The 72089-nt window shown below is 39.5% G+C and overlaps 1 non-coding gene across 1 annotated transcript; it reads right to left on the reverse strand.

The window, feature by feature from the left end:
• Window positions 1-33068: 33068 nt before the first annotated feature.
• On the reverse strand, window positions 33069-33204 carry LOC129400639 (small nucleolar RNA SNORA70). Its single transcript, XR_008627833.1, has one exon. It is a non-coding gene; the product is annotated as a small nucleolar RNA SNORA70 (small nucleolar RNA).
• Between the last annotated feature and the right edge of the window lie 38885 nt (window positions 33205-72089).

A 72089-nucleotide genomic window follows, 5' to 3' on the forward strand; every position in this document is an offset into this window, starting at 1 on the left:
GACAGCCAAAGATCATAAAAAAGAACCAAAAAAAGGATCCAAAAACAGGTAAAAGGAAAGAAAAAATAAGAAATGCAGCAGAAATTCACCCTACGGAAACCAAAAAAAAAACAACAACAATAAAAAAGATCAATGAAAGCAAGAGCTGGTTCTTTGGGAAAATAATGAAAAAAACACTAGCAAGACTCACAAAGAAACTGAATCAGAAATGAAAAGGGGAACATTACAACAGAAACCAATGAAATTCAAAAGATCACCAGAGACTATTGTATGCCAAGTAGTCTGTATGCTAAGAAAGTCTGTATGCCAAGAAACAAGAGAACCTAAAAGAAATGTATACATTCCTGGATTCCTTTAACCTCCCAAGGGTGAACCAAGAATATTTGGAATACCTGAATAGACTTACTACTATCAAGGAAACTGAAACTGTAATCAAAAATCTTCCCCCCAAAAAAAAGTACAGGTCCATCTGAATTCACTAGCAAATTCTTGCAAACATTTAAAGAGGGTGTATTCCAGTACTTTTCAAGAATTTCCAGGAAATTGAAGAAACAGAAACATTTCCAAACAGTTTATATGTGGCACATATGACCTAATACCAAAAACAAACAAACACCACCAAGAAAGGAAATTACATACCAATATGCCTGATGAACAGGAATGCGAAGATACTCAACAAAATGTTAGCAAATAGAATCTAACAACTCATCAAAAAGATCATATTCTACGACCAAGTGGAATTCATCTTCGGGATGCAAGGATGCTTTAATGTTCACAATTCAATCCACGTAATCCATCATATCAATAAAAGGAAAGATAAAAACCATATGACAATATCAATGAATGCAGAGAAAGCATTTGACAAGACACAGCATCCGTTTACAATGAAAAGGATCACCAAAATGGGTATTGAAGGAACTTTCCTCAATATAGTCAAAGCCATCTACCACAAACCTGTGGCAAGCATTATTCTCAATGGGGAAAAACTAAGCCTTCCCTCTAAGATCAGGGACAAGACAAAGATACCCACTCTCACCACTTCTATTGAATTTAGTACTGGACTTGCTTGCAATAGAGGTTAGGCAAGAAAAAGATATTAAGGGCATCCAGATAGGAAAAGAAGAAATCAAGCTCTCACTATTTGCAGATGATATGATACTATATTTAGAGAACCTTATATCAATATGAAAAATAGCAGTCCTATTCACAATCATGCCTCAGAGAATCAAATACCTCTGAATCAGTTTAACTAAGGAGGTAAAGGACCTGTACAAAAAAAATCCTACAAAACACTACTTCAAGAAATAAAAGAGGACAGGAGAAAATGGAAACACATCCCCTGCTCAGGGATTGGGAGAATTAATATTGTCAAAATGGCAATACCCACCAAAGCATTATGCACATTCAAGCGGTCCCTATAAGGATACCCATGACATTCTTCAAAGAAGTTTATCAAACTTCTGAAATTCATATGGAACAACAAACTGCCAAGAATAGCTAAAGCAATTCTTTGAAAACAGAAGATGGGAGGCATCACCTTCCCCAGCTTGGAACTGTACTACAAAGTGGTAATAATTTAAATAGCACGGTATTCGAACAAAGGCAGAGCTGCAGACCAATGAAACAGGGTTGAATGTCCTTAAACACACCCTCAAATAGATGGTCATCTAATCATTGAATAAGGAGCAAGAAATGTGAAGTGGAGCAATAAAAGCCACTTTAACAAATGGTGCTGGCAAAACTGGACAGCTACATGCAAAAAAATGGGCTTAGACCTTTACTGACACCATGCACAAAAGTCAGATCAAAATGTATTAAAGACCTCCACATCAGACCAGAATCCATAAGATACATTGAGGAAAAGGTTGGAAAAACCCTCCACAACATTGAACCTAAAAGTCATCTTCAAAGATGGAATGCCACAGACAAGCAAGTCGAAACAGAGATAAACTAATGAAACAATCTTGAAGAATCTTCTGCACCTCAAAAGAAACAGTGTCCAAAATACAAATATAGTCTACAGAATGGGAAAGGAATTCACCCCATACACTTCTAATAAAGGATTAATATCAAGGATATACAAAGCACTGGTTGAACTCTACAAGAAGAAATCATCCAACCCTATTTTCTGAAGAAAATGAGGTGATGAAATGAACAGAAACTTTCTCAAAGAAGAAATCCAAATGGCCAAAAGGCACATAAAAAATACTCTTCATCACGAATCATCAGGGAGATGCAGATCAAAACAACAATGAGATGTTATCTTACACAACAGAGACTGGCTCACACCCAAAAGCAACTGATGCTGGCATGGTTGTGGGGATAAGGGGACTCTCCTTCACTGCTGGTGTCAATGCTGACTGGTTCAGCTCTTTTGGAAAACAAGACAGACGTTTCTCAAAAAATTAGAAATTGAGCTCCATTTGACCCAGCAATACCACTTCTGGGAATATATCCCAAAGATGCAAAAGAGTACAGCAGAAAAGAACATACAATAAACACTTGTATGTTTATTGCAGCATTATTTACAATAGCCAGAATCTGGAAAAAAACCCAAGTGCTTGAGAATAGATGACTGGTTAAAGAAATTTTGGTACATATACACAATGGATTACTATGCAGTTGTTAGAAAAGATGAAATCATGAAATTTGCATATAATTGGATCGACATGAAGAGCTTCATATTAAGTGAAATGAGTCAGAAAGAGAAGAACAGACATAGAAGGACTGTACTCATTTGTTGAATATAAAACCACAAGATGGGAGACTAACACCCAAAGATAGTATAGATAAGGATCATGAGATCTGCTGCTTTTTAAAGGTGACCTCACATGCCAGGGAAAAAGGCAGCAGAGTTAGAGAAGTGATCACCTAGCAAAGTATGCTTGGAGGGCTCACTCAGGATGGGAGATGCGTGCTGAAAGTGAACTATAGACAGAACATGATGGCCACTTAATAACTGCATTGCAAACCATAACACCGAAGAGAAGAGAGAGTAAAATGAAATGTGACTGCCACAGAGGTGGGGAGGGGGAGGGGGTGAGTTTGTGGGGAGAGATACTGAGAACATTGGTGGTGGAGAATGAGCACTGGTGGTGGAATGGTTCCTTGATCATTGTATGACTAAAACGTAATCACGAAAGTGTGTGTAAGATTGTAACTGTATCTCATGGTGATTCATTCATTTTGTTAAAAAGAAATAAGTCCACTTTGTCCAACTCAGATCCAACAGGAACACTAAATGCAGAAGCATTTCCTATTCTCATCCTTTTTGCTCCTTCCCTGAAAGCACAAATTTCTTCCCATATAACTCAGAGTAGTTTTAAGGAATTAAAGACCTCTTCCAATCACTAAGGACAAGAGACCAAGATGAAATTGCATCAGACTTTAGAAGGAGATGTTCTTAGAATAATAACAGAGATGCCTTAGAATTCTCTGGCCCTCAAGCTCATTATTAGATAAAACATTACTAAATGACTGCTTACATCCAAATAAAATGTATCCAGTAGACTTGTGAACCTCCTTAAGAATCTTTTCACTTCTTGAAATACTTTTTCCAACGGAGACATTTTTATGCATCCAACAATTGGTACAGACATGAGGCACTCTTGCAAGTTTAAAGGATGGCTCCTCCAAGTTCTTGGCTGAAGTGAAACCTCCCACTTCAAGACTTGCCCGCCTTGCTGCTTCCCAACTTATGAATATCAGTGTCACTGCTGAGCAACTGTCTCAGATTTCTTTTCAAAGAAAAGTTAATCTCAAGAGTAGAGTTATAATACACAGGCTAGGGCATGTGTCTTGCAAGCAGCCAAATGGTTCAGTTTCTGGCACATCATATGGTTCCAACTTGGGCAGGTGTGATATGTGACAACAGAGTAAGCTGTGAGCATTGCCGGTGATGTTGTTGGGCCTTACAGGTGACTTAAGTGAAGCGGCGAGGAGAAAGACGGTTATTTCCTCCAAATCTACCTCTGCCACCCCAGAACCCAGGTTTACTGGGTTATGATCTCTCCTGCAGAAAATAAATTCAGGAGTAGACAGCAATGAAGCAAAACGAATTTTATTTAGAGGTTTTTGAAGGGGAGAAGGGACAGAATGTGGGAGAAAGTGGAGAATACTGTCCTCAAGAGAAAACTCGGGCTTTTCCAAAGGTGTAGAGAGCCCCTAAACACATCCCAGCATTAGATATGAAACATGAAAGTACACATCTCAAGAGGGGAGAAGGGGGCAACACATGTGCTATGCAAAGTAGGCACAAGCAGTACATGGGCTCGGGCAGCACTTGCGCGCCCTTCATTTATTCACTGAATCACTGTCACTGTCACTGTCATACCATTGATCAACGATTTGCTCGAGCAGGCCCAATAATGTCTCCATTTGTCCTAGCCCTGAGATTTTAGCAGCCTCTCTTTTTATTTATTTATTTATTTATTTATTTATTTATTTATTTATTTATTTATTTTTGCATGATTTAAAAAAAATTATTGAGTCACCATGTGGAAAGTTACAAAGTTTTCAGGTTTAAGTCTCAGTTATACAATGTTCAAACACCCATCCCTTCACCAGTGCACATATTCCACCACCAAGAATCACAGTATAGCTCCACCCCGTCCCCCCACACCCCTAGCCCCCCACACCCCTAGGCCCCACCACCACCCCTAGCCCCCCCTTGCCTGTGTAACTGATAAATTTCACTTTACTTTCACTTTGGTTGCATTCAATATTTCAACAAAACTCACTATTATTGTTTGGAGAGTCTCCCCCCAAAAGTGAGACCTGCTGAAAAGGAAGCATTTGCCAATTTGTTTTTCATTGCTGAGAATGAAAAGGTATGACGTCGAGTGACCACACCTAGTGGCCTCACGGTTTTGGGTTTCTGTATTTTAGTATTTTAGTAACAAAGTCCAGAGGAATATCTGCCAGAAATTGCATCACTGCAAACTTGCACTTCTCAATTATATTATATTCCACATATGAGTGCAATCTTTCTATGTCTGTCTCTTTCTTTCTGACTCATTTCACTCAACATGATACTTTCCATGTTGATCCATTTATATGCAAATCTCATGACTTCATGTTTTCTGACAGTTACGTAGTATTCCATTGTGTAGATGTACCAGAGTTTCTTTAACCAGTCATCTGTTTGGGGGCACTCTGTTTTTTTCCAGATTCTGGCTATTGTAAACAGTGCTGCAATGAACATAGAAATGCAGATGCCATCTCTACTATACCTTTTTGCCTCACCGGGATATATTCCCAGGAGTGGTATTGCTGGGTCAAATGGAAGCTCAATTTCTAATTTTTTGAGAATTGTCCATATTGTTTTCCAAAAGGGCTGAACCAGTCAGCATTCCCACCAGCAGTGAAGAAGAGTCCCTTTCTCCCCACATCCATGCCAACACCAGTTGTTTTTGTTTTTTGGGATGTGGGCCAGTCTCTGTGGTGTGAGATGATATCTCATTCATTGTTTTGATCTGCATCTCCCTGATGCTTAGTGATGTTGAACATTTTCTCATGTGTCTCTGAGCCATTCGGATTTCTTCTTTGGGAAAATTTCTGTTCATTTCATCACCCCATTTTTTGATCAGGTTGGCAGTTTTCTTCTTGTGGAGTTCAACCAGTGCATTGTATATCCTTGATATCAACCCTTTATTGGATGGGTACTGCGTAAATATCCTTTCCCATTCTGTAGATTGTCTTTGTACTTTGGTCACTGTTTCTCTTGAGGTGCAGAAGCTTCTTAGTTTGAGAAAGTCCCATTTATTTATCTCTGTTTTCACCTGCTTGGCCAGTGGCGTGTCAGCTTTGAAGATACCAGTGTTTTCAATGTCATGGAATGTTTTGCCGACCTTGTCTTCAATGTACCTGAGGGAATCTGGTCTGATGTTGAGGTCTTTAATCCATTTTGATCTGACTTTTGTACATGGTGATAGGTGGAGGTCTAAGCCCATTTTTTGCATGTAGCTGTCCAGTTTTGCCAGCACAATTTGTTAAACATGCTACCTTGCTCCACTTCACATTTCTTGCTCCCTTATCAAAGATTAGATGGTCATATATTTTGGGGGATATGTCAGAGTATTCAACCCTGTTCCATTGGTCTGCCGCTCTGCCTTTGTTCCAGTACCAAGCTGTTTTAATGACTACCGCTCTGTAGTAGAGTTGGAAGTTGGGGAGGTGGATTCCTCCCATTTTCTTTTTCCCAAGAATTGCTTTAGCTATTTATGGGGGCTTATTGTTCCATATGAATTTCAGGAGCACCTGCTCCATTTCTTTGAAGAGTGACAAGGGTATCCCTATAGGGATCGCATTGAATTTGTACAATACTTTGGGGAGAATTGCCATTTTGACAATATTAATTCTTCCAATCCATGAGCAGGGGATATTTTTCCATTTCCTCATGTTTTCTTTTATTTCCTGAAGTAGTGTTTTGTAGTTTTCATTATACAAGTCCTTTACCTCCTTAGTTAAGCTGATTCCGAGGTATTTGATTTTTTGAGGCACAATTGTGAACGGGATTCCTTTTATCATGTTGCTTTCTTCTCTCTCACTATTTGCATATAAGAAAGCCATGGACTTTTGGGTAATGATTTTATAGCCTGCAACTTTACTATATGAGTCTATTGTTTCTAGGAGTTTCTTGGTAGAGGTTTTAGGGTTTTCTAAGTATAATATCATATCATCAGCGAATAGTGAGAGCTTGATTTCTTCCTTTCCTACCTGAATGCCCTTAATATCTTTTTCTTGCCTAATCGCTATTGAAAGGACTTCCAGTCACTGCAAGCTCGTACCTCTCTTTTCTGGGTCTTATAAGATGGCGGTCGCCACACCGCCAGGGAAAGGAAAGGCCGAGAGAGAAAAACCTTTCCCCTCCCTGGGCGGCATGGAGCCATGGCTTAGTTCAGTCTAGAGGCATTTTTGCAAGAAGCTGCTGGGTGCTGAAAGTAGTTAGTTGGCCTCCGGTATCATGGGATTTCAGGAACAGAGGAGCCGTTTGTGTGTGTGTGCGGCCACTTGGGTCACATCTGGCACAACTAATACATTTTTAACTTAAGTCTACATTGATTGCCAATCAAAGCTAGGAGTTACAAATATTATATCTTTTAATCCTCATAATGACCACATCAATGACTATCATTGTTTTCTCTTTTAAAAGGTAATAAGTGAAGCTATAGACATTAAAAATGCTCAAGGGCAATAATACCATATTTAGGGGAATTCATTGAAATGCAAGTGAGCTGCCTTTAGAATTCATATATTTAATCACTATTTACAAGAGATATAATAGATTGCTACTTTATAAAATACACATATTTACTACTTATATACTTATTGACTAGTTTTGGTGATGCACAAGCACTGCTAGGGGCTACTCTTTGCTCTGTGATCAAGGTCTATTCCTGGCTGTAATTAACAAACCTTAGTAACAGCAGGAACTATGAGGAGGGCTATTATTGCAACATAAGACAATTAAACCTGTGCTATATCTCTCTGCTCTGAATTATTTTAATTGAAAACATTTCAAAACCTATATCTATAGGATATGGGGAATTTTATAGAGAAACTGAAATAAAATAATGTAAAAGAATTATGAACACATTTACTATGATCAAATAAACAGAAATTCTTAAAATAAGTAAAAGCAACGGGAAGAACTACCTTCCAACCAAGAATAAACGTATAACAAAGGTAGAATTCTCATGAATGTCAAAAGGCCTGTAAACTCCAGACATTCCCTAACCTTCACTTTCAACCTGTCATTGTTAAGAGGAATAGATAATGCTTTTTTTTATTTAATTTTTAATTTTTTCCTTTTTTTATTGAATCACCATGTGGAAAATTACAAAATTTTCAGGCTTAAGTCTCAGTTATACAATGCTGAAACAACCATACCTTCACCAGTGCACATATTCCACCACCAAATAAACCCCAGTATACCTCCCATCCACCCACCCACCCACCCCCGCCTGTGTAACTGATAAATTTCACTTTACTTTCTCTTTACTTTCGTTACATTCAATATTTCAACAAAAAACTCACTGTTATTGTTTGGAGTTCCCCACTAGAGTCGGACCTGCTGTGAAGAGATATGAGGTCGCTGCCGCGTGGTCTTGGATTTCTGTATTTTAGCAACTAAGTCCAGGGAAATTTCTTCCAGAAATTGGATCGTTGCAAGCTTGTACCTCTCATTACTGGTCCTCATAATATGGCGGTCGCCACGCCCTTCCCCTCTCCCTGCAAGGAAAAAGCGAGAGAGAAAAACCTTTCCTCTCCTGGGCAGGCATGGGGCCGTGGCTTAGTTAGCAGTCTGGAGACATTCTGCAAGGAGCTGCTGGTACCAAAAGTAGTTTAGCTGGCCTCTGGAATCATGCTCGTGCAGCTACAGTGAGGCCGCACACGTGCAGCCCCCAGGATTACATCTCAGTGGAGAGCCTAGATAATGCTTTTTAAAAGTTTAAGAAAATATGTTTGGGCTGGAGTGATAGCACAGCGGTTGGGTGTTTGCCTTTCACGAGGCCGACCTGAGTTCGAATTCTCCGCCCCTCTCGGAGAGCCTAGCAAGCTACTGAGAGTATCGAGCCCATGCAGCAGAGCCTTGCAAGCTACCCGTGTGTATTGGATATGCCAAAAACAGTAACAATGAGTCTCTCAATGAGAGACGTTACTGGTGCCCGCTCGAACAAACCGATGAGCAACGGGATGACAGTGAAGAAAATATGTTTACTAAGGGATTTTTATACCTTTCAATACAGAATTGGTATTTCGTTTATATTGAGTATTCTATATCAGATCAGTTTTTTACATCTCTACTGACCTTATGCAATCTTTTACTTATTAACAGACACTTAAGCTGTATCTGTATCTTATAGATACATTTTGTAAAATATATTTACTGCTATAGAAGCAAGATTCCCTTTCTTGGGACAAAACACTTTATACTTTTATAGACCCATTCAGATTTTCTCTGTTAAATATATTAAATTCACTTCCCTCTTACTACATTTTGAATTCGTAGGTTTTACCAACTTCATAAAATCTCTAAATTCTTAGCACATAATTTTTTAAAAAGTGTTATTTATGTCAGGGATAACACATCTGTGACATAAGTTTCATATCACTGTATCACTTGTCATCCCATTGTTTGTCGATTTGTTAGAGCGGGCGCCAGTTATGTCTCCATTTGTTCTTATCATGTGCTAGTGTAGCCCAATGTTGTCTGCTTGCTGCAGGAACACGAAGAACCTCAAACCATTCATTCAGGGTCTTGATGAAGAAGTCTGACCATCTCGTAGGTGAGCAGCCACGCGGTCTTTTGACATCCCGTGGAATCCAATCGGTAACAGCTCTAGGCCAGTGGTCGTCTCTAAATCGCATTACATGTTCGGCCCATATGATTTTCGACACCTTGGCAAATGAGACAGTGTCCCTGATTCTTGATCATCGATGGAGGTTGGAACTCCGGATTCCTTCTCTCACTTGAGTGACACATGATACTTCAAGCATACCTCTTTCGATTCCTCTTTGGGATACCTGAATAGCGCTCTCATCCTGTTTTTGTAGGGCCTAGGTCTCTGCGTTGTATGTTAGTGCTGGAAGAACGATGGCGTCGAAAAGATGTGCCCAGAGCCGGAGGTTCTTTCTCCTCTTAACCACTTTTTCAACACTCCTGAAGGTGTTCCACGCTGTTCTCTTCTTTCTGCACAGTTCAGGTGCCAGGTTGTTTGTCATGTTGAACTCAATCCAACATGACGAACATGTTTCAAATAAAAAATAAAATTTAATGCAAATATTTAGATGCCAGATTTGAAAACTTCATGTATATGTGAATAGGCATTATATTGCATTAAATGATTTTAATTTCTTTATGTAGTTTAAATCATATAGTACTCAATCAACAAGAAGTGACTTTTATTGATTTATTTACCTTTATTGCGATTTTCCCTGATAATTCCATTTCCCATGACTTTAAACTTTGGTAGTGAAAACATGGGCAATCTGGGGACTGAGAGAATATGGGGGAAATTGGTGGATAGAAGAGCAAACTTGTGGATTGGTATTGGAATACTGTATGTTTCATACAAGTTTATTACAAACAACTTTGTAAACCATGATATCTTAATAAAAATAATTATTTTTATCAGTTTTTATTTTTATATTTTTATATTTTTGATTGAATCACTGTGAGTACACAGTTACAAAGTTGTTAATGATTGAGTTTCACTCATACAATATAACATCACCCGTGCCTTCACCAGTGTACATTACCCAGTACCAATGACCCCAGGTTCTATACCCTCTTATGTGCCTTATGAATTCAGGTCTTCCACACAGCTGCCTCTATGGCAAGCACTTCTCTCACTCTCTTTCTCTCGCTCTCTCTTTCTCTCCCTCCCTCTCTTTCCTCTCCTGTCTCTTTGTACCTCCCTCTCTCTTTCTTATTGGGCATTATGGTTTGCAATACAGGAACTGAAAATTTATTATATGTATCCCTTTACTTACAATCAGCACTCAGTTCTTGTCCAGAGTGATTATTTCTTACTAACTTTGTCTTAGTGGTCACTTCTATATTCTAGCTACCTTCCCCCCACCACCACTTTTTGCATACTTCCAAAATAGACCATTTCTCTTAGCTCTTGTTTCTACTGTACTTAGGTATTAGTTTCATACCATTTTTATATCCCACAAGTGACACCAATTACTCTAAGTCTGTTCCTCTCCTTCTGACTCATTTAATTCATCATAATACTCTCCATGCCCATTCATTTATATGCAAATTTTATGGAGTATGTGCAGTATTCTATTGTGAAGATGTACCATAGTTTCTTTGTCCAGTTATCTTTTCTTTTCTTTTTTTTAAATTTAATTTTATTTTATTAAATCACCGTGTGGAAGATTACAATGCTTTCGGGCTTAAGTCTCAGTTATACAATGTTGAAACAACCATCCCTTCACCAGTGCCCATATACCACCACCAAAAAAAAAAAAACAAAACCCACACAGTACACCTCCCATCCCGCCCCCCCACCCCCTACCTTGTAACTGATAATTTTCATTTTACATTCTGTTTACTTTGGTTACATTCAATATTTAAACACCAACGTCCCTATTGTTGTTAGGAGCACCCCACTAGATTCAGACCTACTGTGAAGACAAATAAGGTCGCGTGGCCGCAGTAGCAGCCGTGCGGTTTTGAATTTCTGTACTTTAACAAGAAGTCCAGGGAGATTTCTTCCAGATATTAGATAATTGCAGGCTTGAAAACCCAATCACATCTCGGCGGTGGGAGGGACTGGTGCCTCCCACCTTCCCAAGAGCACCCTCGTGTCCTTTTGCTGCAGTTTTTGTCGTAAATCCCATCTGTGGTCGTCTTAATATGGCGGCCACCGCGCCCTTCATCCCCAGAGAGAAAGAGGCGAGAGAGAGAAATACCTTTCCCCTCCCGGGCAGCACGGGGCCGAGGCTTAGTTCTCAGGCTGGAGACATTCTGCGAGGAGTTGCTCACACTGAAAGAGGTTTTGCTGGGTCTGGATTCACGCTTGTACAGCTGCGGAGAGGCCGCACATGCGTGCGGCCCCCGGGATCACATCTCGGCGGTGCAGTTATCTTTTCTCAGGCAGTCAAGTTGTTAACAGATTCTGGCTTTTGTGAATAATCACTTGTATCACTTGTATTACTTGTCATCCTGTCGCTCATTGACTTGTTTGCGCGGGCACCAGTAATGTCTCCATTTGTCCCTCTTGTGTGCTAGTGTGGCCCAATGGCATCAGCTCACTCCAGGAACATGAAGAGCATCACAGCCTCTCCTTACTCATCCTTCCCAACGCTGCCATACTGGGGGCTATTTCAGGTCAAGGGAATGAGGCCCATTATTGTTACTGTTTTAAGCATCTCAAATATGCCACGGGTAGCTTGCCAGGCTCTGTTGTGCAGGCAGGATACCCTCTGTACCTTGCCGGGCTCTCCGAGAATGACAGAGGCTTTTATGGCAGCCTCTAATCGTCCTTACAGGTGCTCCCAGTCTTTCAAATGCAAGCAAAATAAATTTTGCCCCCTCTGAGGGGGCCCAGTGAAGACAGCCTGGCATTGGGGCAGGAGGTTATGTATCACTCTCTTCTGGAAGCTTTGTTTTATAGTCTTTGGGTCTTGGCCATTAATGAGATTACATGGCCCTGGGGTAGTTTGTGGATGAATGCCAAGCTACTGGAAAACTGGGGATCTGGGTGGAGGAGGCCCAGTCCTGATCCAAGCAGGCTTGGAGATCTAAGCCACGGGTCCCGCATACCTGGGTTCCTCTGCTATTGTGAATAATCGCTGTAGCACTGTAGCACTGTCATCCCGTTGTTCATCGATTTTGCTTGAGTGGGCACCAGTAAGGTCTCCATTGTCAGACTTGTTACTGTTTTTGCCGTTTTGAATACTCAATGGGTAGCTGCCAGGCTCTGCTCTGCAGGCAGGATACTCTCAATAGCTTGCTGGGTTCTCTGAAAGGGACAGAGGAATCAAACCCGGGTCAGCCGGGTGCAAGGCAAACGCCCTACCCGCTGTGCTATTGTGCAAGTCCTGAAAATAGAAGTGTAGATGGCTTTTCTGTAGTGTCCTTTGGCCCCCGGGATGTATTCCAATAAGTGATACTGCTAGGTCATTTGGAGTCAGACTGGAAAAGTCTCAGCGAGGTAGCAATAATGCTAAGAGCTCCCTATTCTTCAGCTGTTATAAGATCCCCTTGTTGATGAGCTCGGCATAAAGCCTTCCCTACCTGTTTCCACAATGTAAGATCAAATTGATCCTTAGTTTGAGGTGTGTACCAATAACAATGCTTTATACTGCATTCTAATAAACGCCTAACAACTTTTTCTTTCAAAGGCATGCCAGCAGCTCGAGTAAACGACTCAAGTATGGTAACATAATTATCTACTGCTGAAGGTGAGTTCCCCACTTGATCTGACTCTGGCTGCCGGGACATTCTGCAAACCCTATGCAGTACAAACCTTCTCTGTTCCACCTGTTACCCTATGTCTTACCTTTGGACCCCACGGTGGGCACCAGATGTTAGTTGTCGATCGAGTGATCTGTCAGAGCCGCAGAGACAAGCAAGGCATGTGGAATGATCAAGCATGGAGGTCTGCAGCTTGCTTAGGCTATTCAGCACTGTTCAGATTCTGCAGCCTCCTTTTATTGTAAATCGATACACAAAGGCATACATCATACATTTAATCATCTGTATTCCTGTGTAAACATGATGTTCTCATACATTCAAGGGAAGTGAATAATATTCTAAGTAAAGTACCAAGGACAAAGCAGCTGCGATGATCCCTGCTGACCACCACCAGTCATATAGTTCCTGAGCTGTGTGCAGCCTGACACAGCTATGTTTGCAAGGCTATGTATTGGTAGCTTTCAGACCTCAGTCTGGTAGCTAAGAAATCTCACTCTCCTAAACATACTCTCCAACGGCTGTGGCAAAATGCCTACCTTGCCCTAATTTCTGTTATCGTAGAAGTATTATTGTAATTCCATGCTTATATATCCCACAAATGATGTGATCACTCTATGTGTGTCCCTCTCCTTTTGATTATTCCTGCTAACATTAGGTTTTTGCATGTGACAGGCCTGAGTTTGATTGTTGACACTCTTGGAGCAATCCCAAAGTGTTCCCCCAAAGATAGTCTCTGAGGACTGTTTTCTATGGCCCAACCAATCTCCCATAAATGAATGCAAGAAATTGAACTTGTGAATAAAATGGAAGTCAACAATAATGGTAAGACTTCAATAATAATCCACTTCCCAAATTAAATAAAACAATTACGTAGAACATCAACTATAATGATAACTAGAACAACAAAGGAAATAACAAAACTGAATTTAACATCCAGATGTAAATGATGTGACAGTGGCCAAGTATATATTTTATGAGGGGTCATGGAATACTCTACAGAATATGACATATTCCAGATCATAAAAGAAATAGTCCTTCTAAGAACGGAGATTAAATAAATATATTATCTGAGGACATGGCAAGCTACCGAGAGTTTACTGCCTGCACAGGCGAGAGCCTGGCAAGCTTCCCGTGGCATATTCATATGTCAAATACAGTAACAATGATGGGTTTCATTCCTCTGACCCTGAAGAGCCTCTAATGCAGCACCGTTTGGAAGGACGAGTAAAGAGGCTGCGAAAATCTCAGGGCTAGGATGAATGTAGACGTTACTGAGCCTGCTCGAGCAAATTGATGATCAATGGGATGACAGTGATACAGTGATACAATGATTATCTGAGTATAATGTAGTGAAATTGGAAAAAGAATGAAAAAGTGAAAATTGGGTAAAATGTAAAAATTGAGCGGCATAGTCTTGAAAACCCAATGGCAAATCCTCCTTTCCCACAGAGTGGATAAGGAAGAAAAAAAATGGATGCTTAGTTGCACTTGCTTGTGCCTAGTCCCGTTTACAGGCCACTGAGGAATCACATGTGACAGAGGCACTGCATTTTATTTATACGGGATCCTCAGTTTGCTCCCCAGGTCAGGATTGTTCCCACCAGCCTTTCTTCCCCTGCCCACCTTCAAAGAGGTCAGAAGCTCTGCTATGCACAGAGCAGTACATTATTTCATCTCTCCATTAATTGCAATAAATATAGAAAGACACCCTAACTATAAAGTAACTAACCACAAAACAAAACAATAGAATCAATTCTAAACTGCAAAGGTCACCATAGCAATGAAAAAGCAGAAACCCACCAGGATTAGTGTGTAAAGGGGCTAGTCCCGAAGAACTCAGCCAGTAAACATCAACTGTATAAACTCTCAGAACAATATTTCTATTCTACAAATAGAAATGACCAATCTGAACAGATTTGTAGGTAAAATGAAACACTCACACGAAGGCCTCATTAGCAGAATAACAGTTGCTGAAGACAGATTCTGTGAACTCCAAGAATTACACATTGCAACCAAAGATGAAAAAAATCCTCAAAATAAATGAACACAGGGCAAGAGAACTTTGACATAGAAGGAACAGTCAATAACATCGTTGCTGAGAAGTTCCCAGAGCTGAAGCGTGCATGCACCCAGATCCATGAGGTCAGAAGTGTACCAGTTGAAGGAAATGCACATTAAAATATGCGGAGCCATATTATGATCATAGAGATGAAAATCAGAGATAGAGTACTGAAAGTTGCTTTCAGACTTATCAAAGACAGAGTCTCAGCAGACTTATCAAAGACGGAAATTATCGATAAAGTAGCATCCTGACGAGTCTTGGCAGACTTATCAGAGAAAACCTTCCTGACTTGAAGAAACTGGTAAGGTAGAGTAAAAAAATTGTACAAAATTTACACATAACCAAGCATTCTTCATCCAGTCAGACTCATTCAGATTGAAGGAAAATTACTCAACATGTAAAAGAAATAAGGAAATTCATAGACTTAAAAACATAGTTACTTGAAAAATTAATAGGACTACTTTAGATATTCAGCCCCACAGACACATCAAATCCCTGCCAAAATATGACACAAAATTCCATAATAGTCTCTCAATGTCAGTGGTCTAAATACACTAAGAGACACCAGAGTGGCAGGATGGATTACAAAATTCAATTACAAAATTGAACCCAACAAATGCACTGCTGACTGCAATGACCACATTTATTTTATTCTTTTTCTTTAATTTTTATTTTTTTTAATTAGTGAATCACCATGAGGTACAGTTACAGGCTTACAGACTTTCGTTCTTGCGTTTTAGTCATACAATGATCGAGTATTCATCCCTCCACCAGTGCCCATATTCCACCACCAATGGTCCCAGCATCCCTTCCACCCCCCGCCCATACCCTCCACCCAGCCCCGCCTCTGTGGCAGGGCATTCCCTTTTGCTCCCTCTCTCATTTTGGGTGGCAATAACCACATTTAAACAGAACAAACGCAGGCTCAAAGTCAAAGGTTGGATGGCAATTCTTTTTTTTCTTTAGTTTTTGTTTGCTTTTTAAATTTTTTAAAATTTTTTATTAGAGAATTACTGTGATGTACAGTTACAAACTTATGAACTTTTGTGTTTGCATTTCAATCATACAGTGATTGTTTGCCCATCCCTCCACCAGTGCCCATTCACCTCCACCAATGATCCCAGTATCCCTCTCACCACCCCCACCCCATCCCCCACCACCCCACCCTGCCTCTGCGGCAGGGCATTCGCTTTTGTTCTCTCTCCTTTTGGGTGTTGTAGTTTGCAATAGAGGTATTGAGTGACCTTCATGTTCGGTCTATAGTCTACTTTCAGTTCGGGTTGGAATATGGATGGCAATTCTTAAAGGGAAAAAAAAACATCAAAAATCCATCACATCACATGAAGGTATTAAATTCTCTTAGATTCTACGCTTTGGAGATAAATTAGCACACAACCTCTTGAAGGACAGATATTACTGTAGTGCCTTGGTTGACACTAGATTTTATGGCAAAATATTGTATTTCATGTTATATTACATGACGCCATGTAATCCCATCAACGGCCAACATCTAGAGACTAAAAAACCAAGCTCCCGGAAGAGAGCAACGCAGAGTCTCTTGCCCCACACCTGGCTGTCTTCACTGGGGCCCCTTGGAGGGGATGGGTTGAGTTTCCCTCCTCACCCCGAGCAGAGCCCCGGCAGTCAAAGACCTCCGGAACCCAGCCCCAGCCATGGTCAAGGCCCCTCGCCACACGTTCGGACGAGCCTCACTCATGAAGGAACTGGCAGAGGAACCCAGGTATGTGGGACTTGGGGCTGAGATCTCCAAGCCTGCTCGGATTGGGAGTGATGGGAATCTTCCACACAGATATCCCATTTCCCAGTAGCTAGGCAGTCACACCCAAAGACTGCCCCTGACGCTGTGTAATCCCATCAACAGCCAACATCCAGAGACCATAAAACCAAGCTCCTGGAAGAGTAGTTCTCCCTCTTGGAGAAACTGGCAAGCTACCGAGAGTTTACTGCCTGCACAGGAGAGCCTGGGAAGCTACCTGTGGCATATTCATATGCCATATACAGTAACAATGATGGGTCTCATTTTCCTGACCCTGAAAGAGCCTCTAATACGGCACCGTTGGGAAGGACTAGTAAAGAGAGGCTTCAAAATCTCAGGGCTAGGATGAATGGAGACGTTACTGGGCCCACTCGAGCAAATCGAGGATCAACGGGATGATAGTGATAGTTATATTCTCATTATTTCCTCATTGCCATCCAATGAATAGCTTTATAGATGCTTTTGTCCTACTCTCAGTTGAAATCCTTCAAAAATTTAGGACATCTATGGTGTATTTGTATTATGACCAATCCTGCATGATTTTCTTTGTGCAACACAGGGCAAAGTCCTTCTGGTTGAAGAAGAGGGAGTGTGCCTTTTAAATCTGGATTGTAACCATAGCAGCAGTACACATTATAACATGCTTAGTGATGTCATAGTCACATACCTTTGGGTGTTATGGTGAAGAAGGTGACCACAGACTAGAGCCTCAAAGGCAAATGAGGCTCCCTGGATGGTAGAGTTTCCTCAGGGCCACAAAGGGGATCAGCACATACTGAGAAGACAAGATCTCTAAAACATCTATGAACATAAAGGTACAGTTATTTCCCAAGGCCTATTGTCAATTTACACAGATGGATTTATAACAAAAGCCAAGAAGAGTTTAGAAAGCTTTAGAGTTTGGGTGACTGTGAAGTCAGGATGATAAGATAAATAGTGAGTGATCAGAGAAGCAGAAACTCTCAGGTCTGTTCTAAGTGACAAAGTGACAAAGGGAATGATGGAAGTTGTCTGGTGTGCGGAGAAAAAACAGGACTAGTCTTATGTCTGGTAAAGACTCAGGGGGTTGTGCCCTACATTCTCTTCCATTCTTAGGGACTGAGCCCAGTGTCCATCATTTTTGGTCTTTCCCTCTATTTGCCTCTAATTATGCCAGTTTCTCATTACTCTATGTGAGCAAAGATGGGCTGATTCTTTGCTGAGAATCAGGGTGTCACAATCTCATAGAATAGACATGGTTTGTTGGGTATCTTTAGAATTTGAATTGGGTCCATTTATGAAAGAAACGTTTTATCCTGTTTGGAATCCAGTCAATGCCTCTTAAAATATGCATGCAGGAAGTGAAAGGCGTTTTGATTTCCCAGGAAAGGAAACAGGACTCTATGAAATAAGCTTCATGTGGTGGCCAATATGGCACTTTCACCAAGACAATGAAAAGAGCAAAGAGCCATAGCTGATTAACTTCTTGAGAATGGCTTTGAGCAGGCATATTGTTTTTATTTATCTATTCATTTTTATTAAATCACCGTGTGATGCGCTTTTCATGTTTTGGGTTCAGTGATACAGTGTTCTAACATGCATCCCTCCATTGGCCTGTATTTCCCACCAGTGTCTCCAGTTTCCCTCCTGCCACTGCTCACCACAGCCTCACCACCCTGCCCATATGGCAGGCAATTTTTGTCTTTCTCTCCTTTTGTGACTTTTTATTTTCAAAACATGTACTGATAGATTTTCATGTTTCTACCATTGCCTACTTTCAGCACGCAGTTCATTTCTAGAGTGATTGTTTCCAACCACCATTGTCATAGGATTTCTTTCTCTATGCAAACTGCCTTCTCCCCAGTCAGTTAAGAAGGCTTCAGACCTAAGGGGTTGATATCAATGGTATATAAAGCACTGGTTGAACTCTACAAGAAGAAAACATCCAACCCCATCAAAAAATGGGGCAAAGAAATGAACAGAAACTTTACCAAGGAAGAAATACGAATGGCCAAAAGGCACATGAAAAAGTGCTCTACATCACTAATCATCAGAGAGATGCAGATCAAAACAACCATGAGATACCACCTCACACCACAGAGACTAGCACACATCCAAAAGAACAAAAGCAACCGCTGTTGGAGAGGATGTGGGGAGAAAGGAACCCTTCTTCACTGCTGGTGGGAATGCCGACTGGTTCAGCCCTTCTGGAAAACAATTTGGACGACTCTCAAAAAATTAGATATTGAATTCCCATTTGACCCAGCAATACCACTGCTGGGAATATATCCCAGAGAGGCAAAAAAGTACAATCGAAACAACATCTGCACATGTATGTTCATCGCAGCACTGTTTACAATAGCCAGAATCTGGAAAAAACCCGAATGCCCCAGAACGGATGACTGGTTGAGGAAACTTTGGTACATCTATACAATGGAATACTATGCAGCTGTTAGAAAAAAGGAGGTCAAGAATTTTGTAGTTAAGTGGATGGGCATGAAAAGTTTCATGCTGGGTGAAATGAGTCAGAAAGAGAGAGACAGACATAGAAAGATTGCACTCATCTATGGTATATAGAATAACAGAGTGGGAGACTAACACCCAAGAACTGTAGAAATAAGTACCAGGAGGTTGACTCCATGGCTTCGAGGCTGGCCTCACATTCCGGGGAAAGGTCAACTCAGAGAAGCGATCACCAACTACATTGTAGTCGAAGGCCATGTGGGGGAAGGGAGTTGCGGGCTGAATGAGGGCTAGAGACTGAGCACAGCGGCCACTCAACACCTTTATTGCAAACCACAACAGCTAATTAGAGAGAGAAAACAGAAGGGAATGCCTTGCCACAGTGGCAGGGTGGGGTGGGGGGGAGATGGGATTGGGGAGGGTGGGAGGGACACTGGGTTTACGGGTGGTGGAGAATGGGCACTGGTGAAGGGATGGGTTCCCAAACTTTGTATGAGGGAAGTATAAGCACAAAAGTGTATAAATCTGTAACTGTACCCTCACGGTGATTCTCTAATTAAAAATAAATAAATTAAAAAAAAAAGAAGGCTTCAGACCATGGCCATATCTTCCTGGCCCTTGTTTATACTACCCTTTGTTATTACTCTCATAGTATAATTGTTATATCCCACAAATGCGTGCATTCATTCTATGTCTGTACCTCTCCTCCTGAATCATTTTGCTCAGTGTGATACTCTCCATGTCTATCATTTATAAGTGAATTTCATGACTTCACTTTTCCTATTGATTGTATAGTATTTCATTGTATAGATGTATCATAGGATCTTTAACCTATCGTTTGTTCTCTGGCACTCTGGCTGTCTCCAGATTCTGGCCTTTGTGTATAGTGATACAATAAACATTGAATTTAAGATGGCATTTCTGCTGTGTGCTTTTTGGCCCACCCACAGCATATATTCCTAGAAGTGCAATGCTGGACCATATGGAATCTTAATTTATAATTTCTGGTAGAATACCCGTACTATTTTCCAAAAGGTTGGTCCAGTTGGTCTTCCCACAAACAATGAATGAGAGTCACTGTCTCCAGCACTTTCTGTTCTTGTTCCTTTTGGATGTGTATCAGTCTCTGTGGTGTAAATTGATGTCTCGTTGTTATTTCGTTTAGCAATGTAGAGCATTTCTTCCATGCTTTTTGGCCACCTGTATTTCTCTGAAGGAAGTTTCAGTTCATGTCTTATTACCATTTGTTGATGGTGCTGGATGTTTCCTTCCTTATAAAGTAAAACCATTGCCTTATATATCTTGATTATTAACCACGTATCTGATGGTTATTTGGTAAATATTATTTTCAGTCCATGTGCTGTCTCTCTATATTTTTCTCACTGTTTCTTTTGAGCTATAGAAGCTTCTTAATTTAGTCACATTAGCATCTTTTCTTGCCCTTGCATGGTCAGTAGTGTTTTATCTGTGACGATATCTTTAGCTTCAGTGTTATGGACTGCTCTGCCTACATTTTTTTCCATATGTCTCTTGAATACTTCAGTCTGACACTGAAGTATTTAATCTATATTAATTGGATTTTTGTCCCTGGCATTAGAGAGAGGTCTGAGTTAATTTTTTTTTTTGCAAGTAGCTGCCTAGTTCTTCCAGCATCACTTTTCTTCGTATGTCTCTTAAATACTTCAGTCTGACACTGAAGTATTTAATCTATATTAATTGGATTTTTGTCCCTGGCATTAGAGAGAGGTCTGAGTTAATTTTTTCTGCAAGTAGCTGCCTAGTTCTTCCAGCATCACTTCTTGAAGATAATGTACTTGCTCGACCTTGTATTTCTTGCATCTATATCAAACTTTAAGTCATCTTATATTTGAATGTCTGTGTCAGAATATTCTACTCTATTTCATTGATCTGTGGATCTATCTTTATTCCAATATTATTCTGATTTAATTACCTTTGCTTTGTATGATATTGCAGTTGAGGAAGGTGATGTCTCCCCTCTTCTTTTTCCAAGGATAGTTTAGGGCTGGAGCGATAGCACAGCGGATAGGGTGTTCGCCTTGCATGCGGGTGACACGGGTTCGATTCCTCCACCCCTCTCCGAGAGCCTGACAAGCTACCGAGAGTATCTCGCCCGCACGGCAGAGCCTGGCAAGCTATCTGTGGCATATTTGGTATGCCAAAAACAGTAACAACAAGTCTCACAATGGAGACGTTACTGATGCCCGCTCGAGCAAATCGATGAACAACAGGACGACAGTGACAGTGACAGTTTTAGCTGTTCGTTGAGGCCTGCTGCACCTTATGCATTTCAAGAATGTTTGTTCTGTTTCTTAGGAAAATATCATGGGTACCATTTCAGGGTCTACATTGGATCTGTATAATGTTTGGGGGCTTATTGCCATTTTGACAATGTTACTCCTCCCTAACCATGAGCAGGGTATGTGACTCCATTTACTCCTGTACTCTTTAATCCCTTGAAGTAGTGTTGTGCAGTTTTGTTTCCTTTTCCTCATTAATTATGTTTATTCAGATATAGTTGATTTTCTGAGGACAATAGTGAGCAGGATTTTTTTTTTAATTTCTTTTTTCTTACATTATTTATATGTGGGAAAGCTGTGGATTTGGGGGTATTTATTTTATAACCACCCACTTTACTATCCAAATACATTTTTTCCTAGAAACATTTTTGCAGAACTATCCTCATTATTTGTGCATAATAACGTGTTTTCTTAAAACAGTGAACATCTTCCTTTCCTGTAAAGATACATTTTATATCTTTTCATTGCAAATGTTTTCAGTAATAGAGTGAAAAAAAATGGTTAGAGCTGGCAACTTTGTCTCTTGCCTAATCTTGAAGGGAAGACTTTCAGTTTTGCTCTATTGAGAATAATGTTTGCTGTGAGCGTGTCATATACGGCTGGGACCATATTCAGAAAAGTTATTTCAACTCAAATTAGAGTCTTTATCATGAATGGGTACTGGATCTTGTACTTTCTTTACATCTATTGGTATGATAACTTTTGTTTTGTTTTGCTTTTGTTTTTTTTAATATTGGCAATGTATTTTTATTTTATTTTTTATTTTATAAAGTGTTTCACAATATATGATTACATTTAATATTCAAACACCAATCCCACCACCATTCCACCTTCCCACCACCATCTTTCAGATGCTTCCATCCCGAACCCCAACCCCTGCCCCAAAGAAGAACCTGAAATAATATATTTTGAATTTTTTGTTATGAAAAACCACTGGAAATGCTACTAAAAAGTATCCTTAGAGGAAAGAGTGTGAAGATTGTTGTATTTCACCGAGGGGACATTAAGCCATTCTATAAGAGATCACTAACATGGTGTTAAAGCTTGAGCCTTGTGTGCTTACACAGACACACACACACACACACACACACACACACATATATATATACATATATATATATAATTGTCCTGTTGTTCATCAATTTGCTCAAGCGGGCACCAGTAACGTCTCCATTATAGGATTTGTTGTTACTGTTTTTGGCAGCATAGTGGGTACGGCGTTTGCCTTGCACGCAACCGACACGGGTTCGGGTCCTACAGTGTGATAGATAGTCTATATTTAGCACCGGAGATAGTGGTAACAACAAAATATATTTGATATTTAAAGGAGAATAACAACTGAAGGTATAAAGTACATTCAGTTCCTTAAAAAAATCAGGGAATAATTGTAGTGGATGGGATGGTATTTCCTAGCAGAGGGAATAGTGCTAAAAACATTTTGTAGAAAGCTGAAGTTGTTCTGTATGATATACTGAAGAAAGACGAATTTGAAGAGACTAGTAGTGATTATGTACATAAGGACTTCTACAATACATGTATGGATAAGGGGCATATTGTTGTCTATCAAGTATAATAAATCATAGAGGTAGAAAAAAAGAAGACCCAATATAGAAACACAAGTAAATTGTCATTAAAATTGAGTAGAAAATAACAGAGGATAAACCAAGAAAGAACTATTCAGGAAAGAGGGAGAAATCCAAGAAGAACCAGGTGCTGTATTGTGCCAAAAGATTATCAAAGGAAGCTATATAAAGAATAAATTCCCATAAAATTTAGTACTTAATACATTTTGTTTTTTCTCCTTCAGCAGAGTTCTAACATACCTTCAAACAACTGAAAATTGATCAAGTTATAAATTTTAAACAAACATGTAAGATTCACTGTCAGGCACAGTTAAGAGTTTAATGATATTTTCTCATTTAATTCCCATAATAACTGCATTGATGACTAGCATTGTCCCCTTGTTTAAAATGTAAAAAGTGAAGGTATTGGGACACTAAAGAATGTACGGGTTTTCAAGAACTATTTACACCTCTGTGCTCAGGGGACAATCCTAGATGTTCTCAAGAAACCTTAGCCTCTACCTCACGGTGATTCACTAATAAAAATTAAAAAGATACCTTAGCCTCTGCGGGAAATCTCAGGAGGGCTGCTCTTTGCAAGGTGAAAAATCTTAAACCTGTGTTAAATTTCTGTACATGATTTTTAAATTGAAAACATTTCATAAGCTGTACCTATAGGTCATGGAAAATTTTATAGAGAAACTGAAATGAAGGAAATATTGTAAGAAAAAATTAATGAGCACATTTTCTATCATTGAACAAACAAATACTTAAAATAAGAAACCACCTGTTTGTCATGTACATCCCTTGTCTAGCGTGACCATTTCCACCTATTTTTGTCATACTGGTCCTTCCTCTGTCTTACCTACCCTCTGAACCCACACACTCTTGCAGTAGATTGCTGGGAAATGTACACTGGTGGAGATATTGGAGCTTAAACACTGTATGACAGAAACCCAATCATGACCAGCATTGTAATGGTATACTGCAGGTGATTTCAATTTTGAGAAATTGAAAAAAGAAATCAACTGGAAGAACAGTTCAAAAATACACATGTGACAAATGGAGAATTCTCATGAATGTCAAAATGTAGATAAACTCCAGATATTTCCTTGCCTTCACTTTCAACATGTTAGTTTTAAAAGGAATTCCATGATCCTTTCTAATGTTAAAGACAGGTATGTTTACTTTTAGTTTGCTAACATTTTTATGCCTTTTTTTTGCTTTTTGGGTCATATCCGGCTATGCACAGGGGTTACTCCTGGCTTTGCACTCATGAATTACTCCTGGTGATGCTCAGGGGACATTATGGGATGCTGGGAATCGAGCCCGGGTTGGCCGCTTGCAAGGCAAACACCCTACTCTCTGTGTTATCGTTCCAACCCCCTTTTATACCTTTTAAATAATGAATTGATGTCTCATTTATATTGAATATTCTACATTAAATCAGTATTTACGTTTATGAAAATTTTATGCAATGGTTTACTTTTTAATGCAAACACTTAAGCAATACCTATAATATATTTTATAACATAAAACTAGCATTTTCCGAGATAAATTCAGAGCTGCTGAGAGTGAAACGGACCCTCTGCGCCTAAAGACTTTGATTCCAGAGACCTAACACATGGGCATCCAACGCAGCTTCTTACGGCAATGCACTGGGACTGTGAGCTGGGTTACAACTCTGTGCTGCCCGGGGATGAATCTTTCCTCCCCACACTGTCTTCCTGCATGGAAAATGGCGGCAGCAGCAACATCCACATGGCAGGAGCCATCTTCTAAGACTCCTAACCCAGAGGTATACAGTTTTCACACTTGGGGCTCCTAGGGAATCATGAGAAGTGGGTGTAACCAGCATGCCCTTGGCCCAGATAAATTCGGAGCTGCTGAGAGTGAAACAGACCCTCTGCGCCTAAAGTCTTTGATTCCAGAGACCTAACACATTTGGGCATCCAGTGCAGCTTCTTACAGCAATGCACTGGGACTGTGAGCTGAGCTATGCAATTTCTGGCAGAATTTTCCCTGGACTTTATACAGAAATCCATAACCGCATGGCCGCGCGATTTAACATCTCTTAATTGTCAGCAATGTGAAACGGTTCCTTTTTAACAGGTCTGACTTGGGGGGAGGACTCCAAATAATAACAGTGAGTTTTTGTTGAAATATTTAAGGTTATTCAAGTAGCAGCCATTTCTCTGGACTGTGAACTAAGCAACAGCCCCACGCCGGCCGAGAAGAGGAAATATCCCTCTTTCCCGGTTGTTTCCCATTTTCAGGGAGAAACCCGGCATGGCGTCTGCCATACTATGAGGTGCGGGAAGGGGGATGAGGGGGAAAAAAAGGAAAAAGAAAAAGGGAAAAAAAGAGTTATGTACTTGGAGCAGTGGGGCTACATATCTCTTCATTCTCAGCAATGGAAAACTAATTATCAAATGCTTCCTTGGTAGTAGGGCTGTCTTTCTTGGGGGGGAATCTCCAAAAACAATAGTGAGTTTTGTGTTGAAATATGGAACGCAATCAAGGTAAAGAGAAAATGAAGTGAAATTCATCAGTTATACAGTTGGCAGTGGGGGGGCGGGGGCGGGGGGGTACTGGGGTTTTTGGTAGTGGAATATGGGCACTGGTGAAGGCATGGGTGTTTGAATATTGTATAACTGAGACATAAGCCTGAGAACTTTGTAACTTTCCACATGGTGATCCAATAATTTTTTTTTAAAAAGATGAAATGCTAAAAAAAAACCTAGCATTTTCCTTTGTGGGATTAAACATTTTGTACATTAATAGGCCTATTGAGATTGTTCCCATTAATTTTGGAAAATTCTCTTTACTCTTACCAAATATTGTATTTGTAAGTTTCAACTACTTCATACAAACAGAAAAATAGTAACACAGGTTTTATGAGAAAAGACATGATAATTGCAATAAGTTCCAAAAAATTTAATTCAATATATTATATTCTTGATATTGGAGTTTAAAACTTATTTCTGTAAATAAGAATAGGCATTATATTGCATTAAATACTTTCAATTTGTCCCTATAGGTTAAATAATATAATAAATGATCACCACAAATTGCCTTTTAATTATTTAATTACTTTTATTGATTTATGATCATACTATTTGACATGCATCTAAGTTTTTTTAGAGCAAGCAGGGCAATCTTGGAACTGAGAGGGAACCTGTGAACATTGGTGAAAAGAAGGGCACTCTGGTGGATTGGTGTTGGAATATTGTATATTTGATGCAAGTTTCTTTTTATTCTGCATTAAGTTCTATTTAACATGTTGAAGTTATTCAAAGTTCATCACACCATTATTTTTAATTAAATAATTTTATAAAGCTGTTCATGATTGGATTTCTGTCATACAATATTCCAACACCCATCACTCCACCAGTGTAATTTTCCAGCACCATTATCCCAAGTTTCCCTCCCACCCATTCAAGGCTCAAGTCCCCTACACCCCCTGCAAAACAACAGAATAAATTCTAAACTGCAAAAGTCCCCATGGCAATACAAAGGCAGAAACCGACCAGGATTAGTGAGTAAAGATGCTAGTCCAGAAGAACTCAACCAGTACTCACCAACTTTATAAACTTTCTGATAAAAAATTTAGAGAATTCTCTTTCTTTTCTTTTCTCTTCTTTTCTTTTCTTTTCTTTTTTTTTTTTTTTTTTTTTTTTTTTTTTTTTTTTTGCTCTTTGGGTCACACCCGGCGATGCACAGGGGTTATTCCTGGCTCATACACTCAGGAATTACTCCCGGTGTTGCTAGGGGGACCATATTGGATGCTGGGAATCGAACCTGGGTTGGCTGTGTGCAAGGCAAACGCCCTACCCCTTGTGTTATCTCTCTAGCCCCAAGAAATTTAGAGAATTTTTGAGAATGTAAAATGAGCTAAAAAAAAAAGCAAATGGAACATCACTCCAATCAGACACAAGAGGATGTGAGAAATGAAGAAACTACAAACAGAAATGACCAATTAGAACAGCTTCATATGTGAGATGAAAAACTCACTTGATAGACCTCACTTGATAGACCTCAGTAGCAGTGTAACAGTTGCTGTAGCAGTGTAACAGTTGCTGAGCACTAATTGAACGAGCACCAAGATTAAGTGCAGCGAATCTCCAGACAACAGGAGTACATGAAAAATCCTCAAAATAAACCAAAGCACAAGAGAATTTTGGCAGAGGAACATCTGAATCATCAGGGTCCCAGAGAGGCAGGAAGATGACCCTGATAAAGTAACAAAGACTGAGAAGTACCCAGAGCTGAAGAGTGCCTGCACCCAGATCCATGATGCCTGAAGAGTACCAGCTAAAAGAAATCCACATAAAGGTACACCAAGCTACATCCTGATTATAAAGACAAAAACCACAGATAGAGACAGTATACTGAAAGCCACAAGAACAGCAGAGGAAAATATATAACCTGTAGCATCGTGAAGAGTCACAGAAGACTAATAAGAGGATACCTTCCTGGCCTAAAGAACTGGTGGGATAGATTGAGAAAATTCAATGAAATGTAAGCCTCACCAAGAATTCTTTTTTTGGAGGGTCACACCTGGCGATGTACAGGGGTTATTCCTGGCTCTGAACTCAGGAATTACTCCTGGTGGTGCTCGGGGGACATATGGGATGCTGGGAATCGAACCTGGGTCAGCCGTTTGAAAGGCAAACGACCTACCTGCTGTGCTATTGTTCCAGCCCCCTCACCAAGAATTCTTGACCCAGTCAGACTCTCATTCACATTTAAGGAACATTACTCAACTTCTCAGATGGAAAAGAACTCAGGAAATTCATAGACTCACCACCATCATTACTTGAAGAACTCAAAGAACAATTTTAAATAAAAATAGCCCACAAACACACCAAATACTTGCCAATATATAGCACGAAATTCCATAACAATCATCTCTTTCAATGTCAATGGGCTAAATGCACCAACTAAGAGACACTTAAGTGGAAGAATTGATTTGAAAATTGAACCCAATAAATGCACTGCTGCCTTCAAGAAACACATTTGAACAGTCAGGGCAAACACAGGCTCAAAGTCAAAGATTGCAAGACAATTATTAAAGCCAAAAAATCCCCTCAAAATTCCACCCAGAGGGCAGGAGCGATAGTACAGTGGGTGGAGCGTTTGTCTTGCACGTGCCTGACCCAGGTTTGAGCCCTGGCTTCCTGTATGGTACCCAGAGCACAGCCAGGAGTGATCGATGAGTTCAGAGCCAGGAGTCAGCCCTGAGCATCGCCAGATGTGACCCCCAAAAAAGCAAAAAAAAAGAATCCATCAGGGCCTATTAGGGTGATAAATTTTATTTTATTCTACTCTTGGAAGTTCGGTTGGTGGGTCAAGTGACCTCTCGATGGACATATATTCCTGCAGTGCCTGGGTTGACACTAGATTTCTTGGCAAAAATATTGTGTTTCAAGCTACATTCCCTTTATTTGATTTCCATTCAAGGAATAGCTCTATGGATGCTTCTGTCCAGTTTTCATCCTGAAGTCTTTTAAGAACATAGGGCATGTATGATTGTATTTGCATTATGACAATTACTCATGATTTTAAACTATCTTGTGAAACACAGGGCAAAGTACTTCTGGTGGAAGGAGAGGGAGTGTCCCATTTAAGTTTGAGCATCAACATGTAACCATAGCAGTAGTTCTCATGTTATGATGTCATAGTCAAAGGCCTTTGGGTGCCACGGTGAGGAAGGTGACCACAGGCTGGAACCTCAACAGAAATGTGGCTTCCTGGATAGGACATATCCTCGAGGACACAACGGGAATCAACATATACTGAGAAGACAGGAGCTCTAAAACATCTATGAACATAAAGGTACATTATTTCCCGAGGCTTATTGAGAATACGTGCAGATGGATTTATAAGAAGAGCCAGGAATAAGTAGCTTTAGAGTTTTGGTGGCTGTGGAGTCAGGATGACAAGGAACATAGCGAGTGATCAGAGAATCAGAACCTCTCAGGTCCATTCAAGGTAGTGAGGAGAGCAACCAGGACTAGTCTTAGGTCCTGTAAAGTCTCAGGAGTTTGTGCTCTACTGTCTTTTCCATTCTCAGGGACTGATCCCAATGCTCCATGGTCTCTGCTCTTTTTATCTATCATTCTGCCTCTAAGTATTCCAGTCTCTCATTACTTTGTGTGAGCAAAGGTGGGATGAGTCTCTGTTGATGGTGAAGATATCTCATGAAATGAACCTGACTTGTTGGGTACCTTTGGATTACAAATTACATCTAATAATAACTATGAAATAAACATTTTATTCTGTTTGAAATGCAGTCATTGGTCTCTTGAAATATACATGCAAGGAGTTAAAGGAGTTTTTCTTTCCCTAGAAGGGAAACAGTACTCTAAAACGAACTTATTGCGGTGGTCAATATGGCATTGTAACCAAGACAATAAAGAGAACACCAAAGAGCTATAGCTGATTAACTTCTTGACAGTGGCTGTGAACAGGCATATTCCATTTTTACCTATTTATTTATACATTTTTATTGAATCAGTCACTGTGAGATACACTTTTACAAAGTTTTCATGGTTTGTGTTCAGTCATGCAATGTACTAACAGGCATCCCTCCACTGGCATGTATTTCCCACTGTATATTCTTGTATATTCTTGTATGTTCTTCTGCACTTGTATATTCGTTGCTTCACTGTTTACAATAGCCAAAATCTGGAAAATAGATGGCGTGCCCAAGAACAGATGACTGGTTAAAACTTTGGTACATCTACACAATGGAATACTATGCAGCTGTTACAAAAGATGAAGTCATGAAATTTGCATATAATTGGATCAACACATGGAAAGTATCATGTTAAGTTAAATGAGTGAGAAAGAGAGGGACAGACATAGAAGGATTTCACTCATCTGTGGAATATAAAGTAACAGAATAGGAGACTAACACCCAAGAATAGTAGAAATAAGGACCAGGAAGTTTGCCCCATTGCTTGGAAGCTGGCCTCAGATGCTGGGGGAAAAGGAAGCTCAGATAGAGCAGGGAACACCAAGTAAAGGGTGTTGGGAGGACCTGCTCGCATGGAGAGATGTGTGTCGAAATTAGATTGTAGACTGAACATGATGACCACTCAATACCTCTATTGCAAACCACAATACCCAAAAGGAGAGAGAGAACAAAAGGAAATGCCCTGCCACAAAGGTGGTATGAGGTGGGAGAATAGGGTTGGATAGTGGGAGGAATACTGGGATCATTGGTAGTGGAGAATGGGCACTGGTGGAGGGATGGGTACTCGATCATTATATGATGGAAACGCAAACACGAACGTTTTAAGTAATTGTACTTCATAGTGATTCACTAATTTAAAAAAATTAATGAAATTTTATTCAGCTCACTTAAAAAATAAAAAATAATTTTTTGAGAATCGTCCATATTGTTTTCCAAAAGGGCTGAACAAGTCGACATTCCCACCAGCAGTGTAGAAGGGTCCCTTTCTCCCCACAAATCAGAAATGGATGGGGGATCACAACAGAAACCACAGAAATTCAATGGATCATCAAAAAGTGCTTTGAGAATATGTATGTAATATTGTAAAAGAACTTTAAAGATACAGGTGAGTTTCTGGTTTCCTATAACCTCCCAAGAATTAACCAAGAAGATTTGGAATAACTGAACAGAATTATTTTGATTGAGGAAATTGAAACGGTAATCAAAATTCTCCCCCAAAACAAAAGCCCTGGCCCAGATGGATTCACTAGTGAATTCTTCCAACCCTTTAGAGAAGACCTACCGCCAATACATTTAAGTATTTCCAGAAAGCTGAAACACTCCCAATTTCTATGAGGTAAACATCAACCTGATAACAAAATCAGAGAGAGATACAAAAGAAAAAGAGAAAAAATGCAGGCCATTATCCCTGATGAATATAGCTGCAAAGATCTTCAACGAAATCCTAGCAAATAGAACTAAATAACTCATCAAAAAGATCATACACCATGAAAAAAGTAGGATTCATCCCAGAGATACAAGGATGGTTAAACATTCACAAGTCAATCAACATAATACCCTGTACCAATAAAAGAAAATATAAAAAACATATGGTCAAACCAATATATGCACAGAAAGCTTTTGACAAGATTCAGCACCCATTCATAAAAACTCTCAACAGAGTGGGACCTGAAGGAACTTTCCTCAATATTTCCACAAGCCCACAGCAAACATTATTCTCAACGGGTAAAAAATAAAACCCTTCCCATAAAGATCAACCGACTGAACTTCTCTGTATTTGAATTTCTGTCTCTGGCTTATTTCACTCAGCATGATAGTCTCAATTCCATTCTCAGTTCAAGGTGTCATGAACTGCACGACTTAATTTTTCCTTGAGGTTGCATAATATTCCCCTGTGTATATTAATCTCAAGTTCTCTACCCATTCATCTCTTTTGCTGGAAAATTGGATTGCTTCTGGATCCTGGTTAGTGTGCTAAGAGAAGCAATGAACATTGGTATGCATGTATCCTTTCAAACTAATGCTTTTGGGGTTTGCGGGATTAAACACCTAAAAGAAGGTATCAACCCACGTAGTCAAATGGAAACTCCATCCTCCTCTCTGAAAAAATACCCATTTTATATAAAGTCTGGACAAGATGACATTACTACTGGCAGTGAATGAGGGTTCCTTTTTTCTCTACACCCCACCAAGACTTATTTCCAGTTTGAGTACATGCCATTCTATCTGGTGTAAGGTATCCCTTCACCATTTTGATTTGTGTTTCCCTGATTCCAAGTAATAATAAACACATTTCATATGATGCTTGGCCATTCATATGTCCCTTTGGTGAAAGTGTCTATTCATGTATTCTGTCTTATTGTTTTCCTTTGGGAGCCACACCTAGCTATACTTCGGCTTACTCCTGACTCTGTGCTAAAGTGTCTCTCCTGATGAGCTTAGGGGTCTTCAGGGGCTGATTTTGAACCCGGATCAGCCATGTACCAGGCCAGTGACATGCTCACTATAATATCTCTCCGCACCTATTTCTCCCGTTTTCTGTGAAGCTACTGATTTTATATTTTAGAGGTTTTTTAATGCATTATACATAATGCATGTTAGTTATTTTATTTAAAAGTTTCAGAATTTTTGTTTTGTTTCGTGGCCACATCTGGTGGTATTCGGTGTTGATTCATAGCTCTGCACACAGAGATAGCTCTTAGAAGTTTGGGAGCATATGTGGTTCAGGGTATTGTAACCAGATCTGCCTTGTCCAAATAAGTATCCTATACAGTGTAGTATCAATCCAGCCCCAATACTTCAGTCTTACTCTCATCCTGATAGGGTCACACTAATTTATAAAAACGATTTTTTGTGCTTTTTGGGTCACACCCGGCAATGCACAGGGGTCACTTCTGGCTCTGCACTCAGGAATTACCCCTGGCAGTACTCAGGGAACCATATGGAATGCTGGGAATTGAACCTGGGTCGGCCGCGTGCAAGGCAAATGCCCTAACCGCTGTGCTATCACTCCAGCCCCTAGAAAAACATTTAATTCTAAAAATCTAATTGAAATAAACCATTCCCTACCTCAATCTGACCCTCAATCAAGTATGAATGAATAGTTGATAAGCCTCAGAGAAAGAAGAGTCAACAGTGATAATGCATAATGTTAAGTGTATATTTCATATAATATGGTACTTTGGGGGGGTTAAGAAGTGGATTATAGGGTCCAAAGTGACAAAGTGATAGTTCATCAGACATGACACTTGCTTTGCATGGAGCAGACCTGAGATTGATCCCCTACATCCCACAGGGTACATGGAGCACCACATTAATTATTCCTGACTTCAGAGCCAGGAGTAATCCTTAATCATCACCAGACATGCCACACCCATTCTCAAGTCCTTGAATTCTTCAATTTGGTGTAGATAGATAAAATGATCCCATGCATATGTTTGGAACCTATAATTTGGATCAGTAAGAGACAAGATATGAATGTCCCCTGCAAAGAATTGTCTCCAAGATATTTTCAAGAGTCTGTACAAGTTACAGGCTTTCAGAAGCACCATGGATTCTGTTTACTGTTTGCAGCCATTTCATTCCGTGTCTCACAGGTCAGAGAACATGGTGGGTTACTGGACTGCACAAATATGTGCCTTTTAATCAGATGTCATTTTAAAAGGATTAAATTATGTGTTTTGGGATAAAAAAAGGATAGGAGTTGAGATGATTATATTAGCATAAAAAGTGAGAGAAAGATGGTTTCACTCATGAGAAATATTAACAATAAAACAATTAGTAAAAGACACCATCAAATTCACATCTAGTCTTTGTTAAAACAGAGCCTGGCAAGGTACCCATGACATATTCAATATGCCAAAACCAGTAACAGCAAGTCTCACAATGGAGAAGTTACTGGTGCCTGCTCGAGCAAATCAATGAATGAGCAACAAGATGACAGTGCGACAGACAGTACTTTGTTAAAACTATATTGTAATTACCAGAAAGAAAAGGAGAAAGGGATGGGGTGGGAGAATAATAAGAGTAACCTTTTGGTGGTGGGTCAGAGTATCACCATCACTTATGTGACCCCTGGACATAGCAACAAGGGAAGAAGAAAATAAAGTGTGACATTTTTATTTTTTATTTTATTTTTTTTAATTTACATTTTTATTTTTTAAAAAAGATTATAAATGGTCCTGTGAGCAATGGAGGACACTCACAGAAGAGAGGAGTGGATTATGAAATTTTAGGTGTTGAGAGATACAATTCTATGACCCGGAGTTAAACAAACAGTCAGACTACAAAATGGCGTGGGGGGAGGGTGCGGTGGCAGTGGAAGCAGATGTATCGCAATAGTTCAAACGTGAAGTTTCAGTGGTGCAGGGAAAAAGTAAGTCTTATCTGTCCAACTCTGAACCAATAGGCACACTGACTCCAGGAGCACTCCACATTCTCACCCATTTCCATCATCCCTGAAAGCACAAAATACTTCCCACAAAACTGAGAGTAGTTTCGCTGAATCAAAGATCTCTTCAACTCACCAAGGAAATGAGGCCAAGATGAAGAAATAGAGGACTCTACAAGGAGATGTTCTTAGAACAGTGACAGGAAGATGCCTTAGAATTCTCTGACTGGCCCTAAGTACATTACTGCATGCAACGTTATTAAAATGTTTGCCTACATCCAACAGAAGTGCACAAAATAGACTTGTTAATTTCCCTAAAAACTTATTCACTTCCTGCAATATGGTTTCCAAGGGGTAAATTATTTATGCATCCAACAGCTGGCACACACATGAAATACTTGTATACATAACATTTGCCAGCTGAAAAAATGTCTGGATATGACTACTTAAAACTGGAAAAACATTGAAACCAAATGTTCTAGGACTTCAAATAAAAGGTATACAACTATGTACTGAAACAGCTGCAAGATCTTTGTAGGATTTGTGTAGGAGTAAAGATTGGACACTCCACAAAAGAGAACACAAAAAAATGCTTGCTATCAAATATTAATACAGTAAGATCAGGTGGGAAGACAGGCTCAGCTTAAGTGCAACACTATATTTAAGAGTGTTAGGGAGAAAAAGTTACCGTAAATGATGGAAAGCCTTGATTGTCAATAACTTAATACACAATAAGAGACAGGAGTTAAAGCACAATTAGTGAGTTGCAAAAGAACAAACCCATACAATTTCTAGCATAATGGCTTGTCAAACTACTAAATAACAAGGACTTAGTGAAATATTGTGTTTGCTTAGCAATAAGCAGCGTGTCACACAAGTCACGAATCACGAAATCCCATTGATTGTCGATGTCTCGAGCGGGCTCAGTAACCTCTCCATTCATCCTATCTCTGAGATTTTAAAAGTCTCTCTCCACTCGGCCTTCCCAAAGATGCCGCATTGGAGGCTCTTTCAGGGTCAGGAGAATGAGATCCAACTTGTTACTGGCTTTAGCATATGAATAAACCATGGGAAGCTTGCAAGGCTGTCCCATGTGGGCAGGAAACTCTCAGTAGCTTGCTAGTTTCTCCCAGAGGGAGAAGTAGGTTACAAAATATCTTATTAGCTTCTGGGAACTTGCTTTGGATGGTGGCCTTGATGGGATTACACACACCTGGGTTCCTCTGCTGGTACCTTCATGCGTGAGGCTTGTCCGAACGTGTGGAGAGGGGCCTTGAGTATGGCTGTGGCTGGGTTCCGGTGGTCTTCGGCCGCCTGGAGCTCTGCTCGGGGCGGGGAGGGAAGCTGGAAACCATCCCCTCCAAGGGGCCCTGAGGAAGACAGCCAGGCTTGCGGGCAAGAGACTGAGAGTCAAATAAAAGGGAATTTATGTTATAACAATTATTTGAATGGAGAATACCTTTTCAGTTATCTAATTTTTACCTTAACCAACAATCTTTAAAACTAAGTTCACATTGTAAAGGATTGTTGTTTTAACTAGCACTATAAAACTCCCAGGACTACCAAAGGAGGATAATCAAAGAAAATATGAATAATAAGAGCAATAAATCTTTATTTTTTTTATAGTTTATTTTTAATTAGTGAGTCAACGTGAGGGTACAGTTACAGATTTATACATTTTTGTGCTCATGTTTCTCCCTTACAAAGTTTGATAACCCATCCCTTCACCAGTGCCCATTCTCCACCACCAGTAAACCCAACATGCCACCCCCCCTCCCCAGTCCCGTCTCCCCCACCCCACACTGCCACTATGGCAGGGTTAAATGGAAATATAATTGCTATTTTCTAATTCTATATCTCTCAATAAAGTTTACAACTTTCATATAATACAAATCTTTTATCTCTCAACCTGCCAAATGCTGCCCATTCTATCTTTCCTTGGATTAGAACACTGACCTGGCGACACCTAAGGACACACTTCAATGGCATAGTATTCATTGAAATTAATACAATATACAGATATCAACAATTTAAATACCACTTGTGATTCCATTCCATTGAATAGAAAATGTTAATAACGAATTCTGCTTGAGGATTCGAAGAGGAGAAAAGAATTAATCTTAAGCTACATAGTTGTAAACATCCGTTCTATGTTATATTTTCTGAAAATAAGCCTAGTATTTGATTCCATAACTATTTACTAAATAAATAAATGGTATAAATTAGATATAACTTCAAGTAACAACAGGAAACTATACCGAAGTTCCTGATATCTAAGCCTCCAAAACAAATATAAAAAGCAACTTAAGGGGCTGGAGCAATAGCACAGCGATAGGGCATTTGCCTTGCACGCAGTCAACCCAGTTCAATTCCTAGCATCCCATATGGTCCCAAGAATTGCCAGCAGTAATTCTTGAGATGCAGAGCCAGGAGTAACCCCTGAGCATCGCCAGGTGTGACCCAAAGAGAAAAAGAAGGCAACTTAAAGTCATTAATTTTAAGTGAAATTACACAGTTATAACTTTTGGAATTTTAATTCCAGAGATGAATGCAGTATTGTTATGTTATATTGGAATTATAAAGTATACACATTTGGAAATCACCAGGAAACATGAAACATAACTGAGCAACCTCCAAAATGAACTACAAAGAAGTTTGCAAGCACCACAGGTTGGTGTATGACCTGTGGCAAATACCACAAACATGGATGTATGATTCGTAGTCAATGCAGCAACAATAACAAAGGGAAACGGAAGGGTGACTATAGTAAAATTAATCACACTGCTTGAAATGCAATATGAAAAATTCAAATTTTATAGAATTCAATTTATTTTTCTTGGCAAAGCATAAACGTATTGTCTTATATTTTAAGATGTGATAAAACAGTACTGTTATTAATGAGCATTAGAAATAGAATTCAAATTTGGTAAACGCTGTAGTGCCATTTTTCAAACACACAAGAAACCTGAAAAAAATTGAATTCTGTTGGCATCAGTTTCTCAGTCTGACTCTATACACTTCCTGAGCACTTAAAACAACACATTCAGTTAGCATATATTCCAATACCTGTGTCTTCAACTAGGCTATGGCCTACAAGAGAAGAAGGTTTTGTTGATTTTTCATTTATGGATTGGTAATAGAAATTGGATACTTTATAAATGTCTATGGGATTATGACCCAATACTGCTAGCATTCAGGCATTATTCATTTATTACTAAATCAAGTAATTTTTTTTTGCTTTTTGGGTCACGACCAGCGATGCTCAGGGGTTACTCCTGGCTTTGCACTCAGGAATTGCTCCTGGCAGTGCTTGGGGGACCATATGGGATGCCGGGGATCGAACCCAGGTCGGCCGCGTACAAGGCAAACGCCCTACCCGCTGTGCTATCGCTCCGGCCCCTAAATCAAGTAATTTTGTCTTCTTTAGTCAGAAGTTTGATCCGAGAAGTACACTCTTCTATTAAGTTTTTGCTGCTGACAGTTTTTATTTTGATCTTTCTCTGGCAATTACTTGTTAATCAAAATTCACTATAATACGTTTTGGTAAAGTTTGCAAAGAAATACAAAAAAAAATTAATTTGTGGGCCTGAGGCTATAGCTCAATGGTATCATACCTGCTTGTGAGCATGAGGTTGAGAGTTTCAATTCCTGGATCCGTCCAGATTCTTTAGGAAATCTCAGGTGACCTGCTGTAGTGATCTCTGGCACGACAAATGTGTGATATTTCCAGTGCATTGCAACAAAGGCTGTGTGAGCACAAAAGCCAACTGTGTGAAAATCAAGGGAAGGAAAAGAAGAAAACAACAAGGAAATAAATTTGCATCATTTGTTTTATTTTGGTTGTTTTTGTTATGGATTGGAGTAATAGCACAGCAGGTAGGGCATTTGCTTGCACATGACCGACCCGGGTTCGATTCCTCTGCCCCTCTCAGAGAGCCCAGCAAGCTACCAAGAGTATCCCACCTGCATGGCAGAGCCTGGCAAGCTACCCGTGGGGTATTCAATATGCCAAAAATGGCAACAACAAGTCACAATGGAGACATTACTGGTGCCTGCTCGAGCAAATCGATGAACGGTGCCCACTTGAGCAAATCAATGAACAACGGGACGACAGTGCTACAGTGCTAATTCAAAACAAATAACATTATACAGGGATGGAGGAATCGAACCCGGGTCGGCCGCATGCAAGGCAAACACCCTACCCACTGTGCTATCCCTCCAGCCCAGTAGTATAAAATCACATATAATATGAAAATCAAATTTAATTGTATCTCTAGTGCATCGGTAGCTAATGAAAGACAAAGCTTTGTATTCCTAAAGAAATTTTTCACTTTAATAAAGACATGAGGAAGTCATTGCAAAAGCATGGATCTCAATTATCTAATCAAAGAAATGGTACATTATAGTATGACATATTTTTCTTGGCTTCACACTGCCTGTTAAAGAGCAATCAAAATTTTGCCTGTTATCCTTCATAAGATCAAAACTTGAATTCTCCTTTGTATGAAATGGTATGAATATGGAAATGGAGAATAAATGTTTAAGAACATGAAATAGAGTGCACTTTAGATTTTTTCTATCCTGTGTAACAAGATTTTTTACTATCCAATGTAAAACCTATGATTATAAGATTTTTCTCTTGTATTAAACTACTGGGCTGGAGCTATAGCACAGTGGTAGGGCATTCGCCTTTCACGTGGCCGACCCGTGTTCTATTCCTCTGCCCCTCTAGAAGAGCCCGGCAAGCTAGAAAAGATGAAGTCATGAAATTTGCATATAAGTGGATCAACATGGAAAGTATCATGTTAAGTGAAATGAGTCAGAGAGAGAGATAGACATAGAAAGATTTCACTCATCTGTGGAATATAAAGTAACAGAATGGGAGACTAACACCCAAGAGTAGTAGAAATAAGAACCAGGAGGTCTGCCCCTCAGCTTGGAAACTGGCCTCACATGCTGGAGGAAAAGGCAGCTGAGATAGAGAAGGGAACACCAAGTAGAGGATGTTGGGAGGACCCATTCGGGTTGAAAGATGCGTGCTGAAAGTAGACTATAGACCGAACATGATGGCCACTCAATACCTCTATTGCAAACTACAACACCCCAAAGGAGAGAGAACAAAAGGGAATGCCCTGCTGCAAAGGCAGGGTGGGGTTGTTGTGGGGGATAGGATGGGGGTGGTGGAAGGGATACTGGGAACATTGTTGGAGGAGAATGGGCACTGATGGAGGGATGAGTAAACAATAACTGTATGACTGAAATGCAAACACGAAAGTTCCTAAGTTTGTAACTGTACCTCACAGTGATTCACTAATAAAATATTTAAAAATAATAAATAAAAATAAATAAATAATACGTACTCTTTATATTTTTATATTTTCACAGTATCATACACAGTTACAATGTTTTTCATGATAGGAATTCATTCATATAATATTCCAACACACATCCCTTCCTGAGTGTATTTTTCACACCACCAATGGTTTCAGTTCCCTTTGAACCACTTTCCCCTGCCACTTGCCTCTCTGGCAGGCACTTTCTCTCTCTCTCTCTCTCTCTCTCTCTCTCTCTCTCTCTCTCTCTCTCGCTCGCTCGCTCGCTCTCTCTCTCTCTCTCGCTCTCTCCCCTCCCCTTTCTGTTTTTTTTATTGTTTTTTTCTCCTCCGGTACATCCACACTTGCACTGACCCATACAGCACATACATAACAGGAAGCCATCACAGTTTGTTTTCTTCTGTGTAACCCTTTGAATCCTGGACTTTATTTATTTATCTGGGTTTTGTTCCACAGCCCTAGGTGTTTAAAGGTTACTCCAGGCTCTTCACTCACAAATTACTCCTGGAAGTTCTCTGGGTGACTCTGTGGTGTGCCCAGAATCCAAATCTGGTTGAGGCATGCAAGCCAATCACATACCTGATGGACTATTGCTCCAACTCCCGGATCCTTTCTTTAATTATGTTTAGAAAACCTGTTTACTTCTCTATGCTTTATTATATAAAATTCAAAAATAAAACCTACACACTGAATAAAAAAGAAAAATCATGTTTCTCCTCTATGCTATTGGTGTTCCTGAAATGCAATATAATCTTACATTTTTTTCTTTCTTTATTTTTTAATAAGTGAGTCACCGTGAGGGTACAGTTACAAATTTACCCATCTTCGTGCTTGTGTTTCCCTCATACAAGGTTCGAGAACCCATCCCTCTATCAGTGTCCATTCTCCACCACCAATGAACCCAGTATCCCTCTCACCCTCCAATCCTGTCCCCCCACCTCCACCCAACCCCACCTGTATGGCAGTGTATTCCATTTTGTTCTCTCTCCTTTTGGGTGTTGTGGTTTGCGATAGGGGTATTGAGCGGCCATCGTGTTCAGTCTCTAGTCTACATTCAGCACTCTTCTCTCTTCTCGCGCGGGATCCCCAACCACATTTTACTTAGTGTTCCCTTCTCTATCCAGGCTGATTCTTTGTTTCTCATAAACTGAAGAACTGTCACACTTATAGCTGTTAGAACACCCAGGTAGCACCAAATGCTTTTGGATTCTGTAATGACATCCCAGCGTTTGTTTATAAAGTTTTTCATGGAAAAAATATAATTGTGCCTGTTTGAGCCTCAATATTCCTTGCATATGTGCTACATGAAAATGGTATAATAGGGGCAGAATGACAGTATAGAAACAGCATTTGCCTTGCTTTTTCTCTCCAGGAACAATCCCAGAGAGCACAGACAGGACGAAGCCCTGAGCATTGTTGAGAGTGTAGCCAAGCAAATAAATAAACGGTAAAAGAACCCAGCACCAGTGATATTCCAAGGGAAGAAAATCAACTTAATATTTTTTGTAAAAAGAAAACTTCAGGTTATTATGAAAAAATGTTTGATGAGACCTTAAAATGTAAATTATTTAACTTGTCTTAGTTAAGATTTTTATGTTCCAGGAAGTTAAAGATTAGAAACTCAATATTTTTCTCAAGGTACATGAGGATTCCAAAGTTAATAAAGACATGAACATAAAAATCTAGATTATATAAATTTATGAAGCTACAATATGAATAATATATTGTATAAACTATATGTTATAATAGTTATTATAAATTTTAATAATATATATAACTATAATAATATAATAGTATAAACTATAAGTTTTTCACACCAAATAGTGAGCTCACTACTATCTTTGGCACTGGAGATACTAGTATTCACAAAATATGTTTGAGATTTAAAGGAGAAAAATCACGTAAGGTATAAAGAAAGTACTTTTCTTTAAAGGGGTGGGATCATTGGAGTGGAGGGAACAGTACTTCTGAGCAGAAGGAACAGTGCTAAAACATTTTGTAGAAACTTAAAGTCTTTGTGGATTATGGAGTGCAGAAAGAAGAGTTTGAAGAGACCAATAAAGATTACATACTTAATGGCTTCTACATTAGTGAAGGGATAGGAGGTATGTTGTTGTCAATTAGGTATAATGAATGATAGAGGTAGAAAGAAAGAGATCCCGGAGATAGAATCTCAAGGAAATTGTCATGAAAATTGAGCATAAAATAACAGATAGAGGATGAACTGAAAGAAATATCCACTAAAGAGGGAGAATTCCAGGAACCAGGTGATACATTGTGCCAAGAAAATTGTAAAAGGAAGCTAGGTAAAGACTAAATACTCATAAAATTTAGTAATTAAGACATTTCTCTTTTTTCACCTTCAGCAGAGTTCTAACATGCCTTGTAACAAATATTTAAGATGGTTGCCAGGCGCAGTTAAGAGTTTGATAATATTTTGTCATTTAATCCTCATCATAATTGAGCCAATGTTTTTTGTTTTTTGGTTTTGGGGTTTTTTTGTTTTTTTGTTTTTGTTTTAAACATAAAAGGTGAAGGTACAGAGACACTAGAAAAATGTTCAAGTTCACATACACAGTATATAGTGAAATTGATTCATACACAGGCAGTCTGACTATAGAATTCACACTTTTTGCCACTATTTACAAGAGATAGAGTGGTACATAAAGAAACTTATATGTCACATTTATATATTACTGACTGATTGATTTTCAGGATAAACAGGCAGTTCTCAGGACCGACTTCTGGCCTGTGCTCAGGGGGACATTTCTGGCTGTGCTCAGGAAACCTTAGTCACTGCAAGAAATCTGAGGAGGGCTGTTGTTGCAAGGTAAAAGTTCTTAAACCCGTATCATATCTCTTGACTTGAATTTTTTAATTGAAAACATTTCCTAAATTATATATGTTATATGAAATTTTATAGAGACTGAAATGAAGGAAATACTGTAAGAAAAATTTAATGAGCACATTTTCTATTGCTGAACAAACATACATACTTTAAATAAGAAAACAACTGTTTATCATGATATCCTTTGAACAGCATAATCATTTCCAACTATTCTAATTAAAACTGGACCCTTCTCAATCTTACCTACCCTCAGTTCCTGACAGGCATCCAAGAAATAGCTCAATCGAAAGTTTTCACCAACTTTCAGGTCGAATTCCTTTAAACACTAAAGACATATATGGTTGTATTTGCATTTTGACCAAATTCATGACTTTAAATTCTCTTGTCCTACACAGCAAAAATTACCTCTGATGAAAGGAAAGAGAGTGTTGCCTTTAAGTTTGAGCATCCACAGGCAGCCATAGCAGCAGTGTTCATGGCAACATGTATAGTGATGTCACAGTCACTTCCCTTTGGGTGCCCATGGTGAGGAGGATTACAGCAGGCTTGAGCCTTTCAGGCTTGTGAAGTTTCCTGGTTGGGGCAGTGTCCTGGGCAAAACAAAGGAAGCAACACATCCTGAGAAGACAGGAGCTCAAAACACTCTATGATGACACAGGTACAGATGTCTACCTTGGCCTCCTGTGGACATGAACAGAGGGGTTTATAACTATAGCAAGGAAGAAGTAGCTTTAGAATTTCGGTGGCTTTGGAGTTGGGACACAGAGATAGATCATTAGGGATCAGATAAGCAGAGACCCTCCAGTCCTGTCTAGGCAGTGAGAAAGGGAAGGGTGGAAGTGGTCAGGTGTGAGGAGAGAAATCAGGGCTGGTCTTAAGACCTGTAGAGTCTTGGGAGTCTGTGTTCTACTGCTTTTTTCCTTCTCAGTGTCTGATCCCAGTGCTCCAACCTCTTTGCTCTTTCCCTTCAGCTGTCCACCTCTGCCTTTAAGTCTGACATTGCCTCATTATTCTATACGAGCAAAGGTAGGAAGAGGCATTGCTGAGACAGAGTGCAGAGCTCTCATGGTATGAACCTGACATGTTGGGTACCTTTAGATTACAGACCAGATCCTTTTGTGAAAGAAATGATTTATTCTGTTTGGAATTCAATAAGTCACCTCTGGAATTATACATCTTGATATTGAAAGGCATTTTTCTTTCCCAAGAAGGGAAGGAGCACTGTTTTGAATAAGCTTAATGTTGCAACCAAAATGGCACTGTCCCCGAAACAAGGAGGACAACTACAGAGAGGCATAGTTGTTTACCTTTGTTGAAATGGTCTTAATCAGGCATATTCCATTTTAATTTATATGTGTTTGTTGAATCACAGTGTTTAATAACTCTAATCACCGTTACAAAGCTGTTCATAGATGAGTTTCAGTAACACAATGTTCTAACAGCCGCCACCATTGTGCATTTCTCACCACCAATGTCCCTAGATTTCCTCCAGCGACCTACTGCCACCTACCAGTCTGCCTCTATGGCAGGCACTTTTCTTCGTTCTCTTTCTCCTTTTGGGAGTTATGGTTTGCAATACAGGCACTGATGGGTTCTCATGTTTGTTCCTTTCCCTACTTTCAGCATGCAGGTCCTATCCAGAGTCCGCATTTTCAAGTACCATTGTCAAATAGTTGTTTCTCTACCCAACCGCCTTCTCCCAAAGCACTTTATTTTTTATATATTTTTTTACTTTTTTATTTTTTGTAGTGAGTCACAGTGAGGGTACAGTTACAGATTCACACCTTTTCATGCTTGTTTTTCCCTCATGCAATGTTCGAGAGCCCATCCCTCCACCAGTGTCCATTCTCCACCACCAATGAACCCAGTATCCCTCCCACCCCACCCCCGATCCCAACCCCCTGCCCCACCCCGCCTCTGTGGTGGGGCATTCCAATTTGTTCTCTCTCTCTCCCCTTTTGGGTGTTGTGGTTTGCACTAGGGGCACTGAGTGGCCACCGTTTTCAGTCTCTAGTCTACTTTCAACACGTATCTCCCTCCCCGCGCAGGATCTCCAATCACATTTTACTTGGTGTTCCCTTCTCTATCTGGGATGACTTTCCCCAGCGTGTGAGGCCAGCCAGCTTCCAAGCTATGGAGCCAATCTCCCTGGTATTATATACTACTATTCTTGGGTATTAGTCTCCTACTCTGTTGTTTTATATTCCACAGATGAGTGCAATCTTTCTGTGCCTGTCCCTCTCTTTCTGGCTCATTTCACTTAGCATGATACTTTCCATGTTGATCCACTTATATGCAAAGTTCATGACTTCATCTTTTCTAACAGCTGCATAGTATTCCATTGTATAGATGTACCAAAGTTTCTTTAACCAGTCATCTGTTCTCGGGCACTCGGGTTTTTTCCAGATTCTGGCTATTGTAAACAGTGCCGCGATGAACATATACGTGCAGATGTCATTTCAACTATACTTTTTTGTTTCTCCAAGATATATTCCCAGAAGTGATATTGCTGGATCAAATGGAAGCTCAATTTCTAATTTTTTGAGAATCGTCCATATTGTCTTCCAAAGGGACTGGACCAGTCGGCATTCCTACCAGCAGTGGAGAAGGGTCCCTTTCTCTCCACATCCTCTTCAACAGCGGTTGCTTTTGTTCTTTTGGATGTGTGCCATTCTCTGTGGTGTGAGGTGGTATCTCATGGTAGTTTTGATCTGCATCTCCCTGATGATTAGTGATGCAGAGCATTTTTTCATGTACCATTTAGCCATTCATATCTCTTTCTTGAAAAAGTTTCTATTCATTTCTTCAGCCCATTTTCTGATGGGGTTGGATGTTTTCTTCTTGTAGAATTCAACCAGTGCTTTATATACCCTTGATATCAATCCTTTATCAGATGGGTATTGGGTGAATATCCTTTCCCTTTCTGTAGATTGCTTTTGTATTCTGGTCCCTGTGTCTTTTGCGGTCGGTGCAGAAGCTTCTTAGTTTAATGTAGTCCCATTTGTTGATCTCTGTTTTTACTTGATTGCTTACTTCTGTGTCATCTTTGAAGATACCTTTAACTTCAATATCGTGGAGGGTTTTGCCCACCTTGTCTTCGATGTACCTTATGGATTGTGGTCTGATGTTGAGGTCTTTAATCCATTCTGATCTGATTTTTGTGCATGGTGTCAGGTCGAGGTCTAAACCCATTCTTTTGCATGTGGTTGTCCAGTTATGCCAGCACCATTTGTTGAAGAGGCTTTCTTTGCTCCACTTCACTTTTCTTGCCCCCTTATCAAAGATTAGATTATCATACATTTGGGGTTGTGTGTTGGGATATCCCACTCTGTTCCATTGGTCTGCGGCTCTGCCTTTGTTCCTGTTTTGTTACTGCCCAAAGCACTTTAGATAGGCTTTCAACATGTACCCATAATCCTGACCCTTGTTTCTACTATGCTGTGGTATTAGTCTCATTCCATGATTTTTAATACCTCACATATGTGTGCAATCATCCTATGTCTGTCCCTCTCCTTCTAATTCACTCAGCATGATATTCATTTATAATATCCACATCAATCTATTTATAAGCAACTTGCATAATTTCATTGCTCCTGCTCTCTTTGTAGCAGTCCATTGTGGAAATGTGCCATAGGTTCTTTAACTAGTCTTCTCTTCTTGGGCATGTGAATTGTTTCCTGATTTGGGGTATTATGATTAGTGTTATAATGAACATAGAAGTGCAAATGGCATTTCTGCTTTGTTTTTCACAACCCCGGATTATATTCACAGAAGTGATATTGCTGGTCCATATGAAAGCTCAATTTCTAGTTTTTGTTAAGGTATGCCATATTGATTGGTGCTCCTGTTAATATAAACTTATGTTCTTGTGGTGATTCTTTGCTTCTCACAAACTTTAAGCACCGTTATAAATATAATTGTAAGAGCACCCACATAGTGCAGCATATTGTTTAATTCTGTAATGACACCTCTGGAGCTGTTCAAGAAACTATTTAAAGAAAAAAATTGTTCCTCTTTTTGTCTCAATAGTCCTTGCATTTGTGATACTGAAAAAGGTAGGGGAAAGACAGCATGATAATGCAGAGAGCAGAGCAATCCAAGCGACAAACTCAGCTTCAATCCCACGCAACCCATATGGTCCCTCGGGTCCACCAGGAGTGATCCTAGAGCGCAGTGTCCAGAGGAAGCACTGAACACTACTCAGTGTATACCCAGGCAATGAAATAAAGTTTTTAATGGTAGAGCAAATCCAGGTAGGGCGTTTGCCTTGCACGTGGCCGACCAGGGTTTGGTTTCTCTATCCCTTTCGGAGAGCCTAGCAAGCTACCAAGAGTATCCTGCCCACATGGCAGAGCCTGGCAAGCAACCAATGGTGTATTCGATGTGCCAAAAACAGTAACAATAAGTCTCACAATGGAGACGTTACTGGTGCCCGCTTGAGCAAATCGATGAACAATGGGAGGACAGTGCTACAGTGCTACAGAGAAATCAGCACAAGGGATTCTCCAGGAAAAAAATATGTTTAATACTTTTTGAAAAATAAAAACTTCATGTAGTTGTAGAAATCATAACATAAAATTGTTTAGTGGGATCTTAAAACATAAATTACTTAACTTGCGATGTTTTAGATTTTATGTTTCAGGAACCTAAAGAATTAAAGGTCAATCTTTTTCTCGTGGCATACGTATCTAAATCTAGATACAATAAGTTTATAAAAAGCTATAAGTATGAATGTAGATCCTATAAGTCTCTTTATAGCGAATACTGAGCTACTTACTATGTTAATCACAGAAGATACTAGTATCCACAAACTATATTTGAGACTTAGAGGTGAAAATTCACTTAAGATATCAAGAAAGTACATTAAATTCTTGAAAATAGAGCGAATAAGGGGCTGGAGCAATAGCACAGCAGGTAGGGCGTTTGCCTTGCACGCGGCCGACCTGGGTTCAAATCCCAGCATCCCATATGGTCCCCTGAGCACCGCCAGGAGTAATTCCTGAGTGCAGAGCCAGGAGTAACCCCTGTGCATCGCCAGGTGTGACCCAAAAAGCAAAAAGAAAAAGAAAATAGAGCGAATAATTGTAGCGGAAGAAAGTATTTCCTAGCAAAGTGAATAGCAGTAAAAATATTTTCTAGAAAGTAAAAGATTTGCTGTCTTGCCCTTTGGGGGGGCCAAATAAAAATTTCAAGAGTGAAGAATGATGCGCCTTCCTGCTTAGAATTCTAATTTGTAATTTTTTGACACCACAAACCGCAAGCCACTGAAGTTCATGGAAAATCATGTTACAGACAAAAATGTGGAAGGAGCTGCCAGGAATTCTGGGATTCAATTCCTAGGATGTCTGTAACACTATACAGAAAAATTTCAACTTTACTGTTTAATAGGTCAGTGCTTGTATGAAGCACAGCATTATGTGACCAATGCTAAAAGAGGTCATTATTTTTCACATTAAAAATATTGTCCAAAATGAAATTAACAAAATATTTGTACATTGTAATAAGCTGTATTCTCATCAATTAGGTAATATTTAATACCTTTTCAATGACATATTCCTCATCTCATTTAGCCTTCAATTTATTTATGTGTAAATTAAGCAAAGGAAAATGATACATGTATACTGAACATTTTCTTTCCTCTTTGAGTTCAGTGTTTGATGGCAAAGGGAAGGCTTGGAAATTCTCCATTGATCTATTTCTTTTAGGGTTTGTGTGACACAACTGTAATTGGTATATGGATACAATAGAAAACATATAATAAAATTCCCTGTTATAACAAAGCATGGGCTTTGGTTATTAAGCAGAAGTGATATGTACCAACTCCAGGGTACTCACCCCATTGTAAATCTACTTAGTTGTGCTCTTTACCGTCTTTGGGGGAGGGGATTGTGGAATAAAATATAAATAAAAAAATTACCATTTCTTGTTCAAAAAAAAAAAGATTTGCTGTATGATAGAGTGGAGAAAGAGGAGTCTGAAGAGACCAGGAGAGATTAGATGCATAAGGACTTTGGCGTTACATGAAGGGATAGGAAGAATTTCTGTTGATCAGATAAAATGTATGATAGAAGTAGAAGAAAAAAGGACCCAAAGACAGAACCCCGAGGACAACGAAATGAAAGTTGCGTAGAAAATAGTAGATAATGGACGAGTGGGGAAAGAAATATATTAGGAAAGCAGGAGAGTTACAAGAAGCACCAGGTTTTACATTGTGCCAAGAAAACTATTAAAGGAAGCTAGCTAAAGAGCGCTCATAAAATTTAGAAATTTAGATATAAGTAGCATTGCTTTTGTTTTTTTAAGGTAAAAATATTGAAGGTACAGAGACACTAGAAAAATGCTCAAGGCACACATACAGTATGTAGTGGAATTGATTGAAACTGAGACTTAAGTATAGAATTCATACTTTTTACCATAATTTACAAGAGATAGAATACAGTGGCACTTGAAAATTATATGCTTATTCACTTACCACATATATGCTTATCCACTCGTTTGGGGCATAAACAGGCAGTTTATGGGGCATAAACACGGATTACTTCAGGCTCTGCGCTCAGGGAACATGCGTGATTATGTTCAAGAAAACTTGCTTACTGCAGGAACTCCGAGGTGGGCTGCCATTGCAATGAAAAAAGCCCTTAAATATTGGTTATCGATTTGCACTTGATTTTTTCTAATTATACACCACATTTCATGAACTAAACTTATAGGTTATGAAAAATTTTATAGAGGAACTGAAATAAAATATTGTAAGGAAAATAATTAATAAACACATTGTCTATTGTCAAACCTGAAAGAACTACCCTCCAACCAAAAACAAACATATAATATAGGTAGAATTCTCTTGTCAAAGGCCTGTAAATTCCAAACATTTCCTAGCCTTCACTTTCGACCTGTCAGTATTAAGAGGAATCACATAATGCTTTCAAACAGATTGAGAACTCTATGTTTACTCCTAGCTTGATAAGTGATTTTTAAATGTTTTCAATAATAAACTGATGTCTCATATCAATTGAGTGTTCTATATCAGATCAGTTTTTGCATCTATGAAGATTTTATGCAATATTTTATTTATTAATGCATATATACCGTATCTGTAACATCTTTTCTAATATAAAACCAATATTCTCATTCTTTGGATAAAATGCTTTGCATTTTTATAGACTTAGTCAGATTTTACCCATATAAGTTTTTTAATTATATTCCTTCATACTAAAATTTGCATTTATAGGTTCCACTTACACACAAACCCTAAAAAATATATTAGCACATGTTTTCTGTCACTGTGTCACTGACATCCCATTGTTCATCGATTTGCTCAAGTGGGCACCAGTAACGTCTGCATTGTGACACTTGTTACTGTTTTTGGCATATTGAATACATCACGGGTAGCTTGCCAGGCTCTGCCTTTCGGGTGGGAAACTCTCGGTAGCTTGCCGGCCTCTCTGAGAGGGGTCGAGGATTCGAACCTGGGTCGGCCGCATGCAAGGGAAATGCCCTACCTGCTGTGCTATTGCTCCAGCCCTATGTTTTCTAAAATTAGCTTTACTTATGACAAGGAAGACATGATAATTTGTACAATAGTTTCTAAACAAAATTTAATGAAGTATATTTTAAAAGCCAGAGTTGAAAACTTATTTATGTAAATGAGAATAGGCGTTATATTGCATTAAATGATTTCAATTTATTTATGTTGATTAAATCATAGTACTCAAGAATTAAAAAATGATTCATTTACTTTTGGTTTATCTACTATTATCGGTTTATTTTCTGACCATCCCACTTGCCATGCCTTTAAGTTTTGTTAGAGAAAGTTGAGATGATCAGGGGACTACGATGGGATTTGGGGCCTGATCTTGATAGATTGATTTTGAAACATTATATGTCTGAAACAAGTTCATTAGGAAAAACTTTCTAAACTATGGCATCTTAAAAACATATTATTTTTAAAATAAGAGTTATATAAGTAAAATTCTCACAATATCAATGGTTTAAATTTCCATGCCTCTTTATTAAAATTGTTTTACTTGTATCCACGTTGCTTCCTTCATTGCTATTGCAATATGGGTCACACACATGCTCGACATGGAGAATATTCAGGCCACATATACCAGCCACTACACTCTGTCAAGTTAATCAAAGACATGTCTGCTGATCCATGCCTCTTTGCTAAGTATTCGTGTATTGTTGACATATACCCAGATCCCTGAAATATGTTTTCCATGAGTAAAACTTGAATTGATTAAAAGACATAAAACATGTACACTGTAGAAAACTAATAATTCCTATGTGCTTCCAGAAGCAGATCACTTGCTCAAAGCACTGGAGCAGCCTCTCTCTCTTGCTGCCGCCACCCTGGTTATCTTGTGGTCAGGAACACTAAGTTCTAGCAGTAACTCACCTGAGGTGGACTTGGTGTGATATTCGGAACACAATTCATGCAGTGTGGAGATTTTGAGCATAATGAGGCCCTTCCTCATGCCTACTGAAAGCAATTCATCATCCTCTCTCTCAGGATGATCAGTATTGGTTCGCTGTCAGTTCATTTCACCACCATAGGTCTTTCCAGCTGATGGCTCTCAGTCACACATGGTCGCCTGTTTTTCCTGTTATTCTCAACAGCTGGAGCCTCTGGTTGGAAACTGGGAAGCTCCTCTCTGTCCAACTTGAGAGGATGCCTCAATAGAACTCTTTCCCGTGGGGATCTTAAAGTATGAAAAACTGCCCTGTCTGGGAGCCAAATGCTAACCCATGTTCCTCTTAGGTCTTGAAGATTGCTTTTCTGCCTGACAAAAACTTCCTCATCCAGGAGTTCTTCCTGGCTTGATCGAGGGGTCAAACCTCTGGTGGCCCTCCTCACCATCGAAGTCCTTGGAATGTGAATATAACATCACTGAGCATGGTGTTCTGGTGGCTGCTGCTGTGATGCCAACGTTGCAACCTCTTCAAGTATTTCTACCAATTTCAAAGGAAAGCTTCAGGCCATTGCATGTCAAGAGGCTTTCAAGAAGGGAGAAATGGCCTAAGTGTATGGGTTAGTATAGGGTTAGGGTTAGGATCAGAGTTAGGCCTAGACATAGGCTTATGTTTGTGTAGGAGCCAGGTGTTAGCTTTTTCTGTTTAAAGTTTAAAATAAACTTTAAATATAGGGCAATTATAACATTTTTGTTAGCTGATAGTTATAGGTAGTTAAGGACACAGAAGTAGGAAAATATTAGGATTAGGTTTTGTGCTAGGGATAGGGTTAAATTTCTCTAGGAATCAAGTGTAAGGATTTTCTTTGTTCAAAGCAAAAATGCAAATTATATATTGGGCAACAGTTAAGTTTAAGCTAGTTGGCATTTAAAGCCAAAACTAGGGTCAAAATTAGCATAGGATAATTTTGAGAAAAGGATTAGAACTAGATATCGAGTTACACTTGTTTCAGTGTTAGGAATTTGGTTTTGCTATTTTCAACTTAATCCAAGCTAATATAACTTCATCTCACGGTAATTCACTAATAAATTTTTTAAAACCCGTTAAGCATTGCATGACTGTTAAAGTTAGGCTAATTGGTTGGTGTAAGCCATGACTAGAATCAGGGTTAATACAAGAGAGTTTGGATTTAGAAGTCAGCTTTGGGTTAGGTATAGGTTTAGGTTGTTGTGGGGTTTTGGGTTTTGGGTTTTGTGTGTGTGTGTGTGTGTGTGTGTGTTAGATATCGCTGTCTTTCAAGTAAAAATTGAAAGTTATGCATAGGACTTCTGTTCAATTTTGGTTTTTAGTTTGTTTAAAGAATATGGTAGTACAGGTTAAAATCAGGATAGGGGCTATGGTTAGTATTAGGGTTTGAGCAAAGGTTTCTTGTTATGTTTTGGTATTAAGTTAAGAATCAGGGTATTGTTTCAGTACTGAATTGCTCAAAAGGAAAGAGAGGGAGAGAGAGAGAGAGAGAGAGAGAGAGAGAGAGAGAGAAAGAGAGAGAGAGAGAGAGAGAGAGAAAGTGCCTGTCATAGAGGCAGGCTATCATGGGGTAGGAGAGAAACTGGGGAGATCGGTGGTGGGAAATGTACACTGGTGAAGGGATGAGTGTTAGAACATCGTATCACTGCAACCCAACTATGAACAACTTTGTGATGTGTATATCCTTGCGTTTCAGTAAAAAATAATTTAAAGAATTAGATTATTGTTAAATTTAGGCAAGTTGGTAGATTTTGGCCTAGGATCAGATTTAATGTAATATTAGAATTATGATTCGGATACGGGTTAAGGCTATTGTTAGGCGTTAATTTAGGTGTTGGTTTTGACTGTATTTTTTTCTACTTAATTTTTTTCTCTATTTTTGTAGTTTTATTTTTATTAACATTCTGTGATTTAAAGTTTAAAAGGAAGCAATATGGATTATTAAATAGGCTTAATATTAGTTTTAGGCATATGCTTGGGTCAGGGTTAGTGTAGATTAGTGTTTAGATTAAGATGAGAGCTAAGGTTAGGGTTAAGATTTCTGTAGAAATTAGGTATTATGAGTTTGCCTATGCAAAGTTGAAAGCTACGCTAAGTATAAGGCAATTATTAAAGTTTAGTTAATTGGTAGGTTTAGGCATAAATTAGGTTCAGGTTTAGTATCGGCTAAGGTTAAGATTAGGATTTTATTTAGGGTTAGTTTTAGTTTTGTGAAGGGTTTTGGTGTTAAGTTCGGCTGTGCTTAAAGTTAAAAATGAAAAGACTGGCCATTCTAGATGTAATTCTTATTTGTAGTTTTGACATGGGCTAGAGTCAAGCATTGTAAGGGATAGAATTAGGAATAAATTTAAGGTTTTGTTTAAAGTTATATTTAGGGATTGTGTAGAAATCGTGTGTTAGATTTCACAGTTTTTCCACTTAAAATGTACATTAATTAGAGGGTGATTACTAAACAGGCTTATTGATAGTTAAAGGTGAAGCCTAGCGTTAGTATAGGTTAGGGTTACTAATAGAATTATGGCTATGACTTTTTTTAGGTTTGGGAATTAATTTTGGGGGGTGGGCACACCTGGGGTGTTGATGGCTTATTCCTGGCTCTGCACTCAGGAGTTACTCCAGGCAGGCTTCGGATACCATACAGGATGTCAGGTATCTAATTCATGTCAGCCACAAGCGAGGAATACTCCCAAACCACTGTGCTATTTCTCCAGCCACGAGATTGGTAATATTTAAAGTTACAAATGAAAGTCAGCAATACGCAACATGTTAAATTAAGGCTAATTGAGAGTTTTAGGTTTTGACATGGGTCAAGGTTAGTATAGGATTAGTGTGAGGATTAGTATTAGGGCTAGGGTTAGTGTTACTTTGTGTAGTGTTTAACTGACAGGTTTTTATGCATTCCAGTTAAAAGTGCAATGTGAGTATAAAGCCATAGTTACATTTAGGCTAATTGGTAAATTAAAACTCTGACTAGGGTCAGGTATGGATTAGGATTAGGATTAGTGGTAGGGTTAGGGTTATTTTGCTCTGTTCAAAGTGAAAAATCTAGATTTGTGTGATTATTAAATTTTGCTAAATAGGCAGATTTATGTCTAGGTAGGTTAGGTTTACAACTGGGTTAGGCTTAGGTTAGTATTTGGTTTAGTGTTAGGGTTATTTATGTGTTCGATGTTAGGTTTGGCAGTATTTAATATTCAAAAGGAAAAGAAAGCATTTGGTATACTCAAATTTAGGCTAATTGGTAGTTTATGTTTAAGCATAACATGACCATTTTTTTGTGTTCAAGTTTAAAATGAAAGTTAAATATAGGGCAATTGTTAAATAAAGGTTAATTGGTTGTTTAAAGCTTAGGCTAGGGTCACTCTAAGTATAGGTAAGGATTTCTATAGGTCTTGGGTTAGGATTATGTTTGTTTAGGATTTGGATGTTGTGTTTTGCTATATTCAAAGTTTAAAATCCAAGTTAAGAATTGGCAATTCCTCAATTTTTCTAATTGGTTCAATTATGGCTATGGCATTGTCTGACCAAATAAGCCTACCATAACCCTAGTTGTGGCATAATCATACCATAACTCTAGGAAGCATAAACCTCCTATAGGCTTAGCAGAGGATTAGTGATAGGATTAGAATTTGTGTTAGTTCTACGGTTATGCTTAGGTGTGATTACAGTTAGGTGTCATGTTTGGCTGTGTTTGCAGTAGAAAAAAAAGTAAAGTATAAAGTGATTGTTAAGGGACTGGAGCGATAGCACAGCGGGTAGGGCATTTGCCTTGCACGTGGCCGACCCAGGTTCGATTCCCAGCATTTCATTATGGTCCCCTGAGCACCGCCAGGGGTAAATCCTGAGTGCAGAGCCAGGAGTGACGCCTGTGCATCATTGGGTGTGACCCAAAATGCAAGAAAACAAAACAAAACAAAACAAAAAATAAAGTGATTGTGAAATCTAGGTTAATTGGTAGTTTTAGGCTTTTGCTAGGATCAGAGTTAATATAGGATTAGCATTAGTATTAGAGTTTGGTTTATGGATAAGTTCAGAGTAGATTTGTGTAAGGATTAGGTGTTATATTTTTATTTTTGCATTAAAAGCATAATTCCAAATTTAAAATTCAATTCAAGCCTGCCTGACTTCCTCCTCTTCCTCCTCTTCCTTCTTCTTCCTCCTCTTCCTCCTCCTCCTCCTTCTTCTTTTCTTCTTCTTTCTCTTCTTCTTCCCCTTCCTTTTCCTCCTCTTCCTCTTCCTCTTCTTCTTTATTTCTTCCTAATTTTCTCCTATATTTTTTGGGTGCAGCCTTATTCTTCTCAGAAATTATTCTGGCTCTGAAAAAAGAAATTAAAATGAATAAAATTCAATTCAATATGTGGGAGATTGGTATATTTAGTGTAATTGGTAAATTCTAGTCCAAGCTAAGATCAAATATAAAAGGGGGTTATAGTACAGATGAAAATGGGTAGGGAGTGTCTTATGATATATTTCATAAAATCATATAGGAGAACATATAGATATACATATATATATAACATCTCACCTGCACGGCAGAGCCTGCCAAGCTCCCTGTGGCGTATTTGATATGCCAAAAACAGTAACAGTAACAGTTTTCATTCCCCTGACCCTGAAGGAGCCTCCAATCATTTGGAAAGACAAGTAAGGAGAGGCTGCTAAAATCTCAAGGCTGGGATGAATGAAGATGTTACTGGTGCCCACTCAAGTAAATCCATGAACAACGGGATGACAGTGATACAGTGATAGTTCAGATTACAATTAATATAAGAGACAGAGTTAGTTCTGTTTCTGTAAATGTTAGGTGTTATGTTTGACAATATGGAAAATCAAAAATAAAAAAACATATGATGCAATAGTTCAAGTAAATTTACTCGTTAGGTTTAGATTTAGGTATGGATCAGAGTTCATAAATGGTTGGAATTAGTATAGAATTAGTGCTTGGGCTAGGATTAGTGTTATATGTATAGGAGTAAGTTGTTAGGGATTTGTGTTCATAGTTAAATGATGCAAATCAAGTTTCAGGAAAATGTTGAAATTAGGTTAGTTGGGAGTTGAAAACCTTGGCTAGGCTCAGTAGTGGAATAGGTTAGGGCTAGGATTAGTGGTAGATTTAGAGGTAGGGTGAGACCTAGGGATTAGATATATGTTATGCATTAGGTTTTACTACAAAACTGTAAATTCACCTTACTGTTTTAAAGTGAAAAATACAAGCTAATGATTCAGCAATTGTCAAATTTAGGCTAATTGTTCAGTTTAAGCATAGGCTAGATTCAGGATTTCTATGGGGTTAATGTTAAGAATGTTATTGAAGAAAATATGAAAAAAGACACAAACATAGGCTCTGAAATTCATCATCGAATTTTATTGTACAGTAAACATCTTGTCACGTCTTGGGGACACAGTAATGACTCTATAATTATAAGGGAAGTGGCAATATTATCAGGCAGAACATGGGATTTCCCAGAAAACCATGCTGAAAACCAGAGCCATTTGGCATCAGTTGCTCACCAGGGGATTGGGAACTTAAAGCATATCAAGCACCTTATTCTCTGCTGTCTTCCAGGTACCCCCTTTGGCAAAATATGGTCAATCTTCCACGATGCTACTCACCTATGAATTGATCATCGGTGGTACCTGCCAACCAGTGTCCTTCTATTGGCTGCGTCCTCAGAGATGTACCGCTTCCTGTGGCGCACTGTGTTTCAAACCGTGTTCAACAGATTTGAGCTCTAGTTGGCACCTGGGAATTTCCCCTCTATACATATCTAGAGGAGACCTTAGCATACCTCCTCTTTCCCTTGGTGATCTTAGAGGGCAAAGACCTGTCATGGAGTTAGCTCTTCTTCCTTGGACAAAAGCTATCTTATTTAGCAGAAGAGACTGTTCAAACCTCTGGTGGCATGCCTCACCATGGCAGCCCATGGAATGTGATTGTGACATCATCGAGCATGGTGTCCTAGTAGCTGCTGCACTCCCAACTGTTGCTTCCTCTTTAAGGTGACATGCTCAACAATTCCACAGCAAAAAAATGTGCATTACAGAAACAGGATTTAAAGAAAAGTAACAATGGTCCAAGTGGAATCATGTTCCCAGTGTCCCAAATCTTTAATCTCAGCCGAAGGAGATGTGGGGAGGAGGCACAATTTATGTTGTTCTTGGCTGCCACTGAATAAATGAGGGGATGACAGCCCAGACAGAAGAAAGGCTTCCCCACAGAGTCAGGCCAACTAAGGCACTGGGGAAATAGTTCACATCTTCAGGTCCACAGACACATCAAAAGCTCTTCACTGGAAGAATCACACATCCACTGAGTCAAGAGTTCTCCGTGGGAGAAGATCTCATGGAGTAAAACGGGTTTCTAGGAGTCATTAATCCAGGAGCACCTGTGGAGACCCATATCCAGAAGGAAGCCCAGCTCATGGGATCCCACCTATGGATAGGTGTCTGCACACTTCTGCCAGAGGGAGTGGACCTTCCATCTGTTGGGGATTTCCCTAATATAGAAGAGGAGTCACTAAGAGTGGTTTTAAATCTAGGATAGGAGGAACATTTCTGCAACTTTCTGTAATGGATGGCCAGAAATTTACAATGGGTGCAAATAGGACTATCTTGTCTGGATACAATGATGAGAGTCTCCTGGCTTGGTTCAGGCTTGAAGTTCTTAAATTACATTCTGGTCTTGAATTTTGCCTTCTGGTGTCCGGAATGGATTCAGAACCTGAATTTCAAGGAACAAATCGATAAGATACATCCTAGTAGACCAAGTATGTCTGCCCTTGACTGGCTGCACAGACGAGTCTTTGGGTTGGGTTAGGTTTAGAAGTCTCAAAATGCATGATGGCATGGAAATTAATTGGCCAGACTGGGGCTGTAGTCAGAGCCAGAAGAGAAATGCAGAAATGGCAGGAGGGAATTGGTTTATTTCATTCCACCAACACATGTCTTTGCCAGAAATGCCACCATCTCGAAGATGACATGCTGTCTTTCTCATTGTATTCAAAATAATGGAAATCTGTTTGCTAACTGGGAAGTTCTGTCTTTTTTTCCTGTGTAATGTTTTTCTTTCCCTGAAGAAGCTGCCTCATCTAGGAGCCTTCCTGGCCTGAGGGAGGGCTCAAATCTCTGGTAGTCCACTTCACCATGGCAATCATGGAATGTTACTGTGACATCACTGAGCATGGTGTCTTCGTGGCCGTTGTTGCAGTCCCACTGATGCCTCCTAGTCAAAGTGATATTCATGCCACCCCCACCAGAAAGAAAGAAGAGACGAACTGTAGTTCAAGAGGCTTTTAAGGAACTGAGCAACTGTCCAAGTATAAGGAAAACACAACTGTCCCACCTCTTCACTATCATTTTTAATTGAATAACAGTGAGATACACAGTTATTAATGATTGGGTTTCAGTCATATAATATTCCAACACCCATCGCTTCACCAGTATATATACACCACCATCAATGTCCCAAGCTTCCGTCCTGCCCAATGCAAGCCTGTCTCTATGACACTTTTCCTCTCTTTCTCTGTCTCTCTCTCAATCTCTTGATCACTCATTTTTTCCTTTGGGCCTTGTAATTTGCAGTACTGATAGTGAAAGTTTATCAGTATATTCCTTTACCTACGTTCAACACTCAGTTCTTGTCCAAAATGATCATTTCCAATTATCAGTGTCATACTTGTCCCTTCTCTTTACTAACTGCTCTCCTCTGGACACTCTTATGGCAAATTTGCAACAATTGACTAGTCTTCCTGGTCTCTGTTTTTCACGACTTTGGATATTACTCTCATATTCTTTTATTTTTGTATTCCACAGATGAATGCAGTTATTCTTTATCTGTCCCTCTCCTTCTTATTCTTTTCAAACAGTATGATACTCTCCATATTCATCCAGTTATAAGAAAATTTCATGACTTCATTTTTCCTAACATGTGCATAGTATTCCATTGTGTAGATGTACCATAGATTCTTTATCCACTTGTCTGTTCTGAGGCACTCAGAATGTTTCCAGATTCTAGCTACTGTGAATAGTGCTGCAATAAACATCAAAGTGCAGATGGCATTTCTGCTGTGTTTTTTGCGTCCCCGGAGTATATTCCAAGAAGTGCTATATTTGGGTCATAAGGAGGCCCAATTTCTAGGTTTTTATATTTCTTTGTAGTTTCGAAAAATGCTATTATCTTTTTTGAACGTTTATGCGTTTTATTTTATTTCATTTTTTATTGAATCACCATTAAACAGTATCACTGAATCACTGTCATCCCGTTGCTCATCGATTTGCTTGAGCGGACATCAGTAACGTCTCCGTTGTGAGACTTGTTGTTACTGTTTTTGGCATATCGAATACGCTATGGGTAGCTTGCCAGGTTCTGCCGTGCAGGCATCATACTCTTGGTAACTTGCCGGGCTCTTCGAGAGGGACGGAGGAATCGAACCGAGGTTGGCCACGTGCAAGACAAACGCCCTACCCGCTGTGCTATTGCTCCAGCCCTTGTTCATGGTTACATTTTAGTCATACAATGTTCCAACATCCATATCTTCACCAACGTAATTTTCCAGCACCAGTGTTCCCAGTTTCCCTCCCACTCTTTCAAGCCACTCACCCCCCCCCCCAGCCTGCCTCTATGGCAGGCACCTCTCCTCTCTCTCTCTCCCTTTGTCATTCTCTCTCTCATTTTAGACACTATAGCTTGCAATACAAATGCTGAAAGGTTATCCTGTATGTCCCTTTATCTGCTTTCAACACTCAGTTCTTGTCCAGAGTGATCATTTCTGACTAATATTGTCATAATGGATCCTCCTCTATCTTATCTATCCTCCATCTTTCACATCATTGACCAACCATTGACCAGTCCTCCTGGCTTGTTTGACCTGGCCTTGGATATTAGTTCCATACTTTTTTCTTATATGCCACAAATAAATGCAGTTGTTCTATATCTGTCCCTTTCCTTCTGACTCATTTCACTCAGCACGATACTCTCCAAGTCTATTTGTTTATAGGCAAATTTCATGACCTCATCTTTCCTAACATCTGTGTAGTATTTTATTGTGTAGATGTACCATAGTTTCTTTACCCATACGTCTGTTCTAGGACACTCAGGTTGTTTCTAGATTCTGGCTATTGTGAATAGTGCTGCAATGAACATAGAAGTGCAGATGGTGTTTCTACTGTGTCTTTTTGGACCACCAGGTTAAATTCCCAGAAGTGGTATTGCTGGGTCAACTGGGAGCTCATTTTCTAGGTTTTTTGGGGAATATCCATATTGTTTTCCAAAAAGGCTAGACCAATCAGCATTCCCACCAGCAGTGAATGAAGGTCCCTTTCTCACCACATCCACACCAGCACTGGTTGTTCTTGTTCATTTGGATGTGTGCCAATCTCTGTGGTATGAGATGATATCTCATTGTTGTTTTGATTTTCATCTCCCTGATGATTAGTGATATAGAGCAATTTTTCATGTACCTTTTAGTCATCCAAATTTCTTCATTGAGGAAGTTTCTATTTATTTATTTTCCCTATCTTTTGATGAGGTTTGATTTTTTTCATGTAAAGTTCTACCAGTGCTTGTAAATATTTGAAAATAGTGAGAGCTTGACTTCTACCTTTCTTATCTGGATTTTTGATGAATGCCCATATTTTTTCAAAAAATTCTTGACTATTCAGCATTCACATCAACAGTGTATGAGAGCCCCTTTCTCCTTTTATCTGCCCCAGCATTGGTTGTTCTGCTTATTTTGGGTGTATTCCAGTCCTTTGGTGTGAGATCTCTCAGTTATGTTGATTTGCATACCCTGATGATTATGTAGAAAATTTTTTCATGTGCCTTTTGATGACTTGAATTTATTTTTTAAAGAAGTTTCTGTCCATTTCTTCTCACCATATTTTGATGCGGTTCGAGGGCTTTTCTTGTAATGTTCTGCTATAGCATTATTTATCTCTTTGATAAATATTTGATAAATACCCTGTATCAGATATGTACTAGGTAACAAAATTTTCCCATTCTGTGTGGTGTCTTTGTATCTTAGTCACCGTTTCTTATGTGATTCAGAAGATTTTTAGTTTAATTTAGTCCATTTGTTTATCATTGCTTCCACTTACATTATCAGGGCTGTTTCTTTTTTTAACATGCCTTCAGTTTAATGTCATGGAGAGTTTTGCCTAGGATTTCTTTCAGGTACTTTACCGATTCAGGTCTGATGTTGAAGTTTTTAATCCATTTTGACCTGACTTTTCTGCATGGCATTAAAAAGAGGTCTAAAGAGGTTTAGCAAGTTTCAAAACCAATACTCAAATGGCCATGGCGTTCATATGCAAATAATGAAAGAGAAGAAAGTGATATTAAAAGCACAATCTCATTCACAGTTATGCCTCAAAAAATCAAGTACCTCTGAATCAGCTTAATTAAGGTGGTAAAGGAACTATCTAAGATAAGTACAAAATTCTTCTTCAAGAAACAAAAGAGGACATGAAGTAATGGAGACAAATACCCTGCTATGGATATAGAGAATTAACTGTAAGAATGACAATGCTCTGCAAAGCATTATAAAGATTCAATGCAGTCCCTACAAGGATACCCATGACATTTTTAAAAGAAATGGACCAAACACTCCTGAAATTCATATGTAATAATAAACCCCCACGAATACCTAAAGCAATCCTTGGGGAAAGGAAGATGGAAGGCATCATATTCCCCAGCTTCAACTGGACTAAAAATCTGTACTAATTAAAAAAGCATGGAAATGGAATAAAGACAGACACACAGACCAATGGAATTAAGTTGAATATCCTGACACCGACCCTCAAATATATGGTTATTTATCTTTGATAAAAGAGCAAAATATAAAGCAAAGCAAGGAAAGACTCTTCAACAAGTGGTGCTGGGAAAATTCGGTAGATACATGATTTTGTCATTGGTTGCCCCTGAGGAAATAAGGATATAACAACCTAGACAGCAGAACACCTTCCCCACAGACTCGCATCAACAAGGGTGCATAGTCCACATCTTTGAGTTCACAATCAGACTGATGAAGTGAGAATCACATATCCACTAAGTCATAAGTTATGGGACAAGATCTCAAAGAGGAATCGAGTTTGGGGCTATCCATCACAATACCAAACTGAGTCAGACCCAATTCCAAACGAAAGCCCTTCCAGTGGGGTTTACTTTATGGATTAGGTCTCCACAATTCAGTAAGGAAGTGAGCAGTGAGCTGGAATGTTGGACAGGACAAACACTTCCTACCCAGATGGAATAGGAGTCCCATGAATGCTCATGGCCATTTAAAAGGGTATTCTTTTTTCTCCAAGATAAGATCAGATATTCCCATGACGGTGCACAAGATGTCTACAAGATACACAAGATGACTAGTAATTCTGTTCTTCACTTGGCCGGCCAAACAGCTGAGAGTTTCTCGCTTTGAGGCTTTCTTGGAACTCTGATTCTGTATTCTGGCCTTGAAATGAGTCTTCCATGTTCACCATAGGAGTGAGGGCCCAAAGAGTAAGGGAAAAATGGGCAATAAAGATTCACAGGATGGCTTGTACGTGTGGCCTTGACTGGGTGCACAGGTGAAAGTCTTCCACAGGGGATCAGGTTTGGACCTTTTATCTTGCATTCCATTTATTCAAATCAATTTGTATAATCAGGATTGAATCAAGGCAGAATCAGGCACTAAGTTTTCACTAGATAGCCAGGCCATCTGACTGGGAATGGCTGGTTGCTCAGGAGAGTCTCTTGATTTGGGTCTGCTTTGGAGCGTTCACATTGGACTGTGACCTTGAAGTTCCTCTATTGAGATTAGGAATGGAGTAAGAGGCAGAAGTAGACAGAAGACATGGGCAAGAAGGAGTGGGTTCAGAAAATATTTTTAAAGTTTGTATGCCTATATTGACATTTTTCATTGACTTTCCATGAGATAGACCATTACAAAGCTGTTCATGATTGGGTTTCAGTCATATAATGTTCCAATACCTATTCCTCCACCACTGTAAATTTCCTACCTCCAGTGTCCTCAGTTTCCCTCCCACCACCATCCCCCAGTATGCCAACAGACAGGCACTTATCTTCTTTCTTTCTCTCCCTCATTTTGTACATGATAGTTTGCAATGCTAATACTAATAACAAAATAGGTATCGTGTTTTTCAGGGAGTTCAGTATTTTATCTGGAATGTACACAAGAGTAGGCTTTTTAGGCTGGAAACATTGGGGTGTGGACATGAACTGCGAGGTTTTCCAGGAGTGTAGGAAAGAGGGAGGAGGTAGCCCATCCTGACAAGAAAGCCTTGAGATTTTAGTCACAAAACCCACATACCTGAATTTTCAGCACATGAGTATCGTAGTGAGGTTCATCTCAGTCAGGACAGTGGAGTCCTGAGCTGGTGGCATGGCAACGATTATGGATTTTGGAAGTAAGCAGATGCCAGGGGTTCTCTTTGTGGGGCACTGGATTAACCTGCCTTCCTCCAGTGTACCCCAAATTATTTAGCCATGCACGTCTCCAACATTTAATGCAGCTTTTTGGTCTCTTTTGAGATGTATTTATAGGTGTCTAGAACAAGGCCGGTAAAGAGCTTACATGGGAGCACTGGAGTTGTTTCATGGGGGTAACTACCAGGGCTTCTGGTAGTATAGGGAAGTTAGGGGAGGTAGCCCATGCTGAAGCTCAGAAAGGCAGGAGATTTTAGTCACAAAACCTACATGCCGACATCTTAAACTAGAACCTCCTTGAGAATCTAAATTGCAGGACCCCTCCCTGGCATACTGGGGATGGCAGAGGCACTGCATAGTATATCTTGTGAAAGAAAGAGAGAAATGTGTAATATATCCTGGGCCATCACATTTTGGACATCGTCACTGCTGAGTTCGCTTTGCTCCATTTTGTATTAACAGGTCTGGATGTTGTACCATTAGACCTAGGCCCCGGTACAGGTTTACCCACTAGGTGGCAGCAGAGAGCTATTCTTGAGTTTACCCTGACCGTTTCTCTTAACCAAGAGAGATTGCTTCCAGCTCACCCCCTGGTAAAGCGGTGTTCTGAGATGCAATGTTATGCAAGAAAATCAAAAGTGTAGCTAATTTTAAAAAATCACAGTATCACTGTCATCCCGTTGCTCATCGATTTGCTCCAGCGGGCACCAGTAACGTCTCCATGGTGAGACTTGTTATTACTGTTTTTGGCATGTCAAATATACCACGGGTAGCGTGCCAGGCTCTGCTGGGGTGGGGGGGGGCGAGATACTCTCGGTAGCTTGTCAGGCTCTCCAAGAGGGACGGAGGAATCAAATCCGGGTCAGACCAAAATCAAAAAAGAAAAAAGACCAAGAACAAAAAACAACAAATGCCCAAAGGTGACAGAAATTGAGAAAATGGTCTTTAATAGGTAACTTACCATTGGAGATGGGGGAGGTTGGGGGGACACTGGGACAATGGTGGAGAGAAGTGAACACTCTGGTGGAGGGGGGGTGCTGGAATGCCTTATGCATGTAACTCTACAATTTACAGCATTGTTAATGGTGGCTAAAATAAAATTTGCAAAGTAAATAAAAACAAAAGAAGGAAGAGATATACCAGCATGCAAAGATGTTCAGTCTGCACAAGTAGATCTAAAGATTTCACAAAGCTAGACAAATTTTAACTTTGTAAGAGAAGATTGTTAACTAGACTTGTGATCACTTTAGGCAATATATACAAATACCAAATCACTATGCTGCACAATGAAATTAATATGAAACCATTATGTTATATGTTGATGATTTCTCAGTGGAAAAAACAGGAGAAAGAAAAAAGAGAAAATTGGAAAAATGTGGTACATATAACCCAGGAAACTGACAGTAGTTAAACCCAAAGAGTTAATTCATACGTCACCAATTTTATATGTACTTATTTGTACACATACACATGCGTTTAAATCTGAGCATTTGTTTCATGTGTAGATTCATGGAATAACTGCCACAATCACTACTCCTTAGTACTCCCTCTCTCTGATTTTTAGGAGGCTAGGATTTGGGCTACATCCAGAAGTACTGAGGGATACTCTGGGTTTTGCTTTGGGGTACTCCAGGGGACATAGGTAGTGTGTGGGGATCAAACAAGGATCTTTCAAAGGCAAAGCAAACCCCTTAACTCGTATACTACCCCATCAATCCCGTTGTTCCCCTTTTGTAGCCACATCTACCACCATTCACCCGAACTCCTGGGTTCATTTGTTGTATGGATTCTCTATTGCACCCCATCAATTTGTATCTATCCCTCTGTCAATACCAAACCATCTTCACTAGTATAGCAATGTGAAAAACCTTAATGAATAAAGTGATCCCATCCAAGGCTACGTTCAAGGCTTTCTCCTGGCTCTGCACTCAGGGATCACTCCTGGTGGTCTCGGTGGACTATATGTGGTGCCAGGATCAAACCCAGTTCGGCCACATGCAAGGCACATACTATCTGAGTACTATCGCTCTGTATTTAGAGTCCCCACATTCTAAATTACTTTATGATCCTGAGAGACGATACAAGAGGTAAGGCTTGTGAGGTAAGGTAACCCATGCTGGTTCCATCCCTACACCACATACGGTCCCCCACCTCAGCGTGGTCAGTGGGCACTCCTGGGCACAGAGCAGCCTCAGAGCAATGCCAGGTGGGGGCCATACCCCACAAGAAGAAAAGATGTTTTATCTGGGTCTTGGTTTTCTATTTTTTAAAAATATAGTAAATAACTCAAATATTGTCTTATAATATTGACAATTTTGTCTCATAATTATCTATAACTCTGATCATATTGAAACATATCTCTTTGTTCCCCTTTAGTTGTTTTGACAGATCATTTTAAAGAGAGTTTTGAAAAATGGCTTTGTTTTTATCTGCTATTCAGACATAAGTATATAAAACATGGTGTGCCTTGACATTTGGTGTACCTCTATAAATGTTTTTTTTTATTCACTTATAGCATGTAACAATAGAAATGGTGCTTGGGTAAGCCAAAACATCTCAAAACCACTTATTGATATGAAGAAACATGGGGAAAAATTGTACTGATTTTGGACAATTCAAAATTGACGAACACTGGATATTTTTTTTCCTGCAGTCTACAGTGATTTTGTTGACCTAGTGATAAGAAACTACTAATTAAGAAACTTTAAACTCAGTAAACATTATCCTTACATGGGAAATTTTCAAAGCTTGCTGCCTTACTTCAGTTGTAAGATATATTTCTACCAGGTTTGAAGAAGTTCCTTCACTGTTAATTGGCACTGCCTTCTTTTTTTCTTTTTGGGTCACACCCAACAATGCACAGGGGTCACTCCTGGCTCATGCACTCAGGAATCACCCCGGCGGTGCTCAGGGGACCATATGGGATGCTGGGATTTGAACCCGGGTCGGCCGCGTGCAAGGCAAACGCCCTACCCGCTGTGCTATCGCTCCAGCCCCTGGCACTGCCTTTTGGATATCCCCTTCTGTATGATTCCTCTGATTTCTCTGTATGATGTGAGAACCTATGCATGTCTGGGATACCAAATATGAGGTAACTTTTTTCCATATTTCATAGAGGAATTTACAATTCATTGAGACATTGTCTGCAGATTTGTCAGATTCTCATCCAATTCGTTAATTTATTTCAAGTATAAAATCTTTCACTTACCTGAAGTAAATTATTATTTTTTGATTAGTCCCCATGATTTAGATCTTGTTGTTGATAGGGTGCCTTTCACAGACAATATTTTAACACCATATTCTCCACCAAGTGTCAACATAAAGGAAGGGTCTGGAGGGATAGTCATTTATGACACTCTGGTAGAAGTTGTGGTGTTGGAACATCATATGCATGAAATAAAATCTTTAACATAATCCCATATCATTATAACAAAAATTAAACCAGGCCACAAGTTAATTAGAATGTCATCACTTACAACCAAATAATTCATAACCGTTTTCTTAACCAGTCCTATATTTTTTCATCATTAAAATCCCCTTAGTAATAGGAACAAGGCAAAGCTTGCTAAAATTTTCAGTGTAATGACACTTGGGAATTAAGAAAGTAACGTGATGGGCCTAAGCACGGAAATAATAGGAACACCACCATTGGATGCTGAGTGGGTCAGGGGAATCTATCTAGTTATCTGGTTCTGCTGTTTAGAGCATATTTTAAAAAGCTATTCTGGAAACTTTACCATAAACATAAAATTCCCTACAAGTTTCCAAAGATATGGATACAACAAGCAAATTGCATCAAAATTCAGAAGAGGTCAAACTTGCAAACAAATCCCTACAAAGCTAGCTTGCTTGCCTTGCAGTTTGGTTAAGATTTCACGGTGATTCCTCAAATTAGTTAAATTCAATTTTGATTTACTGTTTAATTTTTCAAATGCTTTATAACCAGACAGTACCCAAACTCACAGACTCCTCTTCACTCTGCACAAGAAGTCCGTTTCTTCAATCTTCTGGCAACTAAAGAAGAAAAGTTATTAAAGCAAGAGTCTCCAAGGGTCCTACTTCAGAACTAAGGAGATCTAGGACAACTTGATAGGTAGGTATGTGTCTGAGTGAGGATGGCTAGGTATGTAGTTATGATACACAGTTATATAGTCTTCTTAACCATCACTCTTATTTTTTATTTTGGTAAATCAATAATTATGACTTAGTAAATATTCTGATCTCCCAACCATCCATCTTCCATTCCAGTTTATTTGTTGCACAAATGCCATATACCAGAGAGTATAATAATCAAGACACAATGATCTACCTTTAAACAGTCATTGGCTTGAATTGTAGAATAATTATATTGAGTCATTTTGTTAGGCGCACTGCACACAATTCAATAATTCCTCAAACCCTTACAATATACTGTGAAATATAAATGGTTATTGTGGCAAAAATGACAAAAAACTGAAGCTTAACATTGCATCGAGGATGCTACAATGGGAAAGCATCACTAATTCCAATCTCAAACAAACTTGTGTACCAGAGCGATAGCTCAAGGGGATAATAAAAATTATTTTCTTATTTGTATTGACCCACGTAACCCTGAAGCCACCATGTAAGTTGATCTGCCAACCTTGTTCTGGAGACCCTTAATTAAATCTTGAAAGAGATCAACTAGGCGTAAAATTTTTTTCTACACCAGGCAGCAGCTGAGACACCGTCGATGTTTTCTAAAGTGGAGAGGGCCAAATCTCCACCCTCTCAAAATCAGAGTAGCCACACTCACACCCCAAAGCTGTCACTGTGGCTCTGACCTTTCTTGAGCACCACAAATGAGTTTAATAGGGACCCCAACTTGCCACAAATTTCAGGTACACAGGCTTCTTTTGGCTGAAAACACCTAGCTTTTCCAGAGTATAGGTATGTGACCTCCCCACCGTCCACCCTCCACCTCAGGGAACCTGGACAGCAACAAGCATGTCATATGGCCACTGCAAGTGTAGGCTCTCTGCCTGGTTAAGTCTTCTGGATTCTTTGAGAGACATCTCCAAACTTTACAATCCAAACATGTCCATAGGAGCACACCAGTCTAGAAGGGAATGAAATGTAGAAGCCAACTAAACTCAACTAACAGTGAAGGCTTAACTCGCAACAGCTACATAGTAGACTTAAGTTTCCTGTGGTGAAAGACAACAATTTTCACAAAGTTTGTTTGCCTGTAGTAGTTTTTGAATATACTATTAGCCATAGTCACAAGCAAGTATGGAATTAATGGGTGTGGGCATTCTCCAGGGGCAGGCTTCAGTGTTGGTTGGGAAAATGAAGACAAAGGTGGATAGAAGGTGACAGTGGTGGTGGGATTGGTGTTGGAATATTGAGTGGATGGAACAGATCATCAGAGAGAACCTTTTGAAAAAACGTGGTGTTAAAATAAAATGGGAATTTAGAAAAATACTAAATTGCTTTGTAGTAAAGTTTGAAGTTGGGGAGGGTGATGCCTCCCATCGTCTTTTCCCCAAGAATTGCTTTAGCTATTCGTGGGAGTTTATTGTTCCATATGAATTTCAGGAGTGTTTGATCAATTTCTTTGAAGAATTTCATGGGTATCCTTATAGGGATTGCATTGAATCTGTATAGTGCTTTGGGGAGTATTGCCATTTTGACAATGTTCATTCTTCCTATCCATGAGCAAGGAATATGTTTCCATTTCCTTGTGTCCTCTTTTATTTCATTGATTAGCATTTTGTAGTTTTCTTTGTAGAGATCCTTTACTTCCTTGGTTAAGCTGATTCCAAGGTACTTGATTTTCTGGGGTACAATTGTGAATGGGATTTTTTTTATGTCACTTTCCTCTGTTTCGTTATTTGCATATAGGAAGGCCATGGAGAATGGCACACATCCAAAAGAACAAAAGCAACTGCTGTTGGTATGGATGTGGGGAAAAAGGGACCCTCCTACACTGCTGGTGGGAATGCCGACTGGTTCAGCGCTTTTGGAAAACAGTATGGTCGCTCCTCAAAAAATTAAAAATTGAGCTCCCATTTGACCCAGCAATACCACTTCTGGGAATATATCCCGGAGAGGCAAAAAAGTACAGTCAAAATGACATCTGCACTCATTGCAGCACTGTTTAAAATAGCCAGAATCTGGAAAAAAACCCGAGTGCCCGAGAATGGATCACTGGTTAAAGAAGCTTTGATATATCTACACAATGGAATACTATGCTGCTGTTAGAAAAGATGAAGTCATGAAATTTGCATATAAGTGGATAAACATGGACAGTATCATGCTAAGTGAAATGAGTCAGAAAGAGAGGACAGACATAGAAATATTGCACTCATCTGTGGAATATAAAATTGAATAACAGAATAGGAGACTAACACCCAATAATAGTAGAGATAAGTACCAGAAGTTTGGCTCCAATGCTTGGAAGCTGGCCCCACATGCTGGAGGAAGGGGCAGCTCGCATAGAGAAGGGAACACCAGGTAAAGTGTGGTTTGAGGACCTGCACGGATGGGAGATGCACTCTGAAAATAGAATATAGACCAAACACGATGGCCACGTAGTGCCTCTGTTGCAAACCACAACACCCAAAAGGAGAGAGAGAGAACAAGGGGGAATGCCCTGCCACAGAGGTGGGGTGGGGCAGGGGAGGATGGGGTGGGAGGGTGGAGGGATACTGGGAACATTGGTGGAGGGGACTGGGCACTGGTGGAGGGATATAAACAAAATGCAAACATGAAAGTTCACAAGTTTGTAACCGTAACTCATGGTGATTCACTAATAAAAAATACTAAAATTGAAAAATTTAACGGAATCAGTCATACACTTGTTTAAACTTTTAAAACCAATTCGATTGGTGCTTCGTGGGGCCACGGGATGGAGCAGACCCACGCACAGCTGGTTTTTAAGATAGAACTGCGGGGGACGAGAACGCAGATGGACCACACCAACAGCAGCCAACATTCCAGGAACTACCCTTCCTTATCCTATCCAGGTATCAGCCCGGCAGCGGGGGGGGGGGGGGTGGCTTCTTGGGGCCATGGCCCCTAACATGGCCACGAGTTATTCTCCTCCACACACCCATATTGCGTAAGAACCATTAATTAGCCTCTTAGGTGGAACTTTCACTAGAGCAGCTTAATCACCAGAAACACATTAGGTCAATAAGTCATTAGCCGCACCTCAATTAATACTGCACCAAAAACACAATAGTAGCAATGAGTGTGAAGGGCTAAACCACACAGGTCACAATGGTAAAGCAACGCAGTAATGAAGTGCTAGAAAACCTCTCTGACAAGGAACTTAGAAGGGAGCTACTGAGGTATAGGAAGCCATATTTCAATCCTGGCTCTTATCTTCAAGTAAGACAGAGCCTGGCACTTCTCAAACAGGGGCCTAATTAAAACTTCTCTAACAAGGTCGCCGTTACTGACCTTACTGACCTTACCATTCCACTAGCTGACACCTGTGCCTGACATGATAGATGAACATGTCACGATCTGTGATTGACTACTGTTTGTACGGGGTCCCGGCACGCATACCACTACCTGCCTCCCAGCAGGCAAGTATAAAATGCTGTAGCTGCCAGTGAATAAAGAGCGCTCTCTCCTTTTCTCCTCCTCCCTCTGTCTCTGCGTCTGTTCATTCGGCTGCGTCCCCTCCTCAGCCCCACAAAGGGTCCTACCTGCTGGACAGGGCGGGGCCCTCACACTGAGGATGCATAGTGAGCTAAAAGAAACAATGGAATGCACCGGCAATAAAATACAAGAGGATTTGAAAATTGAAATGTAGAAAATGCAAAAAAAATTACAAAAAGAAATGACAGATCTGAAAAAACTGGTAGGTGAATTGAAAAACTCAGTGGAAGGCCTCAGCAGCAGAGTAACAGCTGCTGAGGACAGAATCAGTGAGCTCAAAGATGAAGTGCAGAGACTCTCTAGAAAAGAGCAGAAAATGGAAAAGAAATTCAATATCAGTAAATAGATGTCAAGAGAAGATCAGGATGAAGCCAAGAAAAATAACATATGAATTATTGGAGTCCCAGAGGGACAGGAAGAAAACCCTGATGAAGAAGAAACTATCAAAGGCATCATTGCTATTATGTTCCCAGGGCTGAAGAACACATGCGACCACATTCAGGAGCCCCGGAGAGTACCCCCTAGAAGAAATTCAAATAAAAATACCCAAAGACACATCCTGATCAAAATGACGACAATCTTAGACAGAGACAAAATTCTGAAAGCACCAAGATCAAAGAAAGAAATTGCCTATAAAGGAGCATCCTTAAGATTTACAGCCAACTTATCTGATAAAACCCTCAGGGCCTGAAGTGGTGGAACATAGTGAAAAAACTCAATGAAATAAATGTCTCACGAAAAATACTTTATCCAGCTAGACTCTCATTAATATCAGAAGGAACAACACAGTTTCACAGACAAGCAACAGCTCAGAAAATTCATAGACTCAAAACCGTGGTTACAAGAACAAGACAAGACAAGCCCTTCAAATACACCAAACTTTGGCAGAAAGATTGGGTAAAAACCCCATAACAACAATATCTCTTAACGTCAATGGGCTAAACGCACCAATTAAAGACACAGAGTGGAAGAATGGATCGGAAAAATGAACCCAATATTCTGCTGCATGCAAGAAACACATCTGAATAGTCAGAGCAAACACAGACTCAAAGTCAATGGCTGGAAAACAATCCTACTGGCAAACAACTCCCATAAAAATGTTGGGGTGGCCATTCTTGTATCAGACAATATTGATTACAGATTGAAGAAGGTCACAAGAGAGAGTGAAGGTCATATCTTTTTTATTAAGGGCTCTGTACATCAGGAAGAACTTACACTCCTAAATGTATATGTACCTAATGAGGAACCAGCACAGTACTTAAAACAACTACTCAGAGACTTGAAGAAAGACATCAATAGTAACACAATACTAGTGGGAGGTTTCAACACCGCTTTATCACCTATCAATAGATCAACCAGACTCAGCTTAGCAGGGACATACTTTATCAGAGGGAAGAAATCTAAGAAAGTGGCTTAGTAGATATATTCAGGACACTTCATCCTCAAAAAG

This window comes from Sorex araneus, chromosome X (genome assembly GCF_027595985.1).
Source record: "Sorex araneus isolate mSorAra2 chromosome X, mSorAra2.pri, whole genome shotgun sequence".
Classification (NCBI taxonomy): Eukaryota; Metazoa; Chordata; class Mammalia; order Eulipotyphla; family Soricidae; genus Sorex; species Sorex araneus.